General features: G+C 35.3%; 1 protein-coding gene and 1 long non-coding RNA gene across 4 annotated transcripts; both read left to right on the forward strand.

Moving 5' to 3' along the window:
- The first annotated feature begins 2,675 nt into the window (after positions 1-2,675).
- C19H18orf63 (chromosome 19 C18orf63 homolog) lies at positions 2,676-42,383 on the forward strand. Of its 3 annotated transcripts, none has more exons than XM_017951847.3 (13): positions 2,676-2,835; positions 5,370-5,448; positions 7,441-7,497; positions 12,690-12,801; positions 13,735-13,776; positions 15,623-15,699; positions 24,110-24,219; positions 27,594-27,690; positions 27,803-27,888; positions 29,074-29,257; positions 38,859-39,857; positions 40,055-40,153; positions 42,110-42,383. In XM_017951847.3, exons 1-12 carry the CDS (start codon positions 2,702-2,704, stop codon positions 40,109-40,111), a joined length of 2,034 nt encoding a protein of 677 aa, XP_017807336.1. In that variant the 5' UTR covers positions 2,676-2,701; the 3' UTR covers positions 40,112-40,153; positions 42,110-42,383. The 3 variants fall into 3 exon arrangements, with proteins under 3 accessions (XP_017807336.1, XP_021785912.1, XP_017807338.1); XM_021930220.2 differs by having other exon boundaries at positions 40,055-40,144; XM_017951849.3 differs by lacking the exon at positions 40,055-40,153.
- Positions 42,384-61,722: 19,339 nt separating this feature from the next.
- LOC103879839 lies at positions 61,723-70,466 on the forward strand. Its single transcript, XR_640611.4, has 3 exons — positions 61,723-62,001; positions 62,365-62,474; positions 69,085-70,466. It is a non-coding gene; the product is annotated as an uncharacterized LOC103879839 (long non-coding RNA).
- Positions 70,467-72,089: the final 1,623 nt, after the last annotated feature.

Below are 72,089 nucleotides of genomic sequence, written 5' to 3' on the forward strand. Positions count from 1 at the left end.
CCAGGCCTGGGGGGCAGCTGCTTGAAGGAGGCAGAGCGGAAGCGAGGGAGGCCGCTGGAGGCCCTGCCGCCCGCCCGCCCTTCCTCCCGCTGAGGAGAAAGCCGGCATATCTGCAGTGCAGGAGGCCGCGGGCGTTGGAAGCGTTGCTTTTCCAGTTTGTAAGACCGTTTTCCCGATTCTCTTCCCCACGGTTGCGGAGGAGCAGGTCAGGGCCGCTCTGAGGGCAGGATCCCGGTGCCGGCGCCCTGAGGACGCTGGTTTGGATCAGAAAAAAAAAAATTGTGTTCATCTGCAAAGACCCATGAGTCCCCGTTTTTCGGGCATTTTATTATATTGGAAATGGATAGAAAAACCTTTTGAAATGGATTCAGCCAAACAAAGACCTTAGATTGGTTTCCACTCGCGGCCATTACTGCGGACACAGAAGCCAGGCCGGATGAGGGGTGGGCGCTCGCCTGGGGCAGCGGGAAGCCGGGTCTGGGGCCGCCCTGAACCCCGCGCCCCAGACTGATTTTTAGGAAGGGCCCCTCGTAGCCAGAGGCCAGTGGAGCTCCCGATGGGACCGCGGTCCCCAGGCTTCGCGCACGGCACTGCACGAGCTGGGCGCCCCCAGGGCTTTGGTCCTTTGGGGTTCTCCGAGTCCTCACGTGTGTAGAGTTGTGCAGGTTCCTGTCGCGTGCTCCTGGCGCTGGCTCCTTGCCCTGCTGGGGATTGGGGACAAAGATGAAATCCTGGGACAGAAACGTAGTGGAGCGACTCCCTGGACGGGATGTTAATGGCACATCCGTAGATCATCATAAGGCTTGGCCTACGTTTTGAGCTTCACGATATAGTTCTTCTACAGCCTAGTCAAAGAAAACAACATTCCTTTTGAATCTGCAAGTTTTGCCAACTAGGAACTCCCAAAATTAAAAAATAGTAATAATTCTAATAAATTCATGCTTATCCTTGAACAGATCACTCTTGTTTACATACAGTGTTGCAATCCATGAGTATTTGAAGATTGGCAGAACGGGAGGACTTGCACCCAGGAATTTTTTTGGTGACCTGGAATTTACACCCTACTGTAATTTAGAGGAAAAATGAGAGAGAAAGTAATTTTAGGCCGGGCGCAGTGGCTCCTGCCTGTAATCCTAGCCCTTTGGGAGGCGGAGGTGGGTGGATCGCTTGAGCCCAGGAGTTTGAGACCAGCCTGGCCAACATGGCAAAATCCCATTTCTACTAAAATACAAAAATTAGCTGGGCATGGTGGCACACATCTGTAATCCCAGCTACTTGGGAGGCTGAAGCACAAGAATCGCTTGAACCTGGGAGGCGGAGGTTGCAATGAGCCTAGATCGTGCCACTGCACTCCAGCCTAGGCGACCAAGCGAAACTCGGTCTCAAAAAGAAAAAAAAAAGAAACTAATTTTAGTGGGAAATGTGCATTAGAAATGAAAGTAACAGATCACAAACTTTCGCCCATGTCTTTGACCTATTTTTTTAAAAACATGTATTTGTCCTGGGCCTAAGCTGTAATCAGCCTTTTGCCATATATTTTACCTGATCATTATTGATGCTCTCTACTTAAAAACCTCGGGTGAAGAGAATTAAAATTGTGAAGTCAGCAGTGTTTACCTTGGAACTTTGTACTTTTTTTCTTTTTAACTTTTCAAAAGGTCAAATCAGAAAGGGAATATTTTTATTGTTAATGATACCAGGAATCATCTTAATTCATCAACACCTCCTGTGAATTTGTGTTAACCTTTGTAAGACTACTTCTATTTTTAAAAGAACCAAGTGGTTCTCTAGTGATGAGAATTTCAAACACTGTGATGCTAGAGTGAGACAGATGTGTTGGAGCCAAAGGGCATTGCCAGCATTCCTCAGATGACACCACAAACTCATTTCAGTATTGTGATCAGAAGGCTGGTCACACTGCACATTCCCGGGCCAGTATGTTATTCTTTCTTAAAAAGAAAAAACATGTTGATGTTGAATAGCTGAAAGTACTAGAGTCCAGCTTACTTTTCCCCAGTGTATTTGTGCATGTTAGAGTACTGATGCTTCACTAGGTTGCTTTACTTTTATATTCTAGTTTTTGTTTCTGTAGTAAAACATAATGTAGACTTCAAAGGTATACCTTGTGAATTATCAACTGTAAACTGTGCCTCCAATAGAATTTGAAAGCTGGATAATTAGTGGAAACAAAAACTAGGTAATAATTTAGAGACTTCAGTAAACATTTTCTTTCGTGTACAATGACAACATATTCCTCAACCTTGAAGTGCTTTACAGAAAAATCTGAAACAACAAAATACTTTGCTATACATTTTGACTTTTAAAAAATAATTATCGTTATAGAAAAGGGAGTGATTAAAATATTCTAAAATTTATTGCACTGATGATTGTACAACTCTGAATACAGTAAAAAACTGAATTGTATGCATTAAATGGGTGAATTTTATGTTATGTGAACTATATCTTAGTAAAACTTGTACCAAAAATCATAGAAAATCATTAGAAGACCTTAAAGGTAAATGGCAGTGATACTTAACTGCTGAAAGTTTGCAAACTAACTTGTTTGTATGATCCTATTCTAAAACAATATAAAATATTGTGTGCTGACTTGGTATTGGAACTCTATTGGTAAGATAATTTACTACCTTTTTTTGCTATTTATTTTTAAAGGCCTGATTGCTGAGACGCTCAGTCAGAAAGTATGAATGATTCTAGGCAGCAGTCTCTGTTCTTCATCACACTTCCAGATTTAAACAAACTCTGTGCTGTCAGAATAATACTGAGTAATAAGGTGGCAGATACTGAGATAAGGACTATACAAATGAAGATGTGCAGGTAAAAAATACATCTTAAAACTAAGACTTTTAAACTTTAAGACCTATAAAAGCTGTTTTAGAGGAATTTTCTATAAAGCAAAATACTCATTCACTCAATTTGTGTTTATAATTTTAAAATAAAGGAAGTCTTTTGTTCTGACCAGGTATATTGGTTTACATTTAAGCAGGGACTTAAAATACTTGCAATATAATTATGTCACTGTTGAGTTTTTATATTTGTGACATCTTATGTGCTTTTTAAAAGTTTAAAATCTCCACAGACATTCATGAATTAAATTCAGGCTCCCAGAAATGTAGAGGTCCTAATTAATCAATATTTATGGAATACCTACTGTTTTCCAGTAGGTATTTCTAGTAGGCGGGGCCCTTAGAGATCCTATAAACATCTTAGATTAGTAGTTTCTTAATTCTCAAGTCAGTATGAGACACTGAGAAGTATTTCTCTAGGATCTGTGTCAAAATATCTGATCCCACATAGTCATTGAAAAACAGCTTAAGAGGGCCAGGCATGGTGGCTCACGCCTGTAATCCCAGCATTTTGGGAGGCTGAGGTGGGCAGATCACGAGGTCAGGAGTTCGAGACTAGCCTGGCCAACATGGTGAAACCCCATCTCTACTAAAAATAAAAAAAAATTAGCTGGGCGTGGTGGCAGGCACCTGTAATCCCAGCTACTTAGGAGGCTGAGGCAGTTGAATCGCTTGAACCCGGGAAGCAGAGGTTGCCGTGAGCCAAGACCGTGCCACTGCACTTTAGCCTGAGCAACAGAGCGAGACACCATCTCAAAAAAAAAAAAAAAAAAGTAGAAGAAAAGAAAAGAAAAACAGCTTAGAGGAAACCTAAAGTATAATTCCATGATTACTGAGGACCCTCCTTTAAATTGTTTGAGGCACTCAAAGGAAGAGTCATAGAATACATGAGAAGATTCTGTATTTAAATGAATTGCTTAGAGAAGAACAAACAACTAGAAGATACCCAGAGGCAAGAAATAAGGAAGCCACTTTTGGGGTGTCCTTCATTTTCCTCTTATTTACAAAGTTTTTCTTCTCTCTTTTGCATATTTTCCCACCCAAAGGCATTAGGGAGCCTGTACCCTTCCTGCTAAAGTATAATTTGATACCTGTTAAGGACTTAATCTGCGACTCCTTTTGGAAATACTAAAATAGGTAGAAAACCTAAAGTGAGGTTTTTCTTCTGTTTGCCCTCAAATTGAAGGTAGCCATGCCCACAGAGTGGGGTTATCTTAACTCACCCTGGTTTAACAGAGAGTCTTGAATAGAGATTGCAGAGCTCTCTCTATTAGCATTTGGCTGTGTCAGATAATGGCAGACCTTGCCAAGGCAAGTACCTGATACACCTGGGTTCCAACAAATATGAAGCCACCAGAAACAGATTGTTGGTTTTCTATGTTGCCTATGTTGGTTTTCAAGGTAACCCTATATACATCCTAATGGTTATTTTAATTTGTTTCTTTGATGATTACTAATGTTGAAGGTTTTCAGATTTCCAGTTGTATTCTTTTTGTATTTTTCCTATCTTGAACCTTGAAATGAAATTATTAATGGTAATTTGATTCTGATGATGTTTGTTTTAAGTTCATTTGGCTGTTGAAACCACTACCTAGTTCTTTCTGGTTTGGGAAGAATTTCCTTTCTGAAGGAAAAGGATTTAGTCAGTAGCTCTAAATGTTTAAGTGGTTGGTAACTTCACTGACAGGTGAATCCTTAGACTCTTGCCTCTGGTGCCCCCTGCCCACCACCTTTTTTTTTTTTAAAGGAAAAATGGAAGAAATAGGAGTTAAAAGAGACAGATTCTTCACTGTGTGTAGATTTCTTCAAGTATTTAGGACAAAACTTGAGTTCTAAAAGATGAATTTAGGTTCACAGATGAAAGAGGTTAGGAAATTCAGATGCAGGGACAAGTTCTCATGTTAGTATTAGTATCTAAAACTTCCTAATTCTCTTAATTCAAATATTGCCTGAGTACCTACACCTACACTGTTCAAGGTGCTATGCTAAGTGTGAGGAGAGAAAGTCTCTAACACAATTGTTGGCTAGGAGAAACTTAACATTTTAGCTAAGCAAATGTTTAAAATGTTCCAATAAGGTAAGAACAGACAGTGAGTGTATTACTCTGTTTTCACACTGCTGTAAAGAATTACCTAAGACTGGATAATTTATGAAGAAAAGAGGTTTAATTGACTCACAGTTCCACAAGCTTAACAGGAAGCATGATTGGAGGCCTCAGGAAACTTACAATCATGTCAGAATGGTGAAGGGGAAGCAAGCACCTTCTTCTAATGGCAACAAGAGAGAGTGGTGCGGGGAGGAAGTGCTCCACACTTTTAAACAAGATCTAATGAGAACTATCACAAGAACAGCAGTGGGGAAATCCACCCCCACGATCCAATCACTTCCCACTAGGTCCCTCTGCCAACACTGGGGATTATAATTCAACGTGAGATTTGGGTGGGGACACAGAACCAAATCATATCAGTGAGCAAGTCCACTTTGTAATATATTTCATCTCCACAGGCAATTGCTGTTTTTGCATCAAGATATTCTTGCATCGCCTGTGTCTGGAATATTAAACCAAATTTGGGTGGTGATGGCGGTTAGTATTTTAATATTTTTGAAATGTTATTACTAGTTGAGAACAATATTGATAAATAATAATTTATGTATTCTAGCTAAAGTTAAGATGTTTATGAGGATTAATTGATTAATCACAATGTGTTATAGGTTAATTGGATTATTAACAAACTAATATTGAAATGCCTGATGTGTAAAATCCATTTTTGTGGTTCTAATTTAACATTTATTTTTCTCATTATAAATGCTAAGATAAAGACTATTAATGAATAAAACATGCTACAGTATAATTTTTAAGATAGCACGGGCTTGATACATTTTATCATATTTTATTCAAAGTTTAGTTCTTTTATTTTTCTCCTAGGTCTTGGTTATATGTCCATCTCGTATTTTCCCTCCCTTCCTCCCTTCCTCCCTTCCTCCCTCCCTCCTTTCCTTCCTTTTTTTGAGACAGGGTATGGCTCTCTTGACCAGGCTGGAGTGCAGTGGCTCCATCTCAACTCACTGCTACTTCCACCTCCCAGACTCAAGCAATCCTCCTCCATCAGCCTCTTGAGTAGCTGGGACTACAGGTGCATGCCAACATGCACAGCTAATTTTTTGTCTTTTGTGTAGAGAGAGGGTTTCCCCATGTTTCCCAGGCTGGTCTCGAACTCCTGAGCTTAAGCAATCCTCCTACCTCGACCTCTCAAAGTGCTTAGATTACAGGCTTGAGCCACCGTGCCCAGCCATATTTTCTTATTCTTAATAAAGTTTTTTTAAAAGGCAAGCTGTTGGTGAACAAGTAAATTAATATCTTATTCGTATCTTTTTCTACCTAAACATCTTTATGGAACAAGGACATTATTTTACAGTACTAGTAAATTCAAGTATGTGAATTTAAGCAAGGGTGATAAGAGGAAAGTAGCTATCTGTTTTTTAAAAAATGTATTGCTTTCTTACAAAGGTATTCCGTGAAAAAAAAAAAAAAAAAGTTGATGTTTAAAAGTAGAAAATGGGATTGCATACATACTATTTTGAAACTTGCCATTCATTTCCCCTTTAACAGCCTTTCCTGGATATCTTTCCATGTCAGTACGCGTATCTTCCTCATTTTTAAGGCTGTGAAATACTTCATTGTATGGATGTATAGTAATTTACTTAATACTTTCCAGTGCACATCTGAGTCTGTGCTGTTACAGTGTTTCAGAAAGCATCATTGAAATTGTATCACTTTTGTCTGATAGTTTGTCGGTTACATTTTTAGAGATAGATTGTAATGCACTTTAAACTACAATATAGATACTGCTAAATTGCTGTCTGAAAAGCTTTTTGCTGGATTGTATGTTAACAAATAGTCTGGAAGAAAACCTGTTTTTCCATACCCTCACGAACACTGTAGATATTCACGCCTTTAAATAGTTGTCAGTCTGTTGGGTTACAAATAATATTTTCCTTTAATTTATATTCCTTTTATTAATGAGTTGGAGCACTTAGGCCTTTGAACATGATCTTCCATTTATGACTATTTTCCTTATTCATGCCTAAGAATTATATATTAAGAAACGTGTTAAATATTTATTATACAAAATTTATTGGCCATTTCCTTTATATGGATACTGGGGTCATGTCACTCCTAGAAAGGCTTTCCTCACTTTGAAAATGTGCCCACATAGCCGGGCGAGGTGGCGGGCGCCTGTAGTCCCAGCTACTCGGGAGGCTGAGGCAGGAGAATGGCGTGAACCCAGGAGGCGGAGCTTGCAGTGAGCTGAGATCCGGCCACTGCACTCCAGCCTGGGCGACAGAGCAAGACTCTGTCTCAAAAAAAAAAAAAAAAGAAAGAAAGAAAATGTGCCCACAGATTCCAATTCAGGGAGAGAATGATCATCACTTCTTCTCCAAGGCACAAATGCTAATTGGATGATGGCCTGATTCTTTGCCCTCTACAGAATAATGCTTAAAATCTTTCTTTATTGCATTATTTAATTATATATTTATGTTAAGTCCTTTTTATAAATGTGGATTTTTGTTACAGATACCATTTTATAAAGCAAGAAAACTTAATGCCTATGTTGAAAAATATGGAGCTAAGGTAAGTGTTAAAAAATGATATTAATACCATATGTTGTTTATAGTGATTATATGTTTCACTCCTTTTGTCAACAAACAAAAACTGGAGTATCTTTCTCACAGATTATTGTTATACATATGAAAGAACCCAACACATTTTTCCTGACAGTTATTATGTGCACATTTAGTGTAGAAAGAGGAGAAGAGGCTTTTTTGTTGGATGCTTTATTTCAGGCATTTAATGTGGCATAATCTTTTTTGCCATATACATCTTCAAATAAGTGAATCTCATCATTTTCACAGATAAATCCAGAGAGATGAGATTATTGCCCATATTATATAGCTAATATGTAGAGAAATAAAACATTATGGATTGTATTCTACATGGTGATGAGCTTCTGGATCTTCACAAAGAGAAAGATGATACAGTGGTTAGTATTCATTTACTGAGACCCCTCTGTGTCTCAGTAAATTGAGTCATGGAGCCTTGACTAGAGCTCTCTTCATGCCTCTGCATGTAACTCTGAGACACTGTCATTGGTTATCCCAGAAGCCCATTCAGCTGTTACTGCTGGCCTCTGTTCCTAAGTCTAGTAGAGTTTGGGATAATGAGGTTTCTAGTCATCTTTAAAATGAGATGTTGCCTTTAGGTCCTAGGCAAGTAAAATTTCAGTAACACTTTCCAGTTCCCTGAGAAATCTTTGAATGACCTGAAAGTTGGTTCTGGCCATCAGTTACAATCTGTGGGCAAACAGTATTATTCAAGAGCAATGAGGAAAGAATATGTTTACATCTCTTTCCTGAGACAAGTCTTTGGTCATCTAAGGATTCTGGTTTTCTTGAAAGGCCATTTACAAACTAGCTATGAGAACCAGATTTACAGTATGTCATTCACCTAGAACTAGGACTTGGGTCTTTAAGCAATCTCTACCAAATTCTATTATTTATTAAGGCCTAAGAATAGGTAACATTTTAGTATAGCAGATCCTTGAATAAAATAATTTTGTTCAACATTGTTTCAATATAACGTTAATAAGAAAGGAAAATAATTCAGTTCCCAGTCAAGGCCACTGTCTGTGTGGTTTGCACCTTCTTCCCTTGTCTGAGTGGGTTTTCTTTTTATACTCCGGGTTCCTCCCACATCCCAGATATGCACACATTAAGGGAATTGGCATGTATAAAGTGTCCCAGGCTGAGTAAGGGTGGGTATGTGTGTGTTTGCCCTGCAATGGAATGGAGTCCTGTCCAGGGCACCTTGCACCTGGAGCTACCAGGATAGGCTCTGGCCACCCACCACCCTGAACTAGAATAAGCTAGTTGGAAAATGAATGAATAAATTGATACATGAATACAAATTATTATAAAATAAATGTTCATAAAGTATACAATAATCATACAGATGCACTACAGTAAATGATGTGGTACGAAAGCACTCAGGGAGCCTGTCATATTTGTGATTGTTTTGAACTGTGTGGTAGTAGGAGGTGCTCCTTAAAATTTTCACTTTGCAAACATTTATTCTTTGATTTTACCCACCACCACTACTACCACTGTCATTCACTGATTCACCAAAAATTGGGTGAATAATTCTTACTTGTTTTTATTAATCTTTCTTAAATGTATGTATAGCTTACATTTATTTCAATGTTAATATTACAAGTGTTTTTGGTCTTTATTTAAAAGCTTAGTGATTTTTTGTGACCAGAACTATGCCATAGGAACTTTTAATTGTATCAGTTAGCCTATAGTTTTAGCAATAGCCAAAACCAATATAACAAAATTGGTTTTGTTATATGTCGTTTAGCTTAAAGTCATGGTTTGTAAGAACTTATCAATGACATTAAATGAGGACTTACTGTATTGATTTAATAAAACATTATTTATACTAAGCATCATCATTTTTCGTGTACTTTATAAGAAAGAATGAAAAATTAAGAAAATATCACCCATAGTCCTTATACAATAATAAAAATGCTTTGTACTTTATTTTTCTTCCACCTTGTTAATTCACACCTATGACTTTATCAGTACAAGGTGTCACATCTCCAAAATGTTTAACATTTTTCTGTTTACACTCTTATCCTTTTTCCATTTATCTCAGTTTTCATTCCTATAAACTAAATTTTTGTTACCTTCACTAGACTTTCCAACCCTGAATTCTTTATTATTCACAAGCTTTCTTCCAGTATCACTTGTTTTTCTACCCTCATTGAGCTGTTATGGTTATGCTCAGTTTTTCTTTATATGAATACTTTTCACATAATCATAATCAGCAGATACTTATTGAACATCTGTAACATGTCAAGCACTGTACTTGATACTGGGGATAAAGCTGTGAACCAGATAAAGTCTCTGCCCTTGGTAATCTTATAGGTCTTATTTTTCTAATTTCTTAATGTGGAAGCTAAGGTCATTGATTTGAGAATTTCTTTGTTTTGTAATATAGAGACATTTCTTCTAAACACGTTCGTGCTATACATTTCTTCCTAAACACGTTTTATTTTGATTTTCTTCAGTTAAAAAATACGTTATAATTCCTGTTTGATTTCTTTTTTGATCTATGGGTTATTTGGAAATGTGTTATATAGGTTCCAAATATTTGAGGATTTTCCAGGGATCTTTTTGCTATTGATTTCCAGTGTAGTTGTTGTTAGAGAATACGTTCTTTATAACTTGAATCTTTTTAAATTAATTGAGGTTATTTTATGCCCCAGAATATAGTCTATCTTAGTAAATGTTCCTTGTCCATTTGAGAAGAATGAGTATCCTATAAATGTGTTATCAAGTATTCTATAAATGTTTATTGGGTCACATTGGTTGATAGTGTTTTTAAGTCTGCTATATTCTCACTTATGTTCTGTTCACTTGTATCAGTTATTAAGAGAGTAGTATTGAAGTCTTTACCTGTAATTATGAATTCATCTGTTTCTCCTTGAAGTTCTGTTTGTAGCCCTTAGACAATTGCTGCAAACTCTCCAAAACGAGGCTGCCCTTGGTTATTTTGGAGGAGTTTCTTAGAGAGATAACAATCCATTGTTCATGCACATCCTGAAAGCAGTTTTCCCTGCGATGGGAGTCACTCACATAGAAAAGGTGGTAGAGAATTTGTCCCTGACTTTAGCTGAAGTGATGACTCACACCATCTTTGCACTGCAAGGCATCCAGGTCACCAACCAGGATGGTTATGAATGACAGAATTGCCCCATACTTCCTCCTTGCGTGCCAAGGCTGAGTCTGTGCTGATAGATTTTGCTGTATCTGGATTAATTCCTTGGGCCATAGAGAAAGTCAATACAGAAATTAAGAGAGAAATCCACCTAGCTCTCTAAGGAAGACCCTGGTGGTTTATGGGGTTTATTCAACTGTTTGGGTCTGGGCCCCTGGGGCCATGTTTGAGGTCAGCATTATGGAGTCCTAATGATAGTAGCCTTAATTAAATTCTGTATGAGACAAACTGAAGAAATTTGGTTCCATCCTCTGCCAACAGATTATTCAGTTATGTCCTGGAAACATTCATCAGAAATCAAAATGGTACAAAACTTAGAGAGGATAATATCGGGAGACAATTTTCCTCGACTTTCTCATGCTTCTGCATGTCCTTTTTCACAGGGGCAAAGCCAGCAATTTTTTCTGGACTGTATTTTCAAGGATGTTTATATATCAAACAGCCTTGGCTCTTTCTCCAGCCTTGGGTAGCTTCCTCACATGTCTGTGCTAATCCATACTCAGCTGACTCTCTGTTGACCTCCAGAGTTTGATTTCTGTGCAGCTCTTTCCTCTCCCATACTTTGCACTGAAACCTCTAGCTTCCTAGACTTTCAGCTCTGTCTCCTTAATTCAGCGAGACTACTGGCCTCTTCCTAGGTTCCCCTGCTCTGTACTGCAGCCTAGAAACCCTCTATCATCAAGAAGCTGGGGAAATCCTAGGGCTTATCTTGTTCATTTCCCATCTTTTGGGGATCACTGTTCTTTGTTGCCTGATGTCTGATATCTTGTGAACTGTTATTTCATATAGCTTGCCTGGTGTTTTAGGCATTTCAAGTGGGAGGATAAATCTGGTTCCTATTACCTATTGGTCTTAATTATAAGTGAAAAATCTTAATTTTTAAAATTAATGTTGTATTATACAAGTAGAGATACTCTCTTGGTTGCATGTGTGCCCATGCAAGTATGTATTGTTTTCTACAGTTGTGGCAGGCAAGGTCTCACTAACTCAGGCCTCCATTACAACTGTTCCAGCACTGACTGAGTAGCAAGGTTAAACATTAAAAGCTAATTGAGCCTATGCCCTTATACAAAGGCTGAAATGTAACAAAGCACCCACCAAGAGTTTTGCCTAGGCTTTTCCTGGGCCTTGAAGCATGACAAGATAACGAAGGAATTCTTAACAGGACCCTGTTAGGATTAAACAAGTTTTATTGTGAGGCTAGAGAAACTCCCTAGGCCTCCACAAACAAGTTTATTGGGGTCTAAAGGAACTCCCCAAACCTTTATTTAGCAGGAGACAAGGTAAGGGTAATCACCCCAGTACCTAGACCCATTTAGATTAAGTAAACTTACTGAGGCTCCAGAAGAAGGTCTTCAGGACTCAGACCTTAGTTATAGATTAAAAGAAGTTAATCACTTATGTCTTTAGATAATTGCACACTTATACATAGACATACAGCTTAGAAGGTATATAAGCTCTGGAAAACTTTGTAATTTTGAGGTGGTCTGGCAATAATTTCCAGGCCTTCTCCCTGTAACCAGTTGCAGAAAATAAAAACTCTCTTCCTCCCCAGTTCGTTTGCATCTCGTTATTGGGCCACAGGAAATAGCAGCTCGACCCTCAGTTTGGTCCAGGAACAGAGTGAACAATAATGAGAACTATTACAAGTTTGTCCTCATTTGGATTTCTCTTTGTGGAGCAGAATACAAAGTAAAGATCAAGGTTTTTAGCATAGAATTCTCAAGATTTAGACTAATTGGCCAGGGTAAGCAGGTAGTATTTGGCCATGATAGCATGACAATAGTAGCGGTTTTGAAGTGAATATATTTGAATACTTCTTTAACTTTAGAACCAGACAAGATTAGCTCTAGCAATGGCTATAATTTTTACCTAGAATACCCCAGTTTGTTGGGTGGTGATCTAAATGGGCAGTCGTTTCCTATTAGTATATACATACACAGCAATTGCTCTAAATTTGTCCATATTTTGCCATTTAATATATTTAGATGGAGGCTCCACAAAGAGTAATTCCTGTAATTCTTCAGAACTGCCTTTCATATTCATTCACGGCTAGACTTGCTCCAGCCTGGAATAGAACTGGCCATCTCTTGATACAAGGTAACTTTATCTTTTTAGTCTTTAGGGCTTTCTGAACTAGATTATTTCTGTTATGTGTGTATTAGTCTGTTCTCATGCTGCTAATAAAGACATACTGGTGACTGGATAATTTATAAGGGAAAGGTTTAGTGGATTCACAGTTCTACATGGCTGGAGAGGCCTCACACAATCATGGTGGAAGACAAAGGAAAAGCAAAGGGATGTATTACTTGGCAGCAAGCAAGAGAGCGTGCTCATGGGAAATCCCCTTTATAAAACCATCAGCTCTCATGAGACTTATTCGCTATCACGAAAACAGCACAGGAAAGCCCCACCCCCATGATTCAGTCGTCTCCCACCATATCCTTCCCACAACATGTGGGAATTATGGAAACTACAATTTGAGATTCAGGTGGGGATGCAGCCAAACCATATCAATGTGCATCTGTTCTTAATTTTAAGATATATAATTTTTAGCAAATAATTCTTAAAACTGACCCAACTAGGCAATCTCAAGCAAGCCCACAACAACATAAATATCATTTCTTTACTTTGGGATTATATACAGAGGCCTGATGTTTCTTTAAAAAAATTACTATATAATACTTGATACTTAGGAATAAATGTAAGTTACAAAGCAGTATGATAAAATGAACACAATACTGTTAAAACTGGGAAGCTATCCCGAATTTTTCTTGAAGTCTGACTGTTTTCTAAATATTTCATAGCAGGAAATAGATATTTGGGGGAAAAATTGGTATTTCCATCCTTTTAATTGAAGAGATACCTTTTGAATGATTATGTTTTTTCAGCTGTCATCAGATATTACTTTATATAACAACTGAATTTTAAAGTATTTTCTTTAGCTTTGTTAATTTCACATCAAGCATAGTTATAAATATCAAACATGATTATGAGTTGTAATAATATGGCATATTCTGTGAATTTTTTAAGGAAGAGATTTTCTTTCTCAGATGGGAAAACAAAGTGCTGTTGGTAAGTATAAATGCATAAGTCAATAGATGATATAATTCACAGTTGCTAAAGAAAACAGTATCATATGCTGGGCACGGTGGCTCATGCCTGTAATTCCAACACTTTGGGAGGCCAAGGTAGGTAGATTGTTTGAGCCCACAAGTTCAAGACCAGCCTGGGCAACATGGTGAGACCCTAACTCTACAAAATTATTAGCCAGGCACCACGCCTGTAGCCCCAGCTACTTGGGAGGCTGAAGTGGAGGGCCAGTTGAGCACAGAAGGTTGAGGCTGCAGTGAGCCATGATTGTACCACTGCACTGTAGCCTGGGTGACAGAGCAAGACCCTATTTCCAAAAAAAAAAAAAAAAAAAAAAAAAAAACTTATAACATAGATCATTGGGTTGTATAATTATTGATTAATCAGGTTGTATAAGACCTTAATTAGATATTATTGTAATCAGAATTTCACCTGGGAAATCACTTCTTGTTCAAAATGTACATTCTAGACTGTATGAGAAAAATTCATCTTAATTGGAAAAAGCTATATTTTTAATTTCTCTACTTAAAGAAAATCATGACTGTGAAGGAGTTTAATTCTGTAGGCATTTATAATGTGTAGTTTCCAGAATCATATCATCAAAAATTCTTTAGTACTGATGTAAGTCAAAGCTTTATTTCTTATAAGAATAGGATTCTTTTTCTCCTTAAAGAATTGTAAAAAGAGACACAGATGATCTAAAGTATACAGTTTACTAGATGGCCTAATCCAGTTCTTTCATTGATTTGCATGGTTGTGTTTCAGATAGACACTTTAAACAGTAGTCCAGAGATAGCAGATAGATGAGAATCTTGAGTCACCACCGTAGACATTATTAATCAATCATGGTAGCTTTTCACATCATTTGGGCATAGCCTTAAAATCCTGACCTGTAATCTACAGCTATTAGATCTGGTTTGACTTTCCAGCTAAAGCCTGTTTGCTCTCCTTGAACTAGTTTTATGTTTAATTTGTGTAGTGTCAGTCAGTGTGCCCGACTTCTGGGTTAATAGGTTCATTACCTACATCTAGTTTCATCTCCAAACACTGTCATGACACTACAGCTGTAGGGATTAAAAATAACAGTTTAGGAGAGGAAAATTCCTTACTCCTGTGTTAGGATTTTTTTTCTTTTACTTTTATTGAAATGTAATACACTATGACAAATTTTAAGTGTCTATCTCATTGAATTTTAACAAACTAAACATTCTTGTAACCAGTTCTCAGATCAAGAAACAACATTAAGAGCACCTCAGAATCCCCCTCATGCTTTTTTCATGTACTAACCCTTCCCAAAGTCCCCACTATCCTTACATTTCAGAAGTAGTTTTCTTTATGAAAAAGAAAGGTAAAGACTTCAAGACTCTAGGACTTCAAGGCTCTAGGAGATCTGGAATATATCTGCCAGTATATTTGAGGATATTTGTTAGTAAAAGACTACTCAAGTCAGAAACATGGTGTGATACTTCTTTAGATTACAGAATAGCACAATCTCCATATATATATAATATATATCAGATTTGTGTAAGGTATTTGTTGGATTTTTCTCTTAACTGTGGGGTGTTTCATTTTTCTTATTGTAACCTTGCCTGTGACCTGCACCCCACACACATATTCATGCTATTTCATACCTTTGTCCTCTTTTAGATGTCTCATCTGTAAACTGTCAAATATTAAGCGGTTATTATTTGAATTTTTACCATGTGTGGAAAAAAAATCTGTTCTTGTTTTTGACTTGAATAAGTTAGTTTCCTTTGTTACTAAAATACTTCATTTAATAGTAGAGTAATAATTCCAAATAGTTCACAGTTAAATATTTTATTTTCAGTATTAAACATCAATGTAACAGAAACTCAAGTTTGTCTAAGTATAGAAGCTTGCACAATCAGACTGCCACCACCTGAGGTACCACATATTGTGATTTCTATACTTTATTATATTTACTATATACTTTTTATGTTTATTATTGTTACTAACATGTAATTAGGTTTTAATTTTTAACATGAAGGGTGGTAGAAAGCTTTTTATTATCAAAATCTGTATTATTAAATGCTTGATATATTTATATTGTTCTAAATCTGCTTCCCCAAAGAAAATATTATTCTGTTCATTTAACACAGGTCTTCACATTATTCCTTTGTTCAAAAACTTTGTTAAGATGCTATCCGAGACTCTCCACAAGCTATCCTGTCTTATCACCCACTTCTTGCCTCTTCCTTCGCTTCCAAATGTAAAAAGCACAATTGCAGCTCGTATTAAATTTAATATTAATTCCCCTGCCCTTGATATTCTGGTAGCATTTTTTTGCATCTATTTTTTACACATAACACATTCTGTCTTCTTAGTAGAAGGATATGTCTTTTATTTTGTGGATTTCCACAGCACCTAGTATAGAATCATCTTATACACTAGTGTCACTCAATGTTATTGTGTTTCCTCTAGGCGAGTAGTTCTCAATGGAAGTGGTTGAGGGCAGGGAAATGAATGATTGGCTTCTTATGAGACATTTGGCAATGTCTAGAGACAATTTTGGTTATCACAATGGAGGTAGGATGGTGTTGCTACTGACGTCTAGTGGGTAGAGGCCAGAAAAGGGATGCTAATGAATATCCTCCCCTGCACAGGACAGTCATCTTATCCCCACCCACAGAATTATCCAGCCCAAAGTGTCAATAGTGTGGAGGTTGAGAAACCCCAGGCATAGGACAAATGATGCTTCCTTTGCTTAGAATAGCCCTCTGATTGGCTATACATGTCCTTCTCATCATTTAAGGGCCAACTCAAATGCTACTCCTCCATTCATTTATTTCCATTTAATTATTTGATTACCTCTTATGTGGATAAGTAACAAAGGACAATGGATAAGTCCAAGATGAATAGGATCCACTTTTCTGCCTTGGAGAATCATGTAAGCCAGTAGGGAAGATGACCTGCATATAAATAACTGGAATGGGTAACATGGCATGTATATCTTGGACTGACGAGGAACCTTCCCAAGGTTCCAAACCCTGTGTGATCTCCCACCCTCATTTAAACCCTCATACTTTCCTGTACCATACTTTGTTTTCTGTCACTTAGAATACCTGAAATTGTGTAATTTGTAAAGAAAATGAATTTATTTATTAAAGTTATAGAGGCCATGTCCGGTGAGGACCTTCTTGCTGTTGGGGACTCTCTGCTGAGTCCTGAGGTGGCGCAAGGCATCACGTAGCAAGAGGGCTGGGTATGGAAACTGAAGTCTCTCTTCCTTTTATAAAGTCGTGAGTCCTACTCCCGTGATAAACCATTAATTCATTAACCTTCTAATCCACTAATCCATGAATGGATTAATCCATTCATGAGGGCAAAGCCCTCATCACCCAATCACCTGTTAAAGACTCCACATTGGCGGGGCACAGTGGCTCATGCCTGTAATCCCAGCACTTTTGGAGGCCGAGGTGAGCGGATCATGAGGTTAGGAGTATAAGACTAGCCTGGCCAACATGGTGTAACCCTGTCTCTACTAAAAATACAAAAATTAGCTGGGCATGGTGGTGCATTCCTGTAATCCCAGCTACTCAGGAGGCTGGGGCAGGAGAGTTGCTTGAACCGGGACCCAGGAGGCAGAGGTAGCAGTGAGCTGAGCTCGCACCATTGCACTCCAGCCTGGGCTAGAGAAGAGCAAGACTCCGTCTTAGAGAAAAAAAAAAAAAGGCTCCATGTCTCAATACTGCCACATTGGGGATTAAATTCCAAAATGAGTTTTGGAAGGGACACAGAGTCAAATTGTAGTTTATACTCACATACTTATTTCTATTTTTATACCTCTGATTTTCTTATAAGAAGCATCATGAAGACTAATATTGTGGCTTACTCACCTTTGAATTTTCTACAGATGATACTTTTGTATTCTCCACCTCAGTTTGAACCAATTTAGAGATTGACAGAGGAGTAAAACATAAATAGAGATCAGAATGTCACCTTTATTACTAGGGTGAGATTATAATTTATCCTCAAAATAGGATGCTTCTGAGAGTGAAAGGGGCACTAATCTGATGAGATACTAGCCCAACATGCACGAACTGGGATATATAGTCATGCTGTTCATTACTGGAAAGGGAAAACAGCTCTTGGAGGACATGGCTTATCTGAACCTTAGAATTAGGCAGACGTAATACCCATCCACTAATTGCAGTAGTGGAAAAATGACAGGCCTCCCTTGGGAGACCAGGCACTGGTTCTGATATGACAGAGAATGCAGAACACGACTCTCTGCCAGCAGGCCAGCTCCCAAGAGGAAGGGGAAGAGGCGAGCCAGCATGCCTGGTTATTCATCCCAATTTTACCATCTGTATTAGTCCATTCTCACGCTGCTCTGAAGAAATACCTGAGACTAGATAATTTATAAAGGAAAGAAGTTTAATTGACTCACAGTTCCTCATGGCTGGGAAAGCCTCAGGAAACTTACAGTCATGGTGGAAGGGGAAGCAAGCATGTCCTCCTTCACAAGGTGGCAGGAAAGAAAAGTGCAGAGCAAAGGGGGAAAAGCCCTCTATAAAACTATCAGATCTCGCGAGAACTCACTATCACTAGAACTGCATGAGGGTAACTGCCCCCATGAGTAAATTACCTCCCATTGGGTCCCTCCCACAACATGTGGGGATTATGGAAACTATGGTTTAAGATATCACCATACATATGCCCTAGGGAGGAATGAATGACAGAGCAGAATGATTCCAGGAATATGTGTTAGTAGAGCTTTCTGGGCAGGGAAGGAAACACCAAAAATGGGGCAAACACATGCCTCTCCTCTATTCAACATTATACACTCAACACGTACTTGTTAAATTAAATCGATTCTCTAAATTATGATTATTCATCAGCTTCTCTGAATCTCACTTTTACTTAAGCTTTTGATATGGCATCTTATACATTCTGACTGCTACAAAAATTAGTTTCATATATACCTATGTTCCCACTAAATTGTAATGTTTTTGAGATTCTAGGTCCTGTGTTACTCATTTTTATTCCTCATGGAGCCTAAAAGATAATTGCATTTAATTTTCCTTTTATTAAAATCTGGCATTGGTTATGTTAACGAAAACGTGACTGAGGCAGATCTCAACTGACTCAGGTTTGTTTTGCCAAGGTTGATGACATGCCCAGGGAAAAGAAATACAAGTTACAATAGGATCCGTGCCCCATGCTTTTTCCAAAGAGGGTTTTGAGGACTTCAGTGTTTAAAGGGAAAAGAACACGCAGAAGGGGAAAGAGGAAGGGGAAAAAAGAGGAGGAGGGTAGACAATGAGGCAAATGGTTACATTCTTGTGAGGCTTTGATTACAGCTGAGTGAATCTACATTAAACACATGAAAAGGGGTAGAGGAAAAGTCAATTGTGCATTTCTCTCACTCAGTAAATCTACATTTACAGTCATAATCTGAAACTAAGCTGTCTGGGAACAAAGGGAAGGCAGGGGTTTTTTGTTTGTTTTTTGTTTTTGTGTGATTCAGTTACCAAGCTTAATGTTCCCTTTGGTATAGCGAGTTTGGGGTTCTGGGATTCTGGTTTTTTCTTTCATAGTTATTTGGTCAGGTTGGGGGGAGGGGAGAAATAAGGGTGAAGAGGTGAGAAGGAGGATGTTTCTTGTTTCTCTTCCCTCCAGTTTATTTTGTTTGCTTTCATTCCCCTCATCAAAAATCTGCCATGGCCTCCATTGACTATAAGATGAAATCTCAGCCGTTTACTATGATATGCAAGGTCTTCAGCAAACTGATCCAAACCAACCCTACTTATAGCCTCATCTCCCATTACTGCTCTCCAAGTAGCCAAACTATGAATTGTTTCTCAAAGATAGTATGGTCTTTCATCCTTCCATGTCTTTGATCACACAGTTGTCTAAGCCTATAATTCCCTTCCTTCTGCTCATCTTTCAAGGCTTATCTCAGACATCACCACTTTGAAGAATTCCCCATCTCCTAAGTCATCTCTCTTGGTGCTCCCTGTCTTGTTTATCACGTATTATCTATGCAAATATCTCATTAAACTGAGAAGTCCTAGAGGGAAGGGTCTGTGTCTTATTAATCTTTCTATCATAGGAGCCTACTCTAGTGCCTGTCACTCACTTTAGAAAGATTTATGGAGCACTTTGGGAGGCTGAGACGGGTGAATCACAAGGTCAGGAGATTGAGACCAACCTGGCGAACATGGTGAAACCCTGTCTCTACCAAAAAAATACAAAAAAAAATAAATTAGCTGGGCAAGGTGGCAGGCGCCTGTAGTCCCAGCTACTCGGGAGGCTGAGGCAGGAGAATGGCGTAAACCTGGGAGGTGGAGCTTGCAGTGAGCTGAGATCCAGCCACTGCACTCTAGCCTGGATGACAGAGCGAGACTCCTTCTCAAAAAAAAAAAAAAAAGAAGAAAGATTTACGGAATGAATGGAGCGTTGAGCGTTGACTAGAGTGAAAGACTAATTTATTTATTGAACTAGGTGACTTTTGTTTCTAAATTCTTTTTTAATTCCTCTGAGCTAGAGATTGGAGTCATTTTCTAAATCCTGACCTTTGACCCTATTTAGACCAATTTTAAAGCAGTTTATTATAATTCATTATGAAAAATGGGATTTCAGCCCTTATCTTTACAATTTAAATAGAGATCAAAAAATTTAAGAGGTAATTGAAACAGTAATTTACTCATTTCTCAAATTTTGGACTGTGCTAAACTTTAAAATAATACTTTCCTGGAAGTAATTGAATGTTTCTAAAGGAATTTATATGCAGAAGTTGGAATTTTACTGTTTGGTGTGTTGAGATTATAATTGAATCCATAGTTACATGAGGGATCTATTTCAGAAAAGCATTATGTAATATTAAACTCTTTGCCTTGAAATTTAATTATATGGAATATTTGGGAAATGAGTGCCTTGAAACAAATTTCTATTTATTTCATAGATGGATATTTACTGGGTACTATTATGTGTATATGCCAAGTGCTGATAGAAAACACCTTTTCCTCCTAGAATGTTTTATCTAGGTCAGAAGAAAGAAGAGCACACACACATAAAACTTACCAGACGAAGGGAACATTTACTGAGTACTGGTTAATATTCACATACCCAGAAAATTCAGTGTAGGCCTAGAATCACATTAAAATTCTCAGATCTGCACTTATTAGCAGTGCCTCTTTGGTACGTTAGTTAATCTCGCAGAATTCCATTTTTCTTATAAATTGGAGATAATGATATCCCTTCTAGGGTTGTAAGGAGGTTATGGGGTAAAGTACATTAAGGGCCTAGCATAGTACCTGGCAGTAAAGGTTTAAAAATGATAGCTATTGTTATTATTTTATAAGTAAGTAAATTAAGACACAAAGCAGTTAAATAAGTTGCTCTGGGTCATAAAGGTAGTAAGGATTGGAGTTTGTCCTTCAACTCTGTTCTTTCTATAATACCATGCTTCCTTCACCTATCCTTAGGTTTTTTGGTTCAAATTTGTATGTCCCATAGAGCCTTACAGAAATAGATACCTAATATATGTTAAATAAAAATACAATTAAAAAACAATGTTTGGTAATGGAGTATCAAAATTAGTGTTATAGGAGCTGTGTTACTTCAGGAATTAAGAGAAAAAGAAAATGTCTGAGGGAATCATATATGAAATCTTTGAAACACTTGTACTATTTTTCACCCTTTTCTTCTTGAAATAATCTCCTCTCTTGATTTCTCTGAAACTGATTTTTCTAGAATCTCCTGGAATTCATTTATCTTCATTTATCATTTTAAATGTTGCTGTTTCTTAGGGTTCCATTTTCAGCCCTCTTTTCCTTAGCAGGCTCACCCATTTCAGTGGCTTCAGCCTATACACCATACCTCCCAAATATTCTTGTATAGTTGTAACTTTTCTGTCCTCTCTTGGATACTTTCAAATGAATGTACAAATCGCAGTCAGACTCAATTATTTCTAAAACTGATTTTATTTATTTGTCACCTTCCCCAATCCCAAATCTGTTCCTCCTGTGTAATTATTCTTTTCATTAGTGGCATCAGCAGTCAATAATTTACCTACCTAAAGAGTTCAGAGTCATGCTTGGCTTTTCCTCTTTCTCACTTTCTCTTTCCAGTGAGTCTTTAATAGCCTACCCTGGTCTCTGAAATGGACTCTTCTCTGCCTCCATTTCTGTTGCTCTAATTCAGACTCCCCTTTTTTACTTGAATTGTTAAACCAGTCTCCATATAGTCCTTGTCTCCAGCCTTTCTCCTCCAAGTTTATCATCTAATTTTTCCTTAAAATGTGAACAGAGTTCACTTTCTAAAACAAAGGTCCCCAGCCTAAATATCTTTAGTATTTCAACTTTACCTAGAGAAACTTAAGTCTAAATTCTTTAGATTGGCATTATAAGGAGAAAATAATATTTATTGAATACCTGCTTTTCAATATGGTTTTGATCATGTAAGAGCACTTTATAAATATTTGCTAAATAAGGAAATACAAAGGGTTAGCATTTGCAGTCTCTTGGAGTATATGGTGAACAGTTGGGTGGTTTGCCAGTCTTTAATCTGTGTTGAGAAAGACTAGTGTAAACAATAAGTACTGGTACTTATTGAGGTCCCTGCGGCAATTGACTTGAGTCTCTGAATATTGTAGAAAGTACCCAGAGGATATATACTCAAGCTATATAAGTACGTGTGTGAGAGAACCCATAAACTTTAAACATTTGAACCTGATACCTACCTTCTTTGAATTCAATTTTAAGTTCTGTTTTCTCTCAGTTTATTCCTCCCTCTATAACCAGTCTTTTCTAACATTCATAACTATGCCTGTTCTAACATGTTTTTATCACACATTTCAGGCAACTGATCTCTTAAGCATAGTACATCACAGTGCAAGATTTATCTCTTGTGCACAGGAAAATATGTGTCCTTATTCATTCTGTGTGGCCTTGCTCTTTTACCTCACAATGTAACTAACATATTCTATCTTCCTCTTCCTGCATTCATGTTTTCCTGCTCTTCCCTGCTCCTCCATTTCCATTAGTTTTACTGAATGCCACAGGAACTCAGAGAAGGATCAGTCACTGGATATGGGGAAGATGGGTCTAGATCCAGGCATCAGGACCTTATTGGTAGGAGTCAGAGAAATCAGAGTGGGGACAATACTTTAAGCAACTGTATTGTTAAGATGCTAATGAGTTGTCCAGGCAATAAAAAGTTGTCTAGTTTAGTTGGACTTCCTTGAAAAGTAGTAGGCGGGGAGGTTAGAACATTGTTTCTCAAAAGATGTTAGGTGGTTGGTTAAAAATGGGGTAAGGGTTGGCTGGGTGCGGTGGCTCATGCCTGTAATCCCAGCACTTTGGGAGGCCAAGGTGGGCGGATCACAAGGTCAGGAGATGGAGACCATCCTGGCTAACACAGTGAAACCCCGTCTCTACTAAAAATACAAAGAAAAATTAGCTGGGCGTGGTCGTGGGCGCCTGTAGTCCCAGCTACACGGGAGGCTGAGGCAGTAGAATGGCGTGAACCCGGGAGGTGGAGCTTGCAGTGAGCCGAGATGGCACCACTGCACTCCAGCCTGGGTGACAAAGCGAGACTCCGTCTCAAAAAAAAAAAAAAAAAAAGAAGAAAAAAATGGGGAATGGGGTAAGGGTTTATGAATCATTCTCTCTAATCTTAATACAGTGTCCTTTCACCCATTAATACTTTGTTTTTTCACCCTCCTTGAGGTCTCTCTATATCTTTGGCTAACTGGAACAGTGCCTCTCAGGGAGATTTTCCAGGGTAAGAGAGCTGTAATTGGCAAACTCTTGTAGGTTAAACACAAGCCAAAATGCCCTATACGGAGGACACTGGAAGAACAGGGAAGAAAGTATTCTAGGAGGCTGTTAGGGGTATAAAAGGAGATTGGAGCATTGGCTCTGTCTTTTCTCCTCCAAAAGACCGGATAGAAGTATAATTCCCTTACTCATCCTCCATTTAAAAAAACAATTGAGGTTAAAAGCTATTATTTTAAAATATGAACACCTTCCTTTGGAAGAGATTCAACTCCCTGCAAATTAACATAATTTTTTTAAAATCTGAAAACCAGCTAAAATAACTGCAAAATAAGAGTTTGGGCTTGGATGGTAAGAGGGAAAGCATGAAATGCTTTTTATATTGTATAAAGGAGAAGCAGGGTGAGCTGCAACTTTGATTACTTATGTAAAGTGATTATGCATGATTCAATGTAACTTAAGTCTTTAAAACCACTTTATAACCTACTATGTGCATGTAACAAATATGTTTCTTTTAAAATGTTTCCTTTTTTGCCAAATCGAGGACTTACAAATCTTATTTCCATTCAAAGCTAAAAGAGTTTGAGATTTCCCCGAGTCTTATAAAGGATTTTCATACTAACAAGCATGCTGTCATTGAGAGACATTCCATTTTAAGCAATTGGTGCTACGTTTTGCCAAGGTGAGATTTCAATTTGTAGTATCTAGAGTGGGTTCAAAATATGGTGGTTGCCCTTATTTTGCTTTCTTAACATTGACATGTACAAAAGTATAAACCATTTTGGTGAATTTTAAAATACTGAATTATGACTTCACAAAGGTATTGTCATATTTACAAAAGCCATGAATTTTCTTTATCAAATTACTAATTTTATTATATATTCAAATTTTATTAGATCTAGTTTCAAAAAAGGTAATATTTCTGAATTTCTCATTATAAAATGAAAACTATCAAAATAATATTAAGAAAACCTCATAAACTTGTATCTAATCATTAATGATTCATTATAATTTGATATGAACTGAGTTTTAAGTTTGTACTATTTTCAGGAAAAAATATTTTGTTACTAGTATAAGCAGGACTATTGGGATAAAATTTTAAATCGCTTAGGAAAAAGAACTTTAGTGGCATACACATAATAATTCAATCATTGAAGCTGGGAGGAGGTAGGTAGAAAACATAGGTTTAACTCTAATTCATTTACCACCTAACAGACTTTTCCCTAAAGTCTAACAATTACCAGTAATATCTTTGGGTTGAAAAATTTATTAGTCATTATTTTGTGTTTACAGTTGGCACATTGTTTACAACAATCTAATTTAGTTTTTTCTAGTAATTCTAGTTGTTAAAATACAATACAAATAAAGGCCATATATGACAAACCCATAGCTAACGTCATACTCAACAGTGGAATATTAAAAGCTTTTTTCTCTAAAATCAGGAACAAGACAAGGATGCCCACTCTCTCCACTTCTGTTCAACATAGTACTAGAAGTCCTAGCTAGAGCAGTTAGACAAGAGAAAGAAATAAAAGGCATCCAACTTGTAAAGGGAGAAGTTAAATTGTTGCTGTATGCAGGTGACATGATCTTACATATAGAAAATCCTAAAGACTCCACCGAAAAACTGTTAGAACTAATAAACAAATTCAGTAAAGTTGTAGGATACAAAATCACACAAAAAAGTAGCATTTCTACATACTAACAACAAACTATCTGTAAAAGAAATCAATGAAAATAATTTTGTCCATAATAGCTACCAAAAACATACCTAGCAATAAATTTAACCAAGGAGGTGAAAGACCTGTACACTGAAAACTACATATCTGTTGAAAAGCACAGATGACAAAAGCAAAAATAGACAAATGTGTTTACATCACTGAAAAGCTTCTATCTGGCAAAGGAAAACGTCAACAGAGTGAAGAGACAACTTACAAAATGAGAGAAAATATCTGTAAACCGTACATCTGATAAAGAGCTACTATCCAAACTACTTAAGGAACTCAAATAACTCAATAGCAAGAAAGCAAATAACCTGATTTTAAAATGGGCAAAGCCCTCAAATAACATTTCTCAAAAGAAGATATTTAAATGACCAACAGGTGTATGAAAAAATGCTCAACACCGGCTGGGCGGGGTGGCTCATACCTGTAATCCCAGCACTTTGGGAGGCCTATGCAGGCGGATCACGAGGTCAGGAGATTGAGACCATCCTGGCTAACACAGTGAAACCCCGTCTGTACTAAAAATACATTAAAAAAAAAAAAAATTAGCCAGGCACGGTGGCGGGCGCCTGTAGTCCCAGCTACACGGGAGGCTGAGGCAGGAGAATGGTGTGAACCCGGGAAGCGGAGCTTGCAGTGAGTGGAGATCGCGCCACTGCACTCCAGCCTGGGCGACAGAGCAAGACTCTGTCTCAAAAAAAAAAAAAAAAAAAAATTTAGCCTGGCGTGGTGGCAGGCGCTTGTAGTCCCAGCTACTTGGGAGGCTGAGGTAGGAGAATGGCGTGAACCTGAGAGGCGGAGCTTGCAGTGAGCTGAGATCACTCCACTGCACTCCAGACTGGGTGACAGAGCAAGACTCCGTCTCAAAAAAAAAAAAAAAAAAAAATACTCAACACCATTAATCATCAGGGGAAATGCAAATTAAAGTCACAATGAGAGATCACCTCATACCTGATGAATGGTTATTATCAAAATGACAAAATACAACAAATACTGGCAAGGATGTGGGGAAAAGGGAACACTTGCACACTGTTGATGAGAATGTAAATTAGTTCAGCCATCATGGAAAACAGTATGGAGGTTCCTCAAGATATTAGAAATAGAAATATCTTATGATCTAGCAATCCCACTACTGGTGACACAAAGGAAGTTAAATCAGTATATTGAAGAGATATCTGCACCGCCACGTTCATTTCAGTATTATTCATAACAGCCGAGATATGGAATCAACCTAAGTGCCCAGCAACAGATGAATGGATAAAGAAATATGTGGTATATACACAAATAGAATAATAGTCACCCTTAAAAGAGAAGGAAATCCTGTCATTTGCAACTTGGATGAATCTAAGGGATATTATGTTAAATGAAATAAGCCAGGCACAGAAAGACAAATACCTTACGATCTCACTTCCTTGTGGACTCTAAAACAATTGAACTCTCAGAAGCAGAGAGCAGAATAGTGCTTACCAGGGGCTGGGTAGGTGGGAGTGAAGGCATGGATTGGGGAGATGTTGGTGAAAGGATACAAAATTTCAGTTATATAGGAAAGATAACTTCAAAAGATCTATTGTACAGCATGGTGACTATAGTTAATAAAAAAGTATTAGGTTGGTGCAAAAGTAATTGCAGTTTTTGCTATTGAAAGTAATGGCAAAAATCGCAATTACTTTTTTTACATACATATTAAAAATCACTAAGAAGGGGTGAGGTGGCTCACACCTGTAATTGCAGCACTTTGGGAGGCCAAGGCAGGCAGATCATCTGAGGCCAGAATTGAGACCAGCCTGGTCAATATGGCAAAACCCTGTCTCTACTAAAAATACAAAAATTAGCTGAGCGTAGTGGTGCACGCCTGTAATCCCAGCTAGTGGCTAAGGCAGGAGAATCGCTTGAACAATGGCTTGAACCCGGGAAGCAGAGGTTGCAGTGAGCTGAGATTGCACCACTGCCCTCCAGCCTGGGTGACAGAGTGAGACACTGTCTCAAAAAATAAATAATAGAGCAAAGAGTACATTTTAAGTGGTCTACCACACACACACACACACAAAGTATATGAGTAAATGCATGTTAATTAGCTTGACTTAGCAATCCACAATGTATACATATTTTGAAATATGTCATACATGATAAATATATACTATTTTTGTTTGTCAATTAAAGCAAAATAAAAAGATTTAGTACAATGTGTTTGAAATTTGAGATGTTTAGTTTACTATATATAGCTAGTGAGATGGTTGTTAAATCTTTTTTGAACACTTTCTAAATCATGTAGTTGACTTATTAAACTATATTTAAGCATTGGCTCATAATAACTTCCTCTGATTTTTCATAGTATGAAAATGGGACAAATTATAAATATTCTTCATGCCATCCCCCCTGACTGTCCTTTTCGCTCATATGGAGATTTCCAGAGACACTGGGATGCCCTGGTAAGGAATGGAAATATATGTTACATTAGAAGTTATTTGATTTTTGTTTATTGTAACTTAGCCTAAGTTTAGCTTTCTCCAAGATATTTTAAATTTTGTGCTTAATTTTTAGTATGGCTATAAACTTCCAGAAGATTGTGGAAAAATTAAAATATACTGCAACATCTATTTCAAAATGCTCGGAGAAAGGACCTTCACATATCCTTTACACAGCAACTGAAGCAAATACTATCTGCCCACATTATAATCTAGTTTTGCTCCCACTCTCATGTCATACTTCTCAACCTTCTCTGTGTCTAACTGAAACTATGGTACATTTCCCCCTACTTCTTATCTGTACAAGTGTTTTTGGTTTGCTTAGAATATCTTCCTATTTTTATATGAGGATGAACTTAATAAGGATATTTTCCTTAAACACCATTTCAACAATTTAGAAAACCAAAGTTAGAACTTTCTTAGAAAGTTAAAAAAGCAATCATGCTTCTCCTTAGCCAAGTGCTCCCTCCAGTGGCATTTCAGATACAATTGAAAGGGTTGAAATAAAAGGTTAGGTTGGAAACAAAAACAAGATTTTTCTTTTGAGGAGATTATCTAATTTCATAGGCAAATTTTAAATGATTTGACTTATATTTAATTGCACCCCGTTGACTTAAGAAAATATATTTTTAAACAATATTTTTTAAAATTGAAATATACACACGAGAAGAGCATAAGTGCTCAGGCAAAACTCTTAAATCTTAGTACTGATTTCACCAGTTCTATCTGTATTCTGACCTGCTGGAGTTTAAAAATGGTTGTCTTAGTGTTGTCTTTTCGCATTCTATGTTTCCTAAGCCAAACTTATTTTAATAGTAAAACTGAGGTTAACATATATCAGTTGTTTTCTTTCATTAGATGCCAACATATTATTCAAAATCTTCAGAATATGTTTCATCAGAAAAAGTAACTGCTTTCTCAAAGAACTGCTTCCGCAGCTTAAATACAATCTGTATGTGTTGTTTCTCTGTCCTGAATTTTTTACTGTTTTTGGAGGTGCAACCTGTTCATTGTTTATTATAATACTTATTTTGTAATTCGTAAGGCTTATAGTATCTTTCTTATACATTGTTTTTGGAGTGTCGTAGTTGCCCTTCCATTTAGAAAGCCATGTAGTAAGGTACTATGAATTGTCTCAATTTGGAGTGTTAGAATGTAAGGAATGAAGATCCCTGTGAGAAAACACGCTTTCAGCTGTGGATGGTATCAGATAAGCAGTATATAAAAGAGTTAGGATATATTTATGTGTGCCTTTGTAACATTGCTACTTTAATACTTTTTAAAATCCCATATAAATTGCCACCTCTTATGTAATAAAATTAGACATTGTTCTTTAACGTTGTTCAGATATCCTCTCAGTTGCATCAGAAGTCAGCCCATACAGTTCTTTCCAAGGGTAGATTCAGAAGTTGTGTTGAAAAGTTTTCTTTCAGATTTAAAATCTAAACTGCCTCATATATGTGGATTTCCCATAAAGATAACAAGTAAACCGTGCTACTACACACAAGAACTAACTAAACCTAACATACAGGTAAGAGATCTCTTGTCCTATCTAGTTCTCCAAGACATACTATCCATCTATTTTACTTGAATCTCTTGCCTTCTGGGGTGGAATACCCAACCCAATGTGCAGCAATAATTCTTTTCTCTCAGTTCAATGTTTCCCTAAAACTGTTTGTTGTTACTACTACTATACTTAGTCATTTGTTATTATTATATTTAACATGGTACTATAGTAGTGGTTGTTTACTGAAATGTTTCACCCACATCAAGGATATAAATAAGTTGGGTTATTGGAGATTGAAGAGACAGAGTTTTATGAAGAGTATTTATTTGGAGATACTGTGCTGTCAGTACAAGTTCAGTTAAATGGAAGGTAAGATGTCTGCCCCTCACCAAGTCAAAGTTGGAGCTTCTATGGAACCACTTAGAGATTAAAGTATGATCCCTGCTGTATAAGGAAGCAGAGGGCTAGTGTCTGTCTTCTGTCTGATTTCATTAAGAAATTAATATAATTAGCTATCTGCTAATGGACAAATTAAAGATGAAATGGCCATATGGGGATTGGCCTACATCTCAGAGTTTGTCAGAACAAAGCGGTTGAGGACTTAACTTGAAATCAGATTCATGGTTTTTATTTTTACTGAGGCTGGAAACTATTGGGGAGGGAGGGTGTTTTCTACTGAGTTTGTCTGCTCTGCATTTTAAAATCTATTCTTATGGTGACATATTGCACACATATAGAAAAGTAATATTGTACAGCTTAATGAATATCAAATGTCCATGTAACTATCACACAGATAAAACATAGAACCTTGCCAGGACTTAGGAGCCTCCTACTTATACCTTCCTAGTAGTAACTCCTTTCCTTTCCCAAAAGATGACCACTACTATGGAAATGATTCCTTATTTTATCAACTAAGTATGTGTCCTTAAACATCATATTTCATTTTGCCTGCTTTTGAACTTCATGTAAAACAAATCACAGAGTACGTATTCCTTTGTGCCTGGCTTTTTAGGCTCAGCATCATGTTTGTGACATTCATCCATGTTGCTCCACTTAGCTATAGTTGGTTTATTTTCCTTTATATGTAGCATTTGACTATGTTATTATGCTGCAGTTTATCCAGAATATTATTGATGAATATTTGAATTGTTTCTTTTTAGGGGCTACTACTAGTAATGCTGTGATGAACATTCTTGTATATGTCTCGTATATGTTTCATGTACATGAAACCTCCAGGAGTAGAATTAGTATGGGTATTTCCAACTTTGCTGGCAACACCAAACTATTTCCCTAACCAATCTGTACTCCCCTCTGCCCCAAAGCAGTATAGGAGAATTTATGTTGCTTCATATCCTTGCCCATTTTTGGTATTGTTGGTCTTTAATTTCAGCCCTTGTGATAGGTGTATTTATTATTGTGTGTTTTTAATTTTCATTTTCCTGATTATTAATGAGATTGAACATCTTTTCATATGTATTTTGGCCATTTGGATTTTTTTTTTTTGAAATGCCATTCTTTCATTTTTCTACTGTGTTATGTGTTTGTGTTTTTATTGATTTATATGTATTTTTAACATAAGTGAGATATGAGTTTTTTATCAGTTATATACAATTATCTTCTTTCATTCTATAACATGCTTTCTCTCTTAAAGTTGTCTTGGTGTCTTAATAGTATCTTTTGGCAGCAGGTCCTAATTTATAATCAGAGTGATCAGTCTTTTTCTTTATGGTTGCTACTTTTTGTATCCTGTTTAAAAAATATTTCTGTACCCCAAAGTCATGAAGGTCTTCTCCTCTAATATCATCCAATAAAAGGTTGTTTTGCCTTCACATTTAGATCTGCAATGCAGTTGGAATTTATTTTTGTAATGTGATGTGATGTAGGGAGTCAGATTTCTTTAATATGGATATCCATATGTCCAAGCTAAAGATAAAAAAGACCATTCTTACCCCAGTACTTTTTTCTCAATACTTTTTCTCCCTCCAAAACTTTGCAGCACTACATTTGTCATAAATCCAGTGTCTTTGTGTGTATAGTATTGTTTCAGGCCTCTTTAATCTCTTTCTCTGGTCAGTTTGTTGATCCTAGCCCCAATACCATGCTTTTCAAATCATCTTAATTATGTAATCTTAAAATTTATATTTATTATAGTGTTTTAATCTTAAATTTTATAAGATTTTTGAAATCTGATAAAGCATCTTATCTATTGAACTGTGCATTTCCATACACATTTAGTTTCAACTTGTCAACTTACACATAGACACAGACACACACGAGCACACACACACACATAGAGACAGAGAGACCATGTTGGGATTTTGATGGGAATTTCATTGAGTCTTACAATTTAAGAATGTTGTATATTTCTCCACATATTAAACATATATTATTTAATTTCTCTCAATAATAGTTTATAACTTTAGGTATAGGGCAGTCTTTTGTACTTCCTATAAATAAATTACTTCAAAATGTACTAATTACATGAATTATTTTAAAATGTATTTATTAACTTTCTAAGATATGGGAATTTTCTAGCTATCTTTTCCTTATGTGTTTCTGGCTTAAATACATTATGACCTGTCAGTCAGTTGCTGAGAAGTGTGTTCTAATCTCCCAACATCATGTGGATTTATCTACTTTTCCTACTTTCATATTTTGCTTTATGTATTCTGAGACCACAATATTAGATACATGTAAATTTATAATTGAGAGTTGTTTATCTTCCTGGTCAGAGGCCAACTCCTCCTACTGTTAGTTAGAGAAAAATGGTACAAAAACCTGACAGCCTAGACACAAAGGCCTGCAGACAAGGTCATCTCCTCAGAAGGGAGAGTGAGTGGACAAATGCCCATTGACATCTTTAAAATAGTATTAAAGTTTTGTTCAGACATAACATCTTTTAAAGTCGCTGGCCAGGTCTGAACCTAAAGAATCTGGAAGAAGATATGTTGTTATATCACACATGTTTTTTGAATATATTTCTGGAATACTTAAGATTTCCAGCCCATGTTTGTTTTAGAAATAGTTAATCAGAACAATGTGCTTGTTAAAATTTGCTTCATGAATGTAAAATAACACTTAATTGGAAATTATGGTTTTATATTGTTCTTTACAATAAGAATTTATCCTACTCAATTCTACTGAGTGCCTTCTGCATGCCAGCTGCTTTTGTGTGTATTATTTCATTTAATAATAAAAAATTGATCTTTGGATAAAGGATTTACTCAATTTTGCAGAAGAGGAGACAGAACATCCCAATAATTTCACCAAAATTATTTAACCAAAGCCACACAGTTAAATGCATTGCAGAATTAGAATAGAAATCCAAGATTCTTAGTCCTATAATTGGAAAAAGTTTATATTTGTAGCTAAGAGCTCAAGCTCTAGAAACAGGCTGCCTGAATTTGAACCTCTTACTAATTGTATAATTTGGGCCAAGTTATTTGATCTCCATGTGCCCCATTTTAAAATGCTCCATGGGTAAAATGAGGCAGAGGCTAGCAGTGGTAATGATAAAACTTGTCACAGATTGGGTTCTCTAGGAGCTGATTCTGAGGTGGCCTAGTGCACATGATGTTTGCTAGGGACTGCCCTTGGAAACAATACCTGTGGAAGGCAGGGAGGAAGCAAGATTGGAGAAAGGGAGAAGTCAAAAACAAAGCAGACACCAGATGGCCCTGGCCACCCTTCTGAGGAGCTCTGAGACTAAAATGGCCCATCAGAGTTGTTCTGCACTGGTCCAAATAGCCAGGCCTTTATAACCCCTTCTGCATCTGTCATTGGATTTGGGCCACCCTGAGACAGGCATATCCTTGGGCATTGGCCCTCTGTAACCAAAGCAATCCCTAAAGGGGTTTCTGCTGACAGCACTCCACCAGAGGCAGTAAGTCCTTCCTTTGAAGAGGGTCATGTCTTTTGCAGTACTTACTTCATAGGGGTTTTTAGGACTACATGAGATAACACATAGAAAAGTTTCTTGGTGAGCTCTCAGTAAGTTATTATTGCTAGACCACATACATGTTAACTCTTAAGATTCATGTAGTGGAAAAAGCATAAATTTTAAAAATGGAAAACAAATTGATCAGACTACTTGATAAAACTCAGTCAGCTTAAAAAAATTAGGAATGCTTAGTCAAACTTGTTTTTTTTTTTTTTTTAACATACAGAAAATGTCAAAGATATATGAAGGAAATTAGTATAATCACCTCTCATGTGCTTCTCATCTAGTTTCCCCTTGACATATTTTTGGGTAGGGAGTAAACTGGGGGATTTTAGAACCAATCCCAGATATAGTGTTTTACCTGTAAAGACTATGGTGTACATTCTATCTCATTTCAAAATATTTTTATATAACCCCTATGTTATTATTACACCTAACAGAATTAACAGTAGTTTCTTAATATCTGTTAAGTACTAGTTCACACTGCAGTTCCCCACTTATCTCACACAGATTTATTTTTAGGAGTTTTGTTTAAATCAGAATCCAAAAAATGTTCCACATAATTTTATGTATGTCTCTTAAATCTCTTTATTCTATAACATCTCAAACTCTCTCCCCTTTTATTTAGGCCAGTTATTTGTGGGAAAACTAGATTATTTTCCCTAGAGAATGTCCCATATTCTGAATTTGACTGCTTTCTTGTTGTGTCATGTCACTTAAAGAAAATATTCTTCAAAAACCCATATGTCCTATAAACCTGTGGTTATATCTAAGCTTGACTGAATTCTGCTTCAACTTGAAGCAAGAAATACACTGAGGTGATGCAATGCACGGAACCAAATTTTGAGCGATAAAACTTTTGATTAGTCATCTTCGTCATTTCTCAAGTTTCATTTAATTATTACTTTAATATTAAGCTTCCGTGAGATATTCATTCATATGTAAGTTCAAGCTTTTAGCCTTCTTCTATAATGTTATGTTAATGTATAAAGTTACATAAGTTATATATAAATTCTAGAAATTAAAATTCAACCAGGTTGCATTTGCCAATGACACTTGGCAGAATAATGATAATGATATAATAAAGCATATGTTTTTTTGTTGGCTTATGACTTCACAAAGCTGTAGTTTGTTGACTATTAAGTATATTTAAGTTATGTGAATTATTTATGATCTCATCTGCTGTTTACATAGGCTCTTTTGTAGTCTTTTTATAAATTTTGGATATAAATCTAGAGGTTTCCCCCTTTGAGCTATTTACTTTATCTTAAAAATTGAAAGAATGAGTAAATAATATATTGACAGGCTAGGCTAGGGAGCAAAAGAAACTTCTAGAAGTTATGTTCACCATATGTATATTTCCAAAAGACAGCTGAAGAAGAAACAGTGTGTGAATATAAACATATTTCATACGCCACACGCATATTCTAGTACAGTTTTCTGTCCAAAAACAAGTAACTTATATGAATCTGCCTATGAGTTTTCTTTTATCTCAAGTAGTAGATATATTGTTTAAACATTACTACAGTTTATAGAACCCAAGGGTCCAAACAGTGCGTGTTCTTTGCTTTTCTATATTCATTTTTAACTTAATTCTTTAACCCTTTTTTCATCAAATGGAAAAAAATTCATTCTGGATACTTCAAGGTGACTCAGTCCCTTATGACAAAACATCTCTTTAAGGTAGAAATGTTCTTCAATCCAATTTAAGAACCCTTCTTCTCACAATAGCATCTGTGCGGGGAGACCTTGCATAGGACAAGGGCAGTGGTATGTGGTGAAGTACATTGGTATGTTTGCTTAGTATGCTCTATAGCGGGGGTCCCCAACCCCCAGGCCATGGACCTACCAGTCCATGGCTTGTTAGGAACCAGGCCACACAGCAGGAGGTGAGTGGCAGGAGAACGAGTGAGCATTACCACCTGAGCTCTGCCTCCTGTCAGCGGCATTAGATTCTTATAGGAGCACGAACCCTATTGTGAACTGCGTATGCGAGAGATCTAGGTTGCATGCTCCTTATGAGATTTGAATGCCTGATGATCTGAGATGGAACAGTTTCATTTCAAATCCATCCCCCCTGCCACCCTGGTCCGTGGAAAAATTGTCTTCCACAAAACCAGTCCCTGATGCCAAAAAGTCAAGTCGAGGACTACTACTCTATAGCAAGAGAATGGTACCCTACATTGTCCTCCCCTACACTTAAGCTGCTAACTCTGCAACTGAAAATCAAAGGCATTCATAATTAAGCGTTTCTGCAAAAACAGCAGAAGTGTGGCTTGACCTTACTTCTACTTCCAAATATTTTATGAGTGCATCTGATGTTACTAAATCACATCCAAACCCTAGCTGCAAAAGATGAAATGTAAATTTTAGATTTCCAGGCTTTAGTCTATGTAGGAGCACTAGGAGGAGGGTGGAATGGAGGTTGAATACCAGTCCGTCCTATCCATGGCAGTCACAGCAGAGAGATTGGCTGTGGGGAGTGTGGGGGTAGGAGGCCTTCACACCTTCACTTCTTGAAATGGGTTGATTTGATGGTAGTGGTCTCTTATACGGTATCTCGACAGAGATAGTATATGAGGTTTTATCAGTTACTTTTTAGCTTTACCCTAGCTCCCTTGTACAGGGAGTCTTCAGAAAAACATCTGCCTCCTCTCTCTACTCTCTCCAGAAGTATATACCCAATCCTGTTGTGGGTTGAATTGTGTACCCCCAGATACATACACGGAAATCCTAACCCCCAGCTCTTAGGATGTGACCTTATTTGATATAGGGTCACTGCAGATATAGTTAGTTAAAATGAGGTTATACTATAGTAGGGTGGGCCCCTAATCCAATATGACTAGTGTTCTTATGAAAAGGGGCAATTTGGATACAGACACACATAGAGGAAGAATACTGTGTGAATGTGAAGATGGGCATCTACAAGCCGAGAAAACAGGCCCAGAACAGATCCTTTCCTCCTGGCCCTCTGAAGGAACCAGCCCTGCCAACACCTTGGTTTCAGACTTCAAGGCTCTAAAACTGAGATAATGTTTCTGTTGTGTAGACCATCCAGTGTGTAGCACTTTGTGCCACATTGCCCTAGCAAACTAATACAAACCCCTTCTTGATGCATGCTTTTTCACTCAGCTGAGCAATGTCAAGGGGCAGTAAGCCAGTAATTCTTCCTTGGTTAACTTCTGTATTTCGTCATTCAGGGTCATGAAACTTTGCTGGGTTTTCTTTGTATCCTTTGAAAATAATGGGCAAATTAAGAAGGATGTGCTATGGTCTGAATGTATTTCTCCAAAATTTAAATGTTGAAACCCTAACTCCCAAGGTGATGATATTAGGAGGTAGGGTCTTTGGGAGGTAATTAGGTCATGGGGGTAGAACTGTGCTAAACAGGATTAGGGCTCTTATTTAAAAGGCCCAAGAGGGATCTGCCTTGATCTTGGACGTCCTAGCCTCCAAAACTGTTGTTTATAAACTACCTACTCTGTTATAGCAGCCAAAACAAACTAAGACAGGATGTCTTCTTGCCCTGGTGGTATGGGTAAGCCTCCAACTGAAGTAATCTCCAGAAATGAATCCCAGTCACCTATTTTCAGCATCACCCCCAAATCTCACTCAACATTTTCTTGGAGACTTTCCATTTTTCCCAAGAATAGTCAACATGGAAGGAGGAGTATTGTTCTCTGTAATGACTTTCTATTATGTCAAGTTAAGTATTATGGAACTAAGTTTCCTGGAATTTCCTTCTCCACATCATTTTGGTCATGGAACAATACTCCTGTCATTGAGGTATGGGTCTTGTTCTCTTGAGTCTGGATGTCCCTATGACAGAGTGATGCAACATACTCTGAGGTTAGGTCTTTAGGAGAGAAACAGCTTCCACCTGGTCTTTCTGGGGACTTCTGTTCTTGGAGTCCAATCTGTGAGAGATCCCCAGCACAGGAAGAGACTGCCTGTCAATAGCCAGCATCACCTATCACATGTGAAAGAGGAAGTGATCTCCAGCTGCAGAGTATCTAACCACACAGCATGAGAGATGCCAAACTAAGCCAAGCCAACCCCCAGAATAGTGAGAGATGATAACATAATTATTATTGGTTATAAGCAACTACATTTTGGTGTGATTTGTTTATACCTAATAGATAATTGGATTAGTCTCTTACTAATCACAGTCTCTTACTTGTGATTTCCAACTCTGATTTCCAAAATCTTTCCTATTCTCTTCTCAACCTCATTCAACAGTGGAGCCTCCAGTAGTGGAGAGAAAAACCAGTCATTCAAGTTTGCATATTATTCCTAGCAGTTTTAAAATGTTTATTTCAAGCTGTAAACCTGTGTTTTGATGGGGAAAGTAAGAAAAGAACTTGGTGTTCAGTGTTTCAGATTATTGCCACGTATCAGTCTTTTACAGACAACAGGACTCAATAGACATGTACTTTAAAAGAATACTTTCCACCAACAGATGAGTGGATAAAATATGCTATATATGTACAGGGGAATAGTCAGTCATTAAAAGGAATAAGTTCTGACTCATGTTGCAATATAGATGGACCTTGAAAACATTATGTGAAATAAGCCAGACACAAAAAGACAAATATTTTATGATTCCACTTACACGTGGTACCTAGAATGGGCAAATTCATAGAAGAGAAAGTAAAATAGAGGTTACCAGGGGCTAGAAGGAAGAGGAAACAGGAAATTACTATTTACAGAGTACAAAGTTTCTGTTTGGAATGAGAAAAAATTTTTGGAAATAGTGTTGATGGTTATATAACACAGTACAGTGGTAAATGTACTTAAAGCCACTGTTGTTCACTTAAAAATGGTTAAAATGGTAAATTTTATATTATTTATGTGTATGTGTGTGTGTATCCACAGTTCATCTTTAAAAGACTGTAAACACTTGAATCATTTTCATGCATCTGACAAATTTCTTTGACAAATACTTGCTGAATTGCTACCAGGTACCAGGCACTGTGGTAGGCAGTGAAAAAACAAACATGATTAAGACACAGATGGCATCTTCCCTGTAGTCAAAATCCCACTTATTCCTAAAGGCCTAGTGTAGGTGCAGCCACCTCTTTATTAATTTCTTTCAACAAGGATTTTTAGTAACTGTGAAGGATTTAAGAGTAAATAAGTCCTGGTTCTTACCCTCCAAGAATCTAGTACCTACTTAGGAAGATGGAACATGGGCACTGAAAGATAAGATAGCTTACCTTGTACTATTTTTTTTTTTTGTGACAAATAATATTTAATTTATAGCAGATCCTTGGAGAGTTGACAGAAAAACAGTCACTCTATGGTAGATTGATGGGTGGGAGAAGGTGGGACTTTGAGTATCTAAAGGAGGCCATACCTTGTTCAGTGAGCAAGACAGCAGCATGAGCATGTTTGGAGGACAATGAGTAGCTGTGCGAATGGTTTTTATAGTAGATTTATATGAAATGTAGTATATACCTTTATCTTAAGATGGTATCTTGGATAGTATCTAAAGGAGGATACAAACCTTAAGAAATGTACACATTTCCACCAGAAGGCTCATTTTTATTTTGTTTTTTCTTTACCTGTTCTGTAAATCATAGTGTTGCTTTATATTCTTAATTGGATGGTATTTTATATTTTATTTCTTTTTCATTAAGGACATTATTAACATTTTTAATTTTTTTTAAATCTCTATCCTTTCAGGAACACAAAGTCAAGCCACCCAATTTGACCACTAAAAAAATGTTCAGGGCATCTCTGACTCAAGCCACTTCCATAAAACCTGCCTGTGCTCAAAGTCTTCTACCATGTTCAGTAGCAGTGGACCACAAGGTGGAGCTTTCAGTCAGCCAGCCAACAGCAGGCATTTTCTCAGCTTTGCATCTCCAGCCAGAGTCTGTTCAGAGTAGAAAGAAATCCCTGTCTATCAGGGCTCCACAAGTACGTTCGGAAGTATTAATGCCCAACAGAGGAAATGCTCAAGTTCAACACACAAATCTTAGCTCCCAAAGCAACATCACCCCTAAGTTTGTACCAGTTTTCAAAAATACCTTAGTACTTGGCAGCCCGAAAAGAAAACAGCATGTTGTGACACAATCTAAATTGTTTTCACTCAAAACTAGTATGATCCAGCATGACAAACTGAATTTAGGTCCAGCTATAAAAAACAGATATAATAGTAACATTCAGATGCAGGCTGCTAACAATTTAAATCAGGAGAATTCCAGACCTCTGCAAGAAAAAAATACAGAGTCTTCTGAAAATATGACAAAATTTCCCTCTTCTAATGGAAAATCGACTGTGAGTTTAAACAAAAATAAGCAACTATCTAACAGTGCAGTATTGCTGAGGTCAAATAACAATTTAGGGGTAGTAAAAAGTGCTGTTGACGTCCAAATGAAAGGAAAAGAAAATTTAACAGGCAAATGTATAACACAAATTTTAGGGAAAAGCCATGGGTCACTAAAACTGAAAAGACAGCCACACATTTTTGAATCAGATGGAGAAACAGAAGATCCCCGACTGCTACAGCAGCAATCAGAAAATCAAGCTAAAGAAGTTGGTACAAGTGACCACAGGTTGATAGTAAGCAAAATAGCCCACAAGTCTAAAAGAAAATTATGTCCAGAGTCTTCCAAAACTTCAAAGAAGCATCATTCCAATACTGCGCACTATGGCCAATCCAGTTCTTCTAGGAAGCAGGTAAAATAATAATAATAATAATAACCTGGCACCACTTGTCATATGCTAGACCTTTAAAATCCCTAAATAAGTATTTAAATGATTTCCCCGAGATCATTTAGAACCATACTAATTAATAAACAGAATATCTACCTTAGAGCAACTGTAAGTATATGCAGTTAATTTGTAACAAAATGTGATTCTTCAATCTAATACAGATACTTGATTCAGATAAATCAAAACCTAAGAAATCTCTCATCATTCCTAATGCTTAGAACATGGACCTGAAAGAAGGAGATGTCTACCAGGTAACTGAGGTGATAGCTTTTGATTTGCTTTTACATTATCTTAATTGGGATTGCCAAGTTTAGGGGTCCCCAACCTCTTGGTAAAAAGCAGCTACTTTTAAATTAATTCTTTGAAATCCTAAAATCAGCAAAGAAATAGGACATGGTGGGAACAGTACACTCTTTGGATAAGGGCCGTGCACAGCAGCTGTTTTGTAATGACTCCAAAGAGGGATGAGTGCAAATGGTCCTCTGTGGGCTCCCCCCAACTCTGTTCTGAGGATCCTTGCAGACTAGGAAGAGCTCGCACAGCAGCAGCAGATTATCTAAAAACAGAAGATTTGAACAGCTACTACAATATCCACTTTTTGGGATACCTACCCCAGATAATAAACCTTAAATGATATTTCAAAGGTTAATCATTTAGTTAAAATTTACTCGAAAAGTGCTACACTGCTGGCTATGTTTAAACGTGATATTCAGTTGATAATGCTGAGTTCATGGCACTGAATTTACAACATGATACATCTGGAAATTACGTTTTATTTTGTTCTGCCATCTGTTCTATTCTAAGAACACACATATTACTAAAATACCCACAAGTTATTTTTTACATAGAACTATTGGAATACTTTCAGTTCAGATTCTTTAAGAACCAACTAGAAAACATTATCTTTTCCAACTGCCATTTCTTCCTATAACTAACAGAATTTTCATCCTGATTTTAATTAACCAAAAGGTATTTAAGTCTATTCCTATATATGCTATGTGTTGTATTTTATGTACTTTTTGACATCTTAACATTTTAATGTACTCAGTAGGTGATTGAGGGAAAAATGCATGTGCCTTTAAGATGTTACTTGCATTTTTAGAAATAAATGAAATCTCTTCCAGGTTTCATATTGTTTTAGAAATATAGCACTTTTCCACTTTGAACTACTAAAGTCCTGATACAATTTTTAAAATTAAAAAGTCATCCAGGAGTGGGGGCTTACGCCTGTAATTCCAACACTTTGGGAGGCTGAGGCAGGTGGATTGCTTGAGCTCAGGAGTTCCAGACCAGCCTGGGCAACAAGGGTGAGACCCCGTCTCCACAAAAAAAAAAATGAAAAACTAGGGCTGGGCACGGACGGTGGCTCACACCTGTAATTCCAGCATTTGGGAGGCCAAGGCAGGTGGATCACCTGAGATCAGGAGTTCGATACAGGGCAACACGGCAAAGCCCCTTCTCTACTGAAAAAAAAAAAAAAAAAATTAGCCAGACGTGGTGGTAGGTGCCTGTAATCCCAGCTACTCGGGAGGCTAAGGCAGAAGAATCACTCGAACCCGGGAAGCAGAGGTTGCAGTGAGCCAAGATCATGCCATTGCTCTCCAGCCTGGGTGACAGAGTGAGACTCCGTCCCCTGCCAAAAATATTAGCTGGGCGTGGTTGTGCATGCGTGTAGTCCCAGCTACTTCGGGGGCTGAGGTGGGAGGATTGCTTGAGCCTGGGAGGTGGAGGTTGTGGCGAACTGTGTTTGCCACTGCACTCCAGCCTGAATGACAAAGTGAGCCTGTCTCAAAGTCAATAAATAGTAAATTTTAAAAATCATTTCATCAGGTAGAAAGAACATAATGAGAATTTTAAAAATATTTTATTTGTATAAATTTGTGGGGTACAAGTGCAACTTTGCTACATGGATGTATTGTAGTGGTAAAGTGAGGGCTTTTAGTGTATTCATCATTGGAATAATGTACATTGTACCCAATTAAGTAATTTCTTATCATTCACCCACCTCCCACCCCCTAATCTTCTGAGTCTCCATTGTCTATCATTCTGCACTCTGTGTCCATGTGTATATATTATTTAGCCCCCAATTAAAGGAATCATTATAGAAAATAATTTCCCCTAAATATAAAATTAATACATACTCCTGTGAAAAGCTTGAGTAGTACAGAGCAGTTTCAAGAAAAAAGTAAAAAACCATCTGTAATTTCTCTTTGCAGAGATGACCATTCTGAATATAGAATGAACACTCTTCCGGATGTCTCACACTCCTGTGACCATGAAATCAGCTCTGCAGACTGCTGTGGAACCTCCTTTTCCACTCGACAGTTTCTTTTTAATGTTTGCATAGCATTTTGTTGTATGTGGGTTTCTGTATTTAACTAGTCCCCTATTGACAGATGCTTCAGTTCTTCCCAACTTTTTACTGTTACAACGTCATGTAAATAGTCTCCTGCAGATCTTTGCAAGATATCCAATGATCTTATACAGTAGTTTTGATGGTTGAAAATATCTTTATTTTGCCCTTACTATTTTATTATTGAAATTTGAATTTATCATTTTTGCTATTGAAATTTTCAAACCACATAAAGCACAGATAAGAGTATGAAGAACCTCTAAGTACCTATCGCCCAGATTTATCAGTTATTAATATTTTGTCACTGTTTCATCTGTTCCTCACAGACATGCTTTTTTTTGCTATAATCTTTTAAAGCAAATTCAAGACATCATATAATTTTACCCATAAACACTAAAGTGTATATATTTCTAATATAAGATACAGTATACTTTTTAAGAAAAAAAGAATGTGCATATATATTACATTTTGGGGGTCTCTACTGTATCTCTGCAGGCTCACTAAATTTCACTTTTGCTTTTATATGCAAACTAACAGGAAGCCCTGAATAAATGTAAAACCTATTTCTCAACAAAACTGGAGCCTTTATTGGGGTGGAGATTTCTGTGTTCATCAATACTCATTAGCATCTTCTGTGTTCCAGGCAGTGGGGAAAACACTGTGTCCACTGCAGAAATGGATGAGACAGCCATGGCCTGAGCCCCTGAGGGCTGGTGGTCTAGTCTCAAGCACATTCATTCTGCGTTCCCGGCACAGACTTAGGGATATATATGTATTGAAGCACATGTCTAGAATGACCTTCTGGTCCATATTACAAATAAATTATCTAACATTTGAAAAAAAGAGAAACAGAAGTGGAGCTTCTCAGACAATGAATATTATTCTGGCTTTCAAACATTTTATATGTTTGATGTACAAAATATTATTTAATTGTTATAATATATTTAAAAGAAACTAAAATCTTCATTGGCTATTCCACTGAAACAATAATTATATAAAAATAGCCAGTAGAGATCCAAGTATAAGTTGAACTCTGATTTTGTAAATGTGATTTATTGTCTCCGCCACTTCACTAAACCATTGCAATTAAAAGCAAAAGTAAACACAAACTCTCCTTCAAACATTAAATGTAACTTCTGCTCCTGAAATTGTGTTAATTTGCTATATACCTTTACTGTAAGCATTTCTGTTTTCCAGAATTATCTCTCTTTCCCAATGATGTTACCATTTTCATAAGGATAAGCATTTTGTCTGAAGCCCATTTTGAGTGTGCTTTTCTCATTCCAAAGTTTGTATTATAGATATCTAGTAGACTCTTATAAAGAGTGGTATGTCATTTTGTTTGTGAGGCTGTGGTGAAAATAACGTTAGTAAATATGCATATTTGATGAGCACAGTCATCCACAGCATGTAATCATTCCCAAAACCAGCCTTCCCCACTGTTCCACAGACTCCCAGGCCGCCTTCCTGTTACTGCCCAGTCACTATGCCTCAGGTAGTGGAGACTTACTTTATTATTACACTGAGCAAAATAATGAAAACCATACATCCACTACTGAAGTGGTATTAACATCTTCCAGTTCTTTATATAAATAATCTTGATAGCCCCTCCTATACTCCATTCGTGTCTAAAATTTAGAATATATAGTATAGTACTTGAGTTAGATCGGTGTTAACCTACATGGCAAAACCTGCCATGTTAATATTAGTGTATTTTTTTGTATAAAGTAGGTTTTATCTTTATCTTAAAATATTTATCCTAATGAAAGTTATAAAAATATATGCATATATGTATATATGTAAGATTTAATATAAATAGGTATATAGATAGCTGATTTCATATTTCATGTTCCAAAAAGAGGTTCTAGATCAAATTTCTGTGTTCAGCATCACCAGAGAAATCAATAAGATTTTAGTTTATTTTAAACATTGCAAGTTTTGAAAGCCAAGATAATTCCAAATCTAATTAGGGGAAGCTACATTTTACTTCTTTGTGTAAGTTATTGGTGATTTATATGCAATATGGACCACCCTCCCCCCAGAAATTATTCTTATATTCCAATTATACATTAGTTTTAGAACCATTTTTATTTTAAAACCATAAGCAAATAATTTTATGTTTGCCTATTTCCAGGAGCTGAAGAAATCAGCGATTACTTTAAAAAATCTATGGCAATGTCAAAATTAATGCCAAGAATCATATTTCTAGGAATGCAAAAGTGCTTCTCACATACTCATATATTATGTTTTACAGTATTGGTTGCTTATTATATTTGTTTTTATTTTTATTATATATCATAATTACATATTTTTATTTACATTTGTTGCTTACTGTAGTAAAAAGGTAAAAAAAATTATGGATTTGTTAATGATCAGCTTTTATTTGACTAACCAGTTGACCAATTTTTGCTCTGTTTTCAAATTGTATATGATGGGGTATTATGCTGAAACTGCTAATATATTGAGTATTTATTGATACTTAAGAATAGTCAGTATTTATAAATATTTAAGAATGTCATGGTCTTTATGTTTTGATGTTTAAAATATTCACATTGTTGTACACTACAGTGTCTTATTCAAAATTGAAAATAATAAAGGTATTTCTAATAGATGTAGTTTTCATGTCAGAGTGACTCTGTATAGGAATGGAAAGACTTAGATAAATTACAAGTTTCCTTCCCTCTGTGGTTCCATTTCTTCACATGCATTTGCTGCTGGACCCATGTAAACTACCTGACGTTCTTAGCGCTTCATAGAACTTTTTTTCTCCAAAGGCCTTCATGCTTTCATTCGACAGATATTTTAGTATTTGCTGTGTGCAACCATTATTGTAGATACTTAAAATATATCTGTGAACACTGAAATTACATTCTAGCAGGCAGACACAGATGATAAGCATAAGTAATTAAATTACATAATGCATTAGAAAATGGCAAGTACAGTGGAAAAATAAAAAAACAGAGCAAGGTAAGAGAAATAGTAAGGGTAGGCCTCCTTGAGCAGAGACTTGAAGGAGGAGAGCAGGTTGGCCACATGGAGTTGTCCTCTGAAGGACGTGCTTCCCAGGCATAAGGAACGACCTGTGTGCTTGCAGAATGTTTCAGGGGGAGCCCAGGCCAGAGTAAAAGGAGCAGAGAGGAGGATTCGCTTTACCGTGACTGAAATGGGATTGAGGCCAAAGAAGTAAAGTGGTCTGACTTAGGTTTCAACAGGACCCTTCTGGCTACTGTGTTATGAATAGACTTGGGGTGGCGGGGGTGTGAGAAGAAACAGGCACACCAGTTAAGAATCCAAGAAGTGGCTGGGCGTGGTGGGTCACGCCTGTAATCCCAGCACTTTGGGTGGCCGAGGCGGGCGGATCCCAAGGTCAGGAGATTGAGACCATCCTGGGCAACATGATGAAACCCTGTCTCTACTAAAAATATAAAAATTACCTGGGTGTGGTGGCACATGCCTGTAATCCCAGCTACTCAAGAGGCTGGGGCAGGAGAATCGCTTGAACCCGGGAACTGGAGGTTGCAGTGAGCCAAGATCACCACTGCACTCCAGCCTGGTGACAGAGCGAGACTCCATCTCAAAAAAAAAAAAAAAAAAAAAAATCCAAGAAACAGATGGCAATGATGGCTTGCACTACTGTAGTAGCAGCAGACGGTATGAGAAGTGGGGATTCTGAAGGGTAGAGCCCACTGCCTTGGGGATTTGAGAGAAAAGTATATAAGATGGCAGCAAGATTATTGGCTCACTTGGAAGCATGGGGTTATCGTCAACCGCGATGAGAAGGAGCGGGCTTTGGAGTAAGAAGAGGACTGGGAATTGACCATGGGGTTTTACACATGGGGACCATTGTTACCCCGAGAAGCAGTTTCCATGGAGTGATATAGAAGCCCTACTGGAGTGGATCTAAGAGAGAAGGGAGACCAGGATTGGAAATCGCAAGAACAGACAGCTCCTTAGGGAAGAGTCATCAGGGGACTCTTCTAAATCCTTATTTTCATTTTCCCCTAAATATCATTGCTTTTGATTATTTCCTTCTTTAAATGCTGTTCTCCCATGGCCGTTATGGTCTTACATCTCTGGATGCATTTTTTCAGTCTCCTTTACTGACTGGCATTAAGTACCCCAGGGACCTTGAAGGAAGAACACATTGGGTCACAGGAGAAATGGGAAGAAGGCCATTCCAAAGAGAAAGACTACAATGAGCAGAGGCATGAAGACGCATGTGTGTTTAGGGAGCAGTGGATGCCGATTCTGGTGTGTTCAGCATGAGCTTCATGTTGGGACTAGAATGACTGCAGATGAAACTAGAAGGTTGTCCCAGGCCAGGGACATTCATCCCGAGACTTTCAGAAAAGGAATCCAGAGGGCGGAGATAGAAAATCAGACCCCAGGGATAGACCCAGAAATGGCAGCTCCCGGAAAGCTGAGATCACCGTGTGCTATAGGGGTGGAGGCAGAGATGAAGCTGCATTTTCAAGCTTGAGTCACTGCAAGGAGAGTATCGCTTCTTAAAAACAGAAAATGAAGGCGTGGTAGGAAACAATGTTAGCAGATAGATGCCTGGTTTATGTGTTACAAACTGGGTTGGTGGCATCAGCGGAAGACCCCGGTAAAGGTAACCCATCGATGCGACAGAATCTCAGGAAGTGACAGCATTTGGGGAGTCATCCATGTAGACATGGCAGCTGGAGGTGTGTGTGCAAGTGCAGGGAGTGAAGCGTTGCTGATGCTGGCAGAGCGGGGAGGGAGGAGTCAGAAAGCAGACGTTAGGTCAGGGAGGCCGGGGAGAAGGAAGCGCCAGGAGCTCACAGTGTCAAGTGCAGTAAAAAGTTCAGGCAAAGGACTTGGGAAGAGACGAGGGGACTTGGTGTCTGAGGGGGTCTGGGTGGCTGCCACAGTCCAAACTCAGTTCCTGAAGACATGAGGGGTGGCCGGGCATGGAGGAGACGAGTGTCTGAGGCCTCTACGAGAAGTGAGGCTGTGAGGCAGCACAAAGAAAGAGCAAAGGAATCTTTGTGGTGTGAAGAAATGGATAGACACTTTATTATATAATTTATAATTATATATATTTATATATTATATATATTTATTACATAATGTATAATTATATATAGTTGTATATTATATTTATTACATAATGTGTAATTATATATAGTTGTATATTCTATTTATTACATAATGTAAAAGTATATATAGTTGTATATATTTATTAAAATTATATATAGTTGTATATTATATTTATTAAAATTATATAGTTGTATATAATAATTATTACATAATGCATATATAGTTGTATATTATATTTATTACATAATGTATAATTATATATAGTTGTATAATATATTAATTACATAATGTATAATTATAAATAGTTGTATATTAAATTTATTACATAATGTATAATTATATATAGTTCTATATTATATTTATTACATAATGTATAATTATATATACTTGCATATTATATTTATTACATAATGTATAATTATATATAGCTGTATATATTTATTACATAATGTATAATTATACATAGTTGTATATTATATTTATTACATAAGGTATAATTATATATAGCTGTATATTATATTTATTAAAGTTATATATAGTTGTATATTATATTTATTACATAATGTATAATTATATATAGTTGTATATTATATTTATTACATAATGTATAATTATATATTGCTGTATATTATATGTATTACATAATGCATAATTATATATAGCTGTATATTATATGTATTACATAATGTATAATTATATATAGCTGTATATTATATTTCTTACATAATGTATAATTATATATAGCTGTATATAATATTTATTATATAATGTATAATTACATATAGCTGTATATTATATTTATTACACAATGTATAATTATATATAGCTGTATATTACATTTATTATATAATGTATAATTATATATAGTTCTATATTATATTTCTTAAAATTATATATAGCTGTATATATTTATTTCATAATGTATAATTATATATAGTTGTATATTATATTGAATACATAATGTATAATTATATATAGTTGTATATAATACTTATTACATAATGTATAATTATATATAGTTGTATATTATATTTATTACATAATGAATAATTATATATAGTTGTATATTTATTACATAATGTATAGTTATATATAGTTGTATATTATATTTATTACATAATGTATAATTATATATAGTTGTATATATTTATTACATAATATATAATTATATATAGTTGTATATGATATTTATTAAAGTTATATATAGTTGGGTATTGTATTTATTACAGAATGTATAATTATATAGAGTTGTGTATTGTATTTATTACATAATGTATAATTATACAGAGCTGTGTATTGTATTTACTACATTATGTATAAGTATATAGAGCTGTGTATTGTATTTATAACATAATGTATAATTATATAGAGCTGTGTATTGTATTTACTACATATTGTGTAATTATATAGAGCTGTGTATTGTATTTACTACCTAATGTGTAATTATATAGAGCTGTGTTTGTATTTATTACCTAATGTATAATTATATAGAGCTGTGTATTGTATTTACTACCTAATGTATAGTTGTATAGAGCTGTGTATTGTATTTACTATGTAATGTATAGTTGTATACAGCTGTATGTTGTATTTATTACATAATGTATAGTTGTATACAGCTGTGTATTGTATAGAGCTGTGTATTGTATTATGTATTTACTACATAATGTATAGTTGCATACAGCTATGTATTGTATTTACTACATAATGTGTAATTATATAGAGCTGTGTATTGTATTTACTACCTAATGTATAATTATATAGAGCTGTGTATTGTATTTACTACCGAATGTATAATTATATGGAGCTGTGTATTGTATTTACTACATAATGTATAATTATATAGAGCTGTGTATTATATTTACTACATAATGTATAATTAGACCCGTGTATTGTATTTACTACATAATGTATTATTACATAGAGCTGTGTATTGTATTTACTACATAATGTATAATTATATAGAGCTGTGTATTGTATTTACTCCAAAGTGTATTAATATATAGAGCTGTGTATTATATTTACTCCAAAGTGTATTAATATATAGAGCTGTGTATTGTATTTACTACGCAGTGTGTTATTATATAGAGCTGTGTATTGCATTTACTACATAATGTATAATTATAGAGCTGTGTATTGTATTTACTACATAATGTATAATTATATAGAGCTGTGTATTCTATTTACTATATAATGTATAATTATATAGAGCTGTGTATTGTATTTACTACATAATGTATATTTATATAGAGCTGTGTATCGTATTTACTACATAATGTATATTTATATAGAGCTGTGTATTGTATTTACTACATAATGTATATTTATATAGAGCTGTGTATTGTATTTAGTACATAATGTATATTTATATAGAGCTGTGTATTACATTTATTACATAATGTATAATTATATAAAGCTGTATATTACATTTATTACATAATGTATAATTATATATACTTTTATATTATATTATAATTATATATAGTTTTATATTATATTTATTACACAATGTATAATTATATAAAGTTGTATATTATATTTATTACATAATGTATAATTATATATAGTTGTGTATTTATTACATAATGTATAATTATATATATTTGTATATTATATTTATTACATAATGTATAATTATATATAATTGTATATTATATTTATTAAAATTACAAATCATTGTATATTATATTTATTACATAATGTATAATTATATATAGTTGCATATTATATTTATTAAAATTATATATAGTTTTATATTTATTATATAATATACAATTATATATAGTTGTATATTACATTTATTACAAAATGTATAATTATATATAGTTGTATATTATATTTATTACATTATGTATAATTATATATAGTTGTATATGATATTTATTAAATTTATATATAGTTGTGTATTGCATTTATTACATAATGTATAATTATATAGAGTTGTGTATTGTATTTATTACATAATGTAGAATTATATATAGTTGTATATTATATTTCTTACAAAATGTATAATTATATATGGTTGTATATTATATTTAATACATAATGTAAAATTCTATATAGTTGTATATCATATTTATTACCTAACGTATAATTATATACAGCTATATATTATATTTCTTACATAATGTATAATTATATATAGCTGCATATTATATTTATTACATAATGTATACTTATATATAGCTGTATATTATATTTATTGCATAATGTGTAATTATATATAATTGTATATTATATTTATTAAAATTATATATAGTTGTATATATTACATAATGTATAATTATATATAGTTGCATAATATATATTAAAATTATATATAGTTGTATATTATATTTATTACATGATGTATAATTATATATTGTTCCATATTATATTTATTTATTACATAATGCATAATTATATATAGTTGTAAATTATATTGATTACATAATGTATAACTATATATACTTGTGTATTATTTTTATTAAAATTATATATAGTTGTATATTATATTTCTTAAATAATATATACTTATATATAGTTGTATATTATATTTATTACATAATGTATAATTATATATAGTGGTATATTTATTAAAATTATTTAAAGCTGTATATGTTTATTACATAATGTATAATTATATATAGTTGTATATTATATTAATTACATAATGTATAATTATATATATTTTTATATATTTATTACATAATGTATAATTATATATAGTTGTATATATTTATTATATAATGTATATTATATATAGTTGTATATTACATTTATTAAAATTATATATAGTTGTATATTATATTAAATAACGTATAATTATATATAGTTGTATATTATATTTATTACATAATGTATAATTATATATAATTGTATATTATATTTATTACATAATGTATAATTATATATAGTTGTATATTGTATGTATTACATAATGTATAATTATATATAGCTGTATATTATATCTTTACATCATGTATAATTATATATAGCTGCATATTATATTTATTACATAATGTAAAATTATATATACTTGAATGTTATATTTATTAAAATTATATATAACTGTATATATTTATTACATAATGTATAATTATATATAGTTTTATATTATATGTATTAAAATTATATATAGCTGTATATTCTATTTAGTACATAATGTATAATTACATATAGTTGTATATTTATTACATAAGGTATAATTATATATAGTTGTATATTATATTTATTAAAAGTGTATATATAGTTGTATATTACATTTATTAAATAATGTATAATTACATATAGTTGTATATTTATTACATAAGGTATAATTATATATAGTTGTATATTATATTTATTAAAAGTGTATATATAGTTGTATATTACATTTATTAAATAATGTATAATTATATATAGTTGTATAGCATATTTATTACATAATGTATAATTATATATAGTTGTATATTATATTTATTACATAATGTATAATTATATATAGTTGTATATTATATTTATTACATAATGTATAATTATATATACTTGTATATTATATTTATTAAAATTATATATAGTTGTATATTACATTTATTACATAATGTATAATTATACATAGTTGTATATATTTATTACATAATGAAAAATTATATATTGTTGTATATTATATTTATTATGTAACATATAATTATATATAGTTGTATATTATTTTTATTAAAATTATATATAGTTTTATATTATATTTATTACATGATGTATAATTATATATAGTTGCATATTGTAATTATTACATAATGTATAATTATATATAGTTGTAAATTATATTTATTACATAATGTAAAATTCTATGTAGTTGTATATTATGTTTATTACAAAATGTATATTACATATAGTTGTATATTATATTTATTACATAATGTATAATTATATATAGTTGTATATTATATTTATTAAAAGTATATATAGCTGTATATATTGATTATATAATGTATAATTATATATAGTTGTATGTTATATTGATTAAAATTATATATAGTTGTATATTATATTTATTACATAATGTATAATTATATATAGCTGTATATTATATGTATTACATAATGTAGAATTATATATAGCTGTATATTATATTTATTACATAATGTATAATTATATATGATTGTATATGATATTTATTAAAGTTATATATAGTTGTGTATTGTATTTATTACATAATGTATAACTATATAGAGTTCTGTATTGTATTTATTACATAATGTATAATTATATAGAGCTGTGTATTGTATTTACTACATTATGTATAATTATATAGAGCTGTGTATTGTATTTACTACATAATGTGGAATTATATACAGCTGTGCATTGTATTTACTACCTAATGAATAATTATATAGAGCTGTGCATTGTATTTACTACCTAATGTATAATTATATAGAGCTGTGTATTTTATTTACTACCTAATGTATAATTATATAGAGCTGTGTATTGTATTTACTATCTCAGGTATAATTATATAGACCTGTGTATTGTATTTACTACCTAATGAATAATTATATAGAGCTCTATATTGTATTTACTACCGAATGTATAGTTATATAGAGCTCTATATTGTATTTCCTAGCGAATGTATAATTATACAGAGCGTTGTATTGCATTTAATACCCAATGGCAATTGTACAGAGCCAGTATTGTATTTACTACCGAATGTATAATTGTATAGAGCTGTATATTGTATTTACTACCTAATGTGTAATTGTATAGAGCTGTGTATTGTATTTACTACATAATGTGTAATTATATAGAGCTGTGTATTGTATTTACTACATAATGTGTAATTGTATAGAGCTGTGTATTGTATTTACTACATAATGTGTAATTATATAGAGCTGTGTATTGTATTTACTACATAATATATAATTATATAGAGCTGTGTATTGTATTTACTACATAATGTATAACTATATACAGCTGTGTATTGTATTTACTACATAATGTATAATGATATAGAGCTGTGTATTGTATTTCCTACATAATGTATAATGTTATAGACCTGTGTATTGTATTTATTTCATAATGTATTATTATATAGAGCTGTGTATTGTATTTACTACATAATGTATTATTATATAGAGCTGTGTATTGTATTTACTACCTAGTGCATTTATATATAGAGCTGTGCGTTGTACTTACTACACAGTGTGTTATTACATAGATCTGTGTAATGTATTTACTACATAATGTATAATTATATAGAGCTCTGTATTGTATTTACTACATAATGTATAATTATATAGAGTTGTGTATTGTATTTACTACATAATGTGTAATTGTATAGAACTGTGTATTGTATTTACTACATAATGTGTAATTCTATAGAGCTGTGTATTGTATTTACTACATAATGTATAATTATATAGACCCGTGTATTGTATTTACTACATAATGTATTATTACATAGAGCTGTGTATTGTATTTACTACATAATGTATAATTATATAGAGCTGTGTATTGTATTTACTCCATAAGTGTATTAATATATAGAGCTGTGTATTATATTTACTCCAAAGTGTATTAATATATAGAGCTGTGTATTGTATTTACTACGCAGTGTGTTATTATATAGAGCTGTGTATTGTATTTACTACATAATGTATAATTATATAGAGCTGTGTATTGTATTTACTACATAATGTATAATTATATAGAGCTGTGTATTGTATTTACTATATAATGTATAATTATATAGAGCTGTGTATTGTATTTACTACATAATGTATATTTATATAGAGCTGTGTATCGTATTTACTACATAATGTATATTTATATAGAGCTGTGTATTGTATTTACTACATAATGTATATTTATATAGAGCTGTGTATTGTATTTACTACATAATGTATATTTATATAGAGCTGTGTATTACATTTATTACATAATGTATAATTATATATAGCTGTATATTACATTGATTACATAACGTATAATTCTATATAGTTTTATATTATATTTATTATAATTATATATAGTTTTATATTATATTTATTACACAATGTATAATTATATAAAGTTGTATATTATATTTATTACATAATGTATAATTATAGTATAGTATGTGATATTTATTACATAATGTATAATTATATATTGCTGTATATTATATTTATTACATAATGTATAATTATATATAATTGTATATTATATTTATTAAAATTACAATATCAGTTGTATATTATATTTATTACATAATGTATAATTATATATAGTTGCAGTATTATATTTATTACATAATGTATAATTATATAGTTCTGTATATTGTATTTACTACATAATATACAATTATATATAGCTCTGTATATGTACATTTATTACAAAATGTGTAATGTTATATATAGTCTGTATATTATATTTATTACATTATGTATAATTATATATAGCTTTGTATATGATATTTATTACCGAATTTATAATTATACAGTGCTGTGTATTGCATTTACTTACATAATGTATAATTATATAGAGTTGTGTATTGTATTTATTAACATAATGTAGAATTATATATAGTTGTATATTATATTTACTTACAAAATGTATAATTATATATGAGTTGTATATTATATTTAATACATAATGTAAAATTCTATATAGTTGTATATCATATTTATTACCTAACGTATAATTATATACAGCTATATATTATATTTACTTACATAATGTATAATTATATATAGCTGCATATTATATTTATTACATGATGTATACTTATATATAGCTGTATATTATATTTATTGCATAATGTGTAATTATATATAACTTTGTATATTATATTTATTACATAATGTATTATGATATAGAGCTGTGTATAGTATTTACTAGATAGTGTATCAATATATAGGGCTATAGTACTGCATAAGCTATATAGTGTAAAATTATATATAGTTGTATATTATATTTATTACATGATGTATAATTATATATTGTTCCATATTATATTTATTTATTACATAATGCATAATTATATATAGTTGTAAATTATATTGATTACATAATGTATAACTATATATAGCTTGTGTATTATTTTTATTACATAATGTATATATAGTATAGAGCTGAGTATTATATTTACTTAAATAATATATACTTATATATAGATCTGTATATTATATTTATTACATAATGTATAATTATATATAACTGTGTATTGTATTTATTACATAATGTATGTTTATATAGCGGTGTATATTGTATTTATTACATAATGTATAATTATACATAGTTGTATATTATATTAATTACATAATGTATAATTATATATATTTGTATATTATATTTATTACATTATGTATAATTATATATAGTTGTATATTATATTTATTATATAATGTATATTATATATAGTTGTATATTACATTTATTAAAATTATATATAGTTGTATATTATATTAAATAACGTATCATTATATATAGTTGTATATTATATTTATTACATAATGTATAATTATATATAATTGTATATTATATTTATTACATAATGTATAATTATATATAGTTGTATATTGTATGTATTACATAATGTATAATTATATATAGCTGTATATTATATCTTTACATCATGTATAATTATATATAGCTGCATATTATATTTATTACATAATGTATAATTATATATAGTTGAATGTTATATTTATTAAAATTATATATAACTGTATATATTTATTACATAATGTATAATTATATATAGTTTTATATTATATTTATTAAAATTATATATAGCTGTATATTCTATTTAGTACATAATGTATAATTACATATAGTTGTATATTTATTACATAAGGTATAATTATATATAGTTGTATATTATATTTATTAAAAGTGTATATATAGTTGTATATTACATTTATTAAATAATGTATAATTACATATAGTTGTATATTTATTACATAAGGTATAATTATATATAGTTGTATATTATATTTATTAAAAGTATATATAGTTGTATATTATATTTATTAAATAATGTATAATTATATATTGTTGTATAGTATATTTATTACATAATGTATAATTATATATAGTTGTATATCATATTTATTACATAATGTATAATTATATATAGTTGTATATTATATTTATTACATAATATATAATTATATATATTTGTATATTATATTTATTAAAATTATATATAGTTGTATATTACATTTATTACATAATGTATAATTATACATAGTTGTATATATTTATTACATAATGAAAAATTATATATTGTTGTATATTATATTTATTATGTAACATATAATTATATATAGTTGTATATTATTTTTATTAAAATTATATATAGTTTTATATTATATTTATTACATAATGTATAATTATATATAGTTGTATACTATCTTTATTACATAATGTATAATTATATATAGTTGTATATTATATTTATTACATAATGTATAATTATATATAATTGCATATTATATTTAATAAAATTATATACAGTTGTATATTAATTACATAATGTATAATTATATATAATATCATATTATATTTAATAAAATTATATACAGTTGTATATTAATTACATAATTTATTATAATATTTGAGTATATATATAGTTGTATATATTTATTACATAATGAATAATTATATATAGTTGTGTATTATATTTATTACATAATGTATAGTTATATATCGTAGCATGTTATATTTATTACCTAATGTATCGTGATATATAGTTGCATGTTATATTTATCACGTAATGTATCGTGATATATAGTTGCATGTTGTATTTATTACCTAATGTATCGTGATATATAGTTGCATGCTGTATTTATTACCTAATGTATCGTGACATATAGTTGCATGTTGTATTTATTACCTAATGTATCGTGACATATAGTTGCATGTTGTATTTATTACCTAATGTATCGTGATATATAGTTGCATGTTGTATTTATTACCTAATGTATCGTGATATATAGTTGCATGTTGTATTTATTACCTAATGTATGCGTGATATTATAGTTGCATGTTGTATTTGTACCTAATGTATCGTGATATATAGTTGCATGTTGTATTTATTACCTAATGTGATATATAGTTGCATGTTGTATTTATTACCTAATGTATCGTGATATATAGTTGCATGTTATATTTAATTCCTAATTTATCATGATATATAGTTGCATCTTCTATTTAATACCTAATTTATCATGATATATAGTTGCATATTATATTTATTACCTAATTTATCATGATATATATTTGCATATTATATTTATTACCTAATTTATCATGATATATAGTTGCATATTATATTTATTACCTAATTTATCATTATATGTATTTATATATATTTATTACCTAATTTATCATTATGTATATTTATATATTATATATATTTATTACATAATTTATAATTATAATTTGTATAATTTAGCCAGGAAATTCAAAAATACCTAGTGAGAATATAAAAATAGGTAGGATTTTTCCATTTTAACCTTTTCCCCTCTGATTTTTTAAATCTGGAGAATGTGCTACCACTTAATATTAACAGAAGAAAACTCATAAATGGTCATCTTAGTTTATTGAAGAGTAATATGACTGAATTTTTAAATATTACATGTATTTTTACTCCTGTTTTCTGCAGTATAAATTTTCCTAATTTCCATAAAAAATAAAATGCATTCATGTTTTATTGTATTCCACAAAGATCATCCTATTTACTAATATATATTCATTGTACTATGAAATCCCTGAATTTAAAAATATTCAAGAAATGTTTCGCTATTTGCATTCAAAGATTATATATTATACACTTTGATACTATGAAATTATATAGAGTATACACACAATATTTTAAATTTTGTTCCACTAGCTTCTTTCCAAAGCATCGAAAGGAATTATTTCTCCTTGACAGCCTGTATTCCTGTATAAGAAGTACAAATCTGCAATTGTCCTCAAGGAGAAAATTGGCAAAACATTATTGTTGTATGGTTTATTCTATATCTACTTCACCACTAAAATAATTTTGAAATAAAATCTTCACATCTGTGAAGAACATGAGTTAAGCTGCCTTAAAATAAAGTCCTGGGTCAGTGCTTAGAGGGAACATACATCAGTATAATCATTTAGCTAAAATGAATAACATAATGGAATTTTATAAACAAACTGTTTAAACCATTACGAAGTCTTATTATTTTATTCTACTAACTCACAGAACAATAAAGTTTTTATTTCTGAGAATAAAAATGTTATATAAATTTTCAAATTCATTTCTAGTTCTGCTGTTTACCAATATTGCCATACTGAAACAAAGCAGCATATTAAGCAATATATAAATATATTAAGCAAAGAGAGCCTCACTACCTTCTTTTCCTCTTTAGTTCTAAACTCTTGTTTTGGTCTGAATCAGAATTTGAAAACTAATCGCTTTCTGCTGGGGCCAATGGCAGCCTGGGTTATTCAAATTTGCCTCTCATGGACAACAGCTCATCATGCTGGATTAATTTTTTAAAGTTTATAGAAACATCAAAGAACCAAAATAATATAAGGAATTACCTGTCTAAAACCAGAAAGGTAAGCAGAAGCCAAAGTGAACTTTGCTCCGAAAAGATTTGATAACCCAGATTTGAAGGTAAGCTGCAGTTTCGACGACGCAGAGGGAGGGCAACAGAAACAAAGAAGTCCAGGTCCCACCAAAGCTGGGAGTCTCCCCAGAGCTGCCCACCAATCTCAGCCGCACACACATTTTGCTGGGTCCCTGCAGGGATACACCCTCGGAGTAAACCTACATGAGTTACCAGCTCCACTCCCTCCACCCACAGGGCACCGTGGGGGTCTATTGCCTTGGTACTGAATAAAGTAGGGGAAAAGCATCCCTGAAAAGACCCCCTCACCATCCCTGGTGGATTTCAGCCTATATTCATATCAGCAACGTGATCCAGGAAACCTCAAACCAAGAATTTAGTTTAAAATAACATCAGAAATCTCAAAAACGTTCGGGAGAAAAATGAAACTTTACTGAGTGGCATTAAAGGAAATCAAAGCAAATGGAGAACTCTGGTACGTTCATAGATTGGTCTTGGAGATGTGGATGTAACTCATTCCAGAGATGAGAGTGAGCAAGGAGATCTTTATGAGCAAACAGGTGGCACTTTTTCCTGCTGAACCTAAACCGTCAGCTGCTGTCTTGGCAGTGTGAGACTGGGATCCACACAAAAACGATGGTAACTGGTCCCAGTGATGTCTGAGTCCCAGTGAAACAGTGCTTGAAGCCAGCTCTGCAGTCTTGGGGACAAAAAATTTCCCTTTGCTTTTGAGCTGGTTTATGTTGGGTATTATTGACTCTTGTGACTCAAGGAGTCATCACCAGTGCACACCCTAATTATAAAGAGTTTATACAGAAAAATGTGAAGAAGGAAATTTAAAATCACCCCAAACCCCACTGCCCCAAAATAGTCATTGTCAACACACTGGCATTCTTCCCTCTAGATTTTCATGTGTATGTGTAGAAACCTATTATTTATTCTTACAAAATTGCTGGCATACTGCCTGTTTTGTATCCTGATTTGTTTCAGTTAACATTGTTTTATATAACCCTCATTTGTTGAATAGGCTTCAAAAATTATTTTAAGAAATGTATAAATTTTCATTATGTGAATATGCCAAAACATAATAATTGTTTTATTATTATCCTACTTTTTTTTTTTTTTTTTTTTTTGTAGAGACAGACTCTCACTCTGTCGCCCAGGCTGGAGTGCAGTGGCATGATCTTGGCTCACTGCAACCTCTACCTCACAAGTTCAAGCAATTCTCCTCCCACAGCCTCCCGAGTAGCCGGGAATGCAGGCGCACACCACCATGCCTGGCTAATTTCTTTGTATTTTAATAGAGACGGTGTTTCACTATGTTGCCCAGGCTGGTCTCAAACTCCTGAGCTTCCGCCCACGTTGGCCTCCCGAAGTGCTGGGATTACAGACATGACATCCTACTCTTTTTTTTTTTTTTTTTGGTTTTTCCCAAGTTTATTAATTGAAGGTATCACTTTTCAGAGAGTGCTAGATTTATATAGTTTCTAATCCAAACCTCTTGCCCTATTAGTGCCCAGGCTTTGTCTCTTGTCCCTTTTTTCTTTTTTTACAAACCTTAACAAACCTGCACGTTATCTACATGTACCCTAGAACTTAAAGTATAATAAAAAAAATTAAAAAAATAAAAAAAAGACATCCTACTCTTTTTAAGTAGCTGTTGAGTTTGAAAACTACTCCACTAGCAGAAATTTAGTAAACCATTTTTGACTCCTGGGACTCTGTCCTATTATGAGCATCGAGGATACAGAAATAAAAATCCCGATAGTCAAAGTGCACCTCGTGGGTTAGGGACCAGCCATTCTGACTCGAATGAAACCCACACCATCCGTGTAGGGAGAAGCACAGGGTCTGCGTCGACTGTCTACGTGACCCTTCTTTTATCTCTGCTATTGCTAGGGAAAAAACTGGGAATAATTATACAACCTTACTAGGTGAATCCTTTATTTAAAACAAAACAAAACAAAAACAGTGATACTACTTTAGTCAATAGCACTTCATCATAGTGGCAAATTAATGAGTTTACAGCAACTAGAATTTACTGGAATTCTTTCTACTTTGAAAAGCTAACAAAAAAAGAAATACAAACTAAGTAAAACGTGCCACCTTTAGAAATTTTTTTAATGATGATTTGTAGTTAGGAAACAGAGTTTATATAAATTTGCAGGTATTCACCTTGACCCTGAATGTTTTTATTTCTATTTTTATTCTATGAAAAAATTTAAAATTTGTACAGTTGCTTTTCAAGGTCACAAAAGAATAGCTTTTTGATCAGTATTATTATTTATACCAAATTCTGAAAAAAATATATAATAATATGTTAGATTGTACTATATTTTATAATTAAAGGCACTTTCACTACAATTTTCCATTGTTGTTCCTTATAATATCTTGAGGTTATTATTTTCATTGAGATGAAAAAATTGATGTGGAGAGAATTTATAAAATATGCTCAAAGTCATACAACTAACTACATGGCAATGCTAAGGTTGGAACCCAGGTGTTCAGACTCTTAGATTTTTACTTTTAGGTGGCTATGGCTCCTGACCTTCTAAAAGAGCGACATTCACAAAAAAGTAAGTTAGCCTTTCCTGAGCCAAGTAAAGAATAAGAATCCATCCTTGAATGTGGGGAGCTGAGAGCAGTTCTGAAGATGAAGCTTTCAGCCACCCCGTGGACCTTGTAACTTCCTTCCTGCTCTTTCTCCTCCTCTGGTAAGAATGGGTGAGATAGAAGAGTTCTCCTAATCCAGAGTGTAATTAACCTCCACTGCATTCCTCTTGAGAAGCACAAGTTCTGGCCAGCCAACAAGTGGTCTATTTAAAGTAAGAAAGATAAAGGGTGAAAATGGAAAGGTAGCCTGGCAGGTGGGGGGCCTCCAGTGTCCAATCTGCTGTCCAACCAGCTGAGCTCTTTTCGCCCTGGAGTGGGGGGATCCTGTTTTGTTATTGATAAGTTCTTGTTGTCTTTTGGACAGCCGCTTGCAGGGGAGAGATCCAGCACAATTGCAAGGAAATGTATTTCGTTTTTTGGAAGTTTAGAAAGTGGAACAAAAAATGATTTGTCTTCCAGATCCATTATTTATGTAGGAAAATGTGTCTATTAAGAAGAAGGAAATTCTTTAGAAGAAGGAAATCACTTCATTTAACTGGTAAGACTATAAAATGCTTTCCGGAGATAGTATTGCAATTTTTAACTTCTGAGTGAATTGAAAAGTCCTAGAAATAAGCAGAATTTTCAGAAAATGTGGTTGCCAACCAATACGCCCACAGCTTCGTAGAACTAGATCGGAAGCCTCACATATGACCTGCTATGGCATGAAATGTAAATCATATGAGGCTGCTGGAGAAGTTTATACTATAAATGGTTAGTGATAAGAACGTGAATTGAACCGTGGTCTTAGGTTTGCAGTTGGCTTGCATGGCTTTTACTTTCGGGGCCTCTTTTTTAAAAAAATCAACTCATGTGAGTTCCAGAAAATAACAATATCTCATACTCTCTGTTTCCAATTTAGTTTAATTTAATAGATATCCACATAATGAAGATGCTGAGAGATAGACCTGAGGACAAAGAGGGGGAAGGAAGCTCCAGGATGGAGCTACTTGTGACCCACGCTAATCTAAGGTATTACTATTTGATGTGTCTTCTTCAGGATCAACTAGAGAACAAGAGTACACCAGAAAACGATTCTTCTCCTCACTTGAAAAGCAAATGCAAGTTGTTATACTGTGCAATAGGAAGCACTATGAAGAAATAGCCAGGACCTAGCATATCTTAAATTTTAAGGGGAGGAGGGGGAAACGCCCCCTCCAAAAACTAAGTGACTCAGAAAAGCAGGAGATAGTCACCAAAAAGTTTGCTTGTTTAAGAATGGATAGGGGAACAGGATTCACAGCTATAGTCAGTATTGCAAACGGGAAGTGTGGACAGATGGGAGGCAGAGTCCACCCAGCATCTTATCAATCCCAGCAGGATTACCGCGGGCCTCCAGGATGGCTCCATGGAGTCCCACCTTCCTCTGCATGTGCCCTGTGTCATCTCTTCCCATAGCCAAGCCTCAATCAAATCCCTGACCCACAGAAACTGCAAGGGGTAAATATTCACGGCTGTTTTCAGCCACTGGATGCTGGGGTTAATTTGTTACATGGCAATAGATAACTAACACAGTGGTGCAGTGTGGGAACAAGGTCAAGAATGAGGGATTGCAAGCCAAATGGCTAGGTAAGCCCTTGAGAACAGTCATATGAAAAATCTGAGAAAACGTCTGTGCAAATTAGATGGGGGTCACTCTCACCTTGCTTTGCGTAGGAGGAGAACAAAGCTCTGAAGACTTACTACCCAAAACAGATTCCTCAGAAAGTCTGGGGAAACCTGTGTTCTCACCAAGTCTACCCACTCCATGGAAAACATGATCTAACTGTTATCTCAAGATTGGGACATGATGCAATGCCAGGGTTTCTTTCCCTGGTTAACTCCCCCCAGTGTTGCTAACATACAGTTCTGTCAGAGAGCCTGGTCAACCCGAGTCAGGGTTAGGTACCCCCTTCCCAGCACCCTGTCTTTTCCCTTGCATGGGACTTTTTTGGTTTTGTAATTGCTCTTTTACTTCTCTCTGGCCTGTGCTGGGCTCCTGAGCCAGTCCTGGGAGGAAGGGGCCATGTGGCATTGACATGCCTGGCAGCCTGGAAAGAAAGCCAAGGCTGTGAGAGGCAAGGTGACCTCTGCGTGAGGTCAGTTCAGCAGGCCGGTGACACACAGAGCAAGAACTGGATCTTTCAATGCTTAGCGCAGCATTCTTCCTGCTAAGCCACACAGTTCGTCGCTACTTTCAAGCAGTGTTTAAAAACATGAGATCTAGGCCGGGCACAGTGGCTCACCCCTGTAATCCCAGCACTTTGGGAGGCCAAGGTGGGCAGATAACCTGAGGTCAGGAGTTCGAGACCAGCCTGGCCACCATGGTGAAACCCCATCTCTACTAAAAATACAAAAATTAGCCAGGCATGCTGGCGGGCGCCTGTAATCCCAGCTACCTGGGAGGCTGAGGCAGGAGAATTGCTTGAACACAAGAGGCAGAGGTTGCAGTGAGCAGAGATCGCACCACTGCACTCCAGCCTGGGTGACAGAGTGGGACTCCATCTCAAAAACTAAAAACATTTTTAAAAAAATTTTTTTAATGCAAAAATTAGCTGGGCATGGTGGTGTGTGCCTGTAATCCCTGCTACGTGGGAGGCTGATGCAAGAAAATTGCTTGAAGCCGGGAGGTGGCGGTTTCAGTGAGCCGAGATTGTGCTGCTGTACTCCAGCCTGGGCGACAAGGCTGAAACTCCATCTCAAAAAACAAAACAAAACAAATAAACGTGTGATCTAAAGGAAGGATCTAGAAGGCATGTTCACGTGGTCATTTTCATGGGTGTCAGCAGTCTCCACTGCATGTACATACAACTCCTTTGAAAACCTTTCTTCAGATTGGTAACTCAGCGTCTTTTCTGTCCTTCCCTGTTCCCATGTAACCTCACTGCTCAGTTCACTCAGGGGTGGCCGAGGCTTTGAGGGCAGTGTCCGGAGCTAATCTATTTGAAAAACCCCTCCTGAAGTCAGGGAGCGCCTTCCCTGCTTCTCCTCTGTTGTCCTTGACAATCACTCTTAATTGGTTTGCACCAGTGCTCTGAAATCTTCCTAGTTTACAGTACTGAGAACTTTTTGAGAAACAAGCATAAATGCTCCTTAGTTATCAGCAGGGAGGCTTGGCCCTCAGAGATTGTGATCAAGCATCCAAAGTCCATCGAATGGTAACACATTTCCCTGCCAATCCCCAGTCCCCAGCCAGAGCTGTTTTGCAGGCAGGGGAGCCGGGGGACTGACAGAGCCCCCAACGCACGTGGCCATGTGATCCACTGCCTCAGAAGGCCCCAGGAAATTTGGTAAACTTGCTACGGCTCCCGGTGTAAATGTACAGCTAATGGTTACAACTGAGATTTTCATGGCATATCTATAAAATAAAGAACTTTTACATCTTGTAAAACTGAGCAAGTGTGGTATTTCCCAGAGCAATAAATTCAGCCGTTTTCCTCCCAAGAACTTTGGAACTTTGTTAACCAAAGTAAACCACACTATGCACAGGGCTGCCGAGATGAAACAAAGGAACGTATTTTTAGTTATGTTTCTCTTTAAGGAGATTTACCACATTTCATTACTCTGCTGCCTACTATTGCTCAGTGGTCCCTAAGGAAATAAGTAGATGAAATTGAGAATAAAAACAACATAAAGGAGGATATTCAATACCCCAGGTTGCATATACTCAATCGGGTCACACAATGATTAAATTTACCTCTAGTTAACCTGATTTCAAGTGCGGTTCAATTCTGGGGCTATGAAAAACAGAATACTTGCTCTAAATTACCAGAAAATATTTATATTGAAATATGTAGTTTTGAGTTTCCCTGCTGTATAGGAATACTAACACACAGAAGGCAGGTTCTACTTTCAGAGATCACTGAACATGGCATTTGCCATCAACTTCACAACTTTATTTGGCCAAGGAGAACATTAACCTGCACTCCTCACTGATCACCTCTTCACACACGTGTGTACACACACACCCCCCATCTGCAACATCTCGGCCCTGTCGTGTCTAGGAAAGAATATAGATTTCCATCGTCTGATGGGAACTGTGACATTTTGACAGGCAGCTCCATTTAGATTTAGTCCTCCAAAATTTTGCGAACCTTGAATGTGTTGTCACGTTGTTTGGAGAGAGGCTCCAAATTGTGGAAAATCTGCGTAGGTCAAGAGAAAGAATTTTCAGACCCTTAAAGCTGATGATATAACCAGGCTGTGGAATTTCTTCCTGGGGAAAGGGAGGACTGGGGTTTCCAAATCAGATTGGTGCTGTCTTGCCTGAACTGGTTTTAACTAGTAATTCTGCAAGGAAAGTATGGAGATGCCCCAGGTGTCCCCTCAAGATTCCTCAAGCCTGCCTGCGGTTGACTGAGTCACAGGACACAGAACAGAAAGGGATCTTCCTCCTTGTGAGCCCAGAGCCTCCACTTGGCAGGGAGGGAGGTGGAATATGAGGATGCCATGCAGTTCCCACTCACACGATGAATATGAGCAAATACCACGATGTCACTTTGTGTATTTCCATCTTCCTCTTGTTTCTTTTAAAAAGTTTTTATTGTGAAGAGTATCATGGATTCAAGAGAGTTCATGCAGTCATATGTACAATTGAAAGGATAATAGTGAATAATAATGAAACAGAGACCTTGCACTCTCTCCCAGGCTGAGACAGACCCCCGCAGGCACCGCAGAAGCTTCCTAAGGGCTCTTCCAGGGGTCGCCCTTGCTTTACTTTAGGGTTTCACCACTGATGTATCCATCTCTATACAGTACATCTGAATGTCATCTAAATGGACTCAATACTGTATGTGTTTTTCTGTGACTTTTTTCTTTTTTTCAACATTATGTTTTGAAGTTCAACCATGACAATGCCTTAGTTGTAGTTTATCCATTTTCCTTTAGATATACAATCTCATCATATGAATCTACCGTAATTTATCTACTCCACTGTTGAAGCAATTTGGATCATCCCCAGTTGTCATTGTCATTAGTTTGTTTTTGTTTGTGTGTGATTTGCACATGCGTAAGTTTCTCTGGACACTAGAGGTGAAAGTGAAGGGAGGGCTACCTTTAAATTGAAGTGGCATTTGAGCCGAGTCCCCAGCAGTAAGAAAGAGGCAGCCACATGAACAGAGCAGAGTGCTCCAAACAGGAGCGAAGCGTGCCAAGGCTGCGGTGAGAAGCTTGGGGTGCTAGAGGAAGAACAAGAAGGCCCTAGCGGCCAGTGCATTGGGAGCCCAGGGGAAAGCCGTAGAGATGAGATCTAAAAGGCAGACCAACGCAAGATCACACAGACCAGTCAAGGCCGGATGCAGTGAGTGGAGTACAGGGGCTATTCTGGGTAACATGTAGGGAATGGATTATACTTGTACAAAACAGAAGGCAGGAGGGCCATTAGGAGGCTGTTGAAATAATCCAGGCAACATGCAATGGTGGCTTAGATAAGAGGAGCCAGAGATGGAGAGATGAGAACGAACTGAAAACTTTTGGAAAGAGAGAGATGCCTTTGTTGCTGGGTTGGACATGAAGGGTGAAAAAAAAAGAGAGCAATTGAGTTTGAGTCCTGAATTCCTGCCTTGAGAAACCAGGTGACTGCAATGGTGGGTACTGGAGATGCGGAAGGCTAGGGGAAAGGCAGAGGTATTTTAGAGATATCAGGAAAATAAAACTTTTGTGTTAGCGATATTAGGTTTGAGATGCATAATAGACACCCAGAGAGTAGCTGGCGGGCAGTTACGGCGCCGCCTCTGAGAAAGGTCTGGGTTGGAGAAGTCAGCATGGTATCATCAGCAGATCCCTGGTAGTCAAAGCCATGGGAGAAAATAAGATTACCCCAGGAATGTCTAGAAAAGAAGAGGTCCAAAAGGAAACCCTTAAGTACTCTCAACAGTTTTTAGACCAGATGAGGGAGAAAAGCCAGCAGAGGATGCAGGGGTGAGAGGAGAGGCAAAAGGGTTGGGGTGGCAGAAGCCAGGAGCTGAGAGTGTGTCTGGGAAGCCAGGAGCTGAGAGTGTCTGGAAGGAGGGTTTGCGCTACTGAATGCTGCCAACGGGCTAGAGAAGATGAGGACAGAGGCGTGGATCTGATCAGCAATGGGTGGTCACCTTGGAGAAAGCAGTTTTAATTCAGGGGTAGGGGACGTACCTGGTCAGCATGCATGGGAGTGAACACTGGGTAAGGAAATGGGGACTGTAACCAAGATCAGATCTTCCCATAATAAGTGTAGCTTTCAAGGGAGCCAGGGATATCAGGGTAAAGCTGGAGGGGAATGCAGAGTGAGAAGAGGGCTTTTGTTCGTTTGTGATGGAGACTATTAGAGAATGTGTGTGCAGATGGGAAGAATTCATGGGAGAGGGAGACATTGCTGGAGCAGGAGAGAACGTGGCTAACTGCAGGGATGAGGTCCTGAGAAAGCAAAAGATGGCCCAGAACACAAGAGGAGAAGGGGACCTGTGATTCAAGCCGAGATGCTCACACAGAGTAATTTATATTAGTAAAAAAAGTAGGAGCAACCTAAACGTGCAACAATAGAAAAATAGTTGTTTAAAAAGTTATAGCATATCCACAAAATAGAAAGTTATAAAAATTACTTTTTTTTGAGACAGAGTCTTGCTCTATCGCCCAGGCTGGATTGCAATGGCATGATCTTGGCTCACTGCAACCTCTGCCTCCAGGGTTCAAACCATTCTCTGGCCTCAGCCTCCCAAGTAGCTGGGATTATAGGTGCCCGCCACCACGCCCAGATAATTTTTGTATTTTTAGTAGAGACAGGGTTTCACCATGGTAGCCAGGCTGGTCTCGAACTCCTGACCTCATGATCCGCCTGCCTTGGCCTCCCAAAGTGCTGGGATTACAGGCATGAGCCACTACGCCTGACCAAAAATCACTTTTTTGGGTTATGATGTATGTGAAAAAAGTAATCTACAAAAAAATTCTAATTTTGAGAAGAAAAATACACATCTGTCTGTACATGTACAAAAAGTATGAAAAGAAATGCATCAAGACATTACCAATGGACTGGGAGCAGTGGCTCACGCCTGTAATCCCAGCACTTTGGGAGGCCAAGGCGGGCAGATCATTTGAGGTCAGGAGTTGAGGCCAGCTTGACCAACATGGTGAAACCCCACCTCTCCTAAAAGTACAAAAATTAGCCAGGTGTGGTGGCGAGCACCTATAATCCCAGCTACTTGGGAGACTGAGGCAGGAGAATTGCTTGAACCTGGAAGGCGGAGGTTGCAGTGAGTCAAGATCATGTCATTCCACTGAAGCCTGGGCAACAAAGCAAGACTCTGTCTCAAAAAAAAAAAAGACAGTACCAGTGATTATTTTGTGTATTATTTTGGGTGACCCATTTTTAAATACTTTTAAAAAGTGTCCAAACCATCCATAATGAATGTGAATTATTTGTATTATCAAGGAAAAGATCATTCATATTATTGTTTTTTTAAAAAAGGTGGTACGAGGCACTGCATTTTGTCTTCAGGCCGGATAGCTATTTCGTTTTGTTTGATATATGCAAAAATACCACAGGAGTGATAGTGTTAAATTTAGGTTAATTCTACTTCGATTTTCTTGTCTTATTCTTACCTTATCTGTTTTATCTCCTTTGTGGCTTTAGGCCTGTTTCACTCAGAGATGTCACATTATGGCTTGTGCCGTTTCTAGTGCACTAGGAAACCTCCCAGATCCTTTTGAACATGCGAAGCTAAAAAGTAAAGAGTCCAGTCGGAAAAGCCTGACAGGAACCTGCCAGATAACTTCACCCCAGTGGCGCTCATTAAAGGGGGTGACTACATTGGAGGACCCTGTACACTTCCAGGGAATCCCAGTAACATGTTTAACTGAGAAATGACAGTTTTAAGGAACTGAAGCCCCCAAAGCAGATCCATTTTCTCAGTGATGAATACTTCAGTAGCTACTGGAGCCAGGACAAGTGGCTTCTCAGGAACCTCATGAGCCCCCAACAGAATTCAGGGCTGCTATTAAAAAAGAAAGACAAATGGATGCTGGGAGATGCCCAATGTTGACTGCGAACTGTGATCCAGGAAAGCTGATCTTCTCAACCTGTAACCACAAACTCAGTGGTCATGTTTCCAGTAAAATAGGCTTTCACTCATTTGTCAAATAGATATCAAGCACTCAATAAGTGCCAGAAACTGTGCAAGGGGACAGATAAACAATCTGATACACAAGACGAGACCCATCTGCTAGGGAAGACAGACAATTAAAGAAATCACCAGCATAGGTTAAATGCCACCACAAAGGAAGTACAATGAGCTAGAACGGAAGCATATAGCAGGACCCAGGCTTCCAGAAAGAAGAGAAATTCCATGGGTGGGAATTAGCAGGGTGAATTGGAAATAAGAGTGGTCAGGCAAGGCAATGTCTGTGAGATGGCCCAGAGAAGACCATGAGAGCTTTAAGGAACTAGAGACATCAGTAAGGCTGAAGTGCAAGGAGAAAGTAGTGGTGAGAGGCGCAGCTGACCAGAAAGAACTGGGGATTTGGGATTGGATATGACTTAAGATAGGAGGATCTGGAGGCTGTGACAGCAGGACAGAGGGAAGGAAACTGATTAAGAGTTGTTTAGGAAGTACCATTGACAGGACTTACTATTAACTGAATATGGTAAAAGCTTAGATGACTGACGTTAGACTTTTCTTTGCCAATAAAAGCATGAAATGCTATAAATATTTCTCACATCACTGCTTTAGCTATATCTCATGGTTTTGACACATTATATTTTCATTTTCATTCAGTTTAAAATACTTTCCAATTTCTGTTTAGAAGCTTATTCATTTCCAAATATTTGTGGCTTTTCCATATATTATATCTTTCTCTTATTGCTGTTTAGTTTTATTCCACTGTGGTTATCTATTTTAAATTTATGTAAGCTTATTTTATAGCCCAATGTATGATCTGGTGTAGCAAATGTTTTATGAGCACTTATGAAAATATGTATTCTGCTGTTGTTGAGTAAAGTCATCTATAAATGTCAATGAGGTCAATTTGATTAATACTGTGTTTGAGTCTTTATATTCTTACTGATTTTTTATTTACTTGTTCTATAAATTATTCAGAAATTAGTTTGATTCCCTTGAGGTTTACTTATAAGCTTTTTTGGGCCTAGAGTAGCCTTTATTCCAGGACTGATTTGACTCTTCTTCCAAGTCATGGTCTTTCTGGGGCTTGTTCTAAATGCCCCATATATTCAGTGAGGTCTCTCTCTCTGGCTAGAGGGAACTTGAGTGATTTTTGGCTTTGCAATTTTAGGGAATTGTTCATTTTAGAACTCCTTGCTGGGTGCAGTGGCTCATGCCTGTTAATCCCAGTGCTTTGGGAGACCGAGGCTGGCAGATCACTTGAGGCCAGGAGTTTGAGACCAGCCTGGCCAGCATGGTGAGCCTTCATCTCTACTGAAAATACAAAAATTAGCGGGGTGTGGTGGTGGGTGCCTGTAATTCCAGCTACTCAAAAGGATAAGGCACAAGAATCCCTTGAACATGGGAGGTGGAGGTTGCAATGAGCCGAGATCATGCCACTGCACTGCACTCCAGCCTGGGCGACAGAGTGAGTGAGACTCCGTCTCAAAAAAAAACAAAAAAAAGAACTCCTCATAATTACTCTTTCACCAGAAGCTTTTCTTATCTGGCCTTATATTTCTATAGACTTGTGTTTTTAAAAGATTCCATGAACTCCTGTGCAGATTTCTAGAGCGCTTTTATCTGTGTAGCCCCTTCCCTTGAGAACTCTGCCTCACAGGTTCTTCACGGAGCCGCTTGACCTTCCTGGTCTCTGACCTCTGTCTCTTCAGCTCTGTGAAGCTGCCTCACTTTTTTGGAGTTCTCCCTCCCTGGACTGTAGCCCAGGAGTTACCTCTCGGCAGAAAGGCCAGCTGATGGTAGGGCTCACCTTGTTTTCTTCCTTTTTCTCAGGAATCACAGTCTTGTTTTGCCCTATATCCAAATAGTTGCTTTCTATATTTTATCCTTTTTTTTATAGTTGCTTACAGAGGGAGGGAGATCACAGGCCGTCTTACTCCCTCATGGCCAGAAGCATGTGTACCTTCATTAATGAGATCCAGAGACTATGGAGAAAGCAATGAGTCAGGGACAGTTTAGAGGCTCCTGCCATGAGCAAGCAGGTGGATGATGGTCCCATTCATGGAGATGACAAAATCCAGGGTGATAAACATGGGTAGGGGAGGGCACGAAAGAACCCCTTGGGTTTGCTGTTGCACGTGTTGGATCTGAGTTAATTCCAAGTCATTAAAGAAGCGAGAAAGCAGCGGAGCTTACAGGACAATTCCCTCAGGCGCTTTCACCTGTCTCTTCACTCCACCCTGGGCTGCAGTTGCCATGCGCTAGTGACCCCTTCCCAGGGTAATCAGCAGTGATCATACCCACTTATTTTAGAAGAAAAGTGTATTTGTGAAATTTAGTTGGGATAATCCTGCCCCCCAGTCTTCCAAAATATTAGGGTACATGGCCCAGCATTGGTACACTTCCCAAAGGCTGGATTGTCCTTCCTAAACAACACAACAGATGAAACACCAGTAACCTAGAGCAAGTTGCACAGCTGCAAGCTCAGTTCATTCCTTCCTTTTTGCATAGCAAGACCCCA

Source organism: Papio anubis, chromosome 19 (assembly GCF_008728515.1).
Source record: "Papio anubis isolate 15944 chromosome 19, Panubis1.0, whole genome shotgun sequence".
Taxonomy (NCBI): Eukaryota; Metazoa; Chordata; class Mammalia; order Primates; family Cercopithecidae; genus Papio; species Papio anubis.

Bases quoted from the DNA above. Each gene is read 5' to 3' on its own strand.
- C19H18orf63 (XM_017951847.3), top strand. From the start codon at position 2,702: ATGAATGATTCTAGGCAGCAGTCTCTGTTCTTCATCACACTTCCAGAT. The intron at 13,777-15,622 runs GTAAGTATAAAT...TTTTATTTTCAG, and splicing joins GGGAAAACAAAGTGCTGTTG to TATTAAACATCAATGTAACA. The intron at 15,700-24,109 runs GTACCACATATT...TTCCATTCAAAG, and splicing joins TCAGACTGCCACCACCTGAG to CTAAAAGAGTTTGAGATTTC.